The sequence below is a fragment of the Caretta caretta genome, chromosome 8 (genome assembly GCF_965140235.1).
Source record: "Caretta caretta isolate rCarCar2 chromosome 8, rCarCar1.hap1, whole genome shotgun sequence".
Lineage (NCBI taxonomy): Eukaryota > Metazoa > Chordata > Testudines > Cheloniidae > Caretta > Caretta caretta.
The window spans coordinates 89,284,442-89,345,389 of NC_134213.1; the positions used below are offsets into that span (position 1 = coordinate 89,284,442).

The 60,948-nt window shown below is 42.2% G+C and overlaps 1 protein-coding gene across 3 annotated transcripts; it reads left to right on the forward strand.

Annotated features, from left to right (window-relative positions):
* The first annotated feature begins 32,735 nt into the window (after window positions 1–32,735).
* Window positions 32,736–60,735, forward strand: SERBP1 (SERPINE1 mRNA binding protein 1). 3 transcript variants are annotated; one of them, XM_048862672.2, is made up of 10 exons: window positions 32,738–33,235; window positions 38,142–38,295; window positions 39,214–39,360; window positions 39,482–39,577; window positions 40,861–40,935; window positions 48,600–48,777; window positions 52,482–52,529; window positions 54,516–54,689; window positions 56,080–56,118; window positions 57,635–60,735. In XM_048862672.2, exons 1-10 carry the CDS (start codon window positions 32,845–32,847, stop codon window positions 57,689–57,691), a joined length of 1,359 nt encoding a protein of 452 aa, XP_048718629.1. In that variant the 5' UTR covers window positions 32,738–32,844; the 3' UTR covers window positions 57,692–60,735. The 3 variants fall into 3 exon arrangements, with proteins under 3 accessions (XP_048718633.1, XP_048718629.1, XP_048718630.1); XM_048862673.2 differs by having other exon boundaries at window positions 39,506–39,577; XM_048862676.2 differs by lacking the exon at window positions 39,482–39,577 and having other exon boundaries at window positions 32,736–33,235.
* The last annotated feature ends 213 nt before the right edge of the window (window positions 60,736–60,948 follow it).

Here is a 60,948-nt window from a genome sequence, read left to right on the forward strand (position 1 = left end):
TCACACCCCTTGCGTGTGTGACCTACGTTTTAGATAGATGTACACCAGCACAGGCAGTCAACTGGGGTTTGTCTTCACTACAGATTTTTTTTTTTTTTTTTTTTTTTGCCTTTGATCTCTATGGTAAAGCACAAACACTTGTAGCCTGGAGCAAAAATTTGGGGAGTGTCCACAGTAGCCTTTACAAATTAACTAACTTGCTTTTGTTGGCAATCGATTAACTTGAGGTAAAAACTCCCACTGTAGACATTCCCTTGGAGGGGACTGACAGACCATGCCATGTGTGGAAGGTCAGGTCACATGAGTTCACCTGCAGAACTGCAAAAGTTCTGCTGGGTTCCTCTGGCCAATGACAGCAAGAAGAGGACCTGTAACTGCCATACAGGACATGTCCCAGGGGCCATCTTTGCTGTCAGGCATACTTTGCTGGAATAATTTAAATTTAACATTTTTCACTCCAATTGTTACCATTTGCAGTTCGGTATCCACCTTAGATATTGTCCCGTTTCTGTCTTTCCCTTTTCACGTGCTTTTTCTGATCAAACTCCCCATTTTCTACCATTGATCGTTCCCTTCCAATGAGATCACTAGAAAAGAGCACTCCATCCCACTGCCCCATTCCTACACGCTTCTTTACAGCTTCCCTTCAAACTTCCATTAGCAATACCTCTGTCTCAGGCCATGTCTACACTACAAACTTTGGGCTATCAAGCTACATTGGTGTATAGTTGCTGGTTTGTATATTGCTTGGTACATGCATTCTTGGCTGCTTGTGTTACGCTAGGCGTTGTGGTATATTGGAGGGGGGGTGTAGGGAGTAGTGGCCATGGAGTTTTCTGAAGAGTGGAGTTCAGAATTTTTGAACCTGTAGGTCAACTAGCGTCTGCAGCCTTTTGGTTTGCTGCCCGAGAAGACCCATTATGTTCTAGTGCATATCTCATTCCTTGTCCTGTGGGGACTCCTGGGCCTTTTTCCTGTCACTTGTCTTTCTTCATGCTGTTGGACATACTGGCCCTCCAAGCCTTTGTTCACGGTCCAGTGCAGCACTGGCTTGCAGGATATTGCTGAACATGTCCTCCCTCGTCCTCTTCCATCTCCTCCTCCACAGGGTCAGAAGCTGCTGGTAAAAACAGACAGATGTATCATTGGATTTAGTCACCAGGGAAATGGAAATGTAAGATTCAAAACTCCTTTCCCTTATTCCCACAAACACTTTTAATAAGAAATGCTTATTGATACCTCAGTTTTGGAGCGCCTTGGCACAGTATCGCTCTCCTGTCTCAGCCATGGTGAGTATAGCCCACCAGCGACAAGAGGGGGTGGGGGTGGAATTTTCTGTTGTGTGACTCTATAAAATTTCAGTCCTTATTCTAAGAGTACAAATGAAGGGCAATGGCATTGAATATTGGCACTATTTCCACAGGTGGTGGTGATTTTAGCCTATCTCACTCCTGAGTGTCACAAAGGCATAGAGAACACAGCTGCTTCTGGAGCCCCAAGACCACCACCACTAGCCTGTTTCCTGCAGTGGTGCCAGTTGAACTCATCACAGAGTGTCATGGGAAAGTGTCTTACTCTGGAGGAAGAAATAAGGCAGCCAACCCTAGAAACCTTTGGCAGAGGCTTGCAGAGGAAGATCTCCCTAGAGAATAAAAGGGACACCCCTCTGTACGTAAAAAAGTGCTTTACATGGCGCCCCCGTCCGCTTAATCCAACAGAGGAATGAAAAACAGATACCAAGTCTGCTTCTTCTTGAATGAGTCAAACAATTAATTGTTAGCTTTGGGCTGGGCCAGGCATCAGTTAAATGTCAATATTGTAAGGAGAAATGTATACACACACTTCCCCTTCATTGGGCTCATCGCTTGGCAGGCCTGGCTAGACTGTGGTAAAATCTCAATCAGGTGGTTGCTTGCGCCATGGCTGGAGTCCTCCACCAAGTCTCCCCACCTTCTCTTCCTCCTCACTGTTCATGGCAGGCATCTCTGTCTCAGGCTCCTCTAAGGTATCCACAGTGCTCTGTGGGTGCTGGCGGGGGCTCCACCAGGTATGGCATGTGGGTCATTGTAAAAGCAGCAGGTTTGCAGCATAGCACCAGATCTATTGTTGCACTCCCTGGCCTTGTGGTATGCCTGCCGCAGTTCTAGGGTTGCCAACCCTCCCGGTTTTGCCGGGAGTCTCCCAGAATCGGGCTCTATCTTCCAGAGGCTACTGAAACCAAACCGGGAGATTTTAGGCCACTAAAAGTCCAGCGGCAGAGTGTGGCTAAGGCAGTCTCCCTGCCTTCTCTGGCTCTGTGCCGCTGCCGGAAGCGGTCAGTACATCCCTGCAGCCCTTGGGGGTGGGGGAGCAAGGGGTCTCTGCATACTGCCCCTGCCCTGAGTGCCAACTCCGCAGCTCCTATTGGCTGGGAACTGCGGGGGCAATGCCTGCAGGCAGGGGCAGTGCCCAGAGCCCCCTGCTTTTTCCCGCCCCCCAGAGGCTTCAGGGACATGCTGACCACTTCCGGGAGTGGAGTGGGGCCAGAGCAGGCAGAGAGCCTTCCTTAGCCCTGCTGCACCACCAACTGGGAGCCGCCTGAGGTAAGTGCCGCCCAGCCAAAGCCTGCACCCCTCACTCCCTTCCGCACCCCTCACTCCCTTCCACACCCCAAAACCTGCCCCAGCCTTGAGCCTGCACCCTGCACCCAAACTCTCCCCCAGAACCTGCACCCTGAACCCCCTCCTGCACCACAATCCCCTGCCCGAGCCCTGAGCCCCTCCAGCAACCAAACTCCCTCCAAGAGCTTGCACCCCGCACCCCCTTCTGCCCCCCAACCCCCTGCCCCAGGCTCAGCCCACAGCCCCCTCCCCCACGCTGAACCCTTAGCCCCAGCCCAAATCCTGCACCCCAAGCCCCTTCCCCAGCCTGGTGAAAGTGATTGAGGGCAGGGGAGACCGAATGACGGAGGGAGGGAGGTGGAATCAGCAGGGGGGGCCTCAGGGAAGGGGAGGGGCGGGGCAAGGGTGTTTGGGTTTGTGTGATTAGACAGTGGTCAGCCCTATGCGATTCTTTCACTTTCATGTGGCCCTGCTGCTGCTCCCTGTTGTACCCCCGTGCCTTGATCTCCTGGGCAATCTGCTCATAGATGTCCACATTTCTGTGGCTGGTCTGTCTCTGTGCTTGAACAGCCTCTTCTCTCTCCCCAGGCCCAGGAGCTCCAATTCTTCCTGTCTACTCTAGGCAGGAATGTGTGCACTGCTTGTCGCTGTGCACGGAACCAGCACACCCAACAAGGGTGAGCTCCGAGGTTTGCTCACCAAGGTGGACAATCAGGAAAAGGAATTTCAAAAAACACATGGGAGATTTGAAAGGGAGTGGAGAGTGGCTTCCAGTCTCTGTGACCTGTGCCTTGTAATTTGTAAGTTTATAATTGTGACCAGAGCAGTCGTTGTCGTAGGGAGTGAGGCATTGTGGGACAGCTGCTGGAGGACTGTCAACACGGGTCATGCAGCATCTACACTTGTACTTTACCAGCCTCAGTAGGCCTCTACCACATTCAGGGAAGTGATTTTTCCTGAATCATTGTAACAGAGCACTGACGTTGGTCTGAGACAAAACACATGTACAAATAGGTTAATGCAAGGCAACTTACATCAATCTAACTTTGCAGTATAGACCAGGCCTTAACTAGCTTCTTCTTAGAGCTCTAGCTGTTCTGATGGCAGAGACCATGGGCCTTGAACCCTGGTCTACAGAGTTCTTCAGCCCTAGCAGGCTCCAACCAGCTATCCAGTGACCTGTTAAAGGGTGGCAGATTAGAAGCTGAACTCTGACAGAGGACCCCATTCTGGAATCCGATTGGCAGAATGCTGGGTGTCCTGATTGGTTCACAGCTTCTATATAAACCCAGCACAGGACCAGGAGTTGTCTGTGTAACTGGGTTTTGCCTATGTTGGATTGCTTTGCCCAAGAGACTTGCTCCTACTGCTGGTTGCCTTGTAACCTGACCCTGCCTGCCTCCTGATCTCGGTTTGCCCTCTGGCCTGTCTCGGACTCTGACCTCCTGGTATTAGACCCAGTCTGACTCCTGTTCTGACCACTTTGTCAGACTGCCCACGTCCCAGCTGTGATGTCCTCAGCACACTTTCTGATTCCCCAATTCTAATCCTGTCTTCAATCTGTTTTTCACTAAATCATCTAACCATCTATTTCTCAATAATTCCTTTTGTAGCAACCAATAACTCCTTCACAAAAAGAGTGACATCCTGCTGTGAGAACTATGTAACTCAGCAGAGGTGCTACTGTAGGTATGTTTCAGAACACGTACTACGGTACTTAGATACCTTCTCGGGAGAGGCTTCGGAAAACCAGAAAATTCTTCACCTGTGCACATAACAAAGCTGTATGTAGCGATAGGTTTCAGTTGCAAAGTTCTCTAGGTTTTGGATTAGGACTTTATAATAAACTACTGAAAGTGATACAAGAGCGGCAATAATGATGTCTACTAACAACTGGCTTTAGGCCTGATCAGCACTTAAGTTTTGCCATCATAGCTCTCCTGGTTAGGGGTGGATTTGCCTTTATTTTTTTGTCTTTGCTGCTGCTTGATTGCGTACTTCTGGTTCCAAGTGTGGTGTGTGTGGTTGACCAGAAGAATAATGAAGAGTAGAGAGGCCTCTGCTAAAACCCTGCATCTAGACACTCCTGAACTTTGGAAAAAGCCAAAGCTTGCTGGGCCCTCACCTAATTAGGACAGAGTGAAAGACCCCAGGTGAAAATGAAAGTGCTTTAATGCACTAGGTGTGGCTGCTTCTTGGTTATGCTTCTCTCCCCTTACACCCCAGGTGTGGAACTTTGACATTGATTAGGACCTTGTTGCCTGCAGCTCCCACTTCTCTGATTTCCCCAGGTCACTCTGCTGGCTTGTGCTGGCCTCCTCCTGCATGTTGGCACTTGGCGTATTGGTTAGAAAAGCCTCTGGAAGCACGAGATAAAGTCGTGGAGCAGGCTTCAAAGAGCGGGGTGTGTCTGTGCAGAGTGACAGAGCAGCACCACAGCCGTTGGGAGGTGGGGGCTGAAAATTGAGGATGTGTGCTCCCGAACATTTTATAACTGCTTGTTCTTACCCCACGCCCTATGACACAAGCCCCCTCTCTCCGTGAAAAGCTGGCAACCTGACTGACTTGGGTGGTGAATTCTGGGACATAACCTTGCTCCTCACTGAGCTGCCTAGTGTGTCATTTGAGCCTGCACTTTCACAGTGTCCATGTTTTCAACCCCTTCCCCAACTTCTTATGGGATGTAACCTCTCATGCTTTATGAGGCTGCATGAAGTCCAGTGGGAGCTCACTTAATGCTAGCTACTGCTTCTAGGTCAGTAGATGGCCCTGTAAAGTGATCATCCCTCTAGGGCTTTCTGCTGGGTCTCTTGAGTGTAATTTTGCATCATCAAACCCCAAAATGTAAAATCTAATAACCCAAGTCCCATATATAGCATCTATTCTTGTTACATGGGGGATGGGGTGGGAATGAATTGGTTTATGAAAGGTGCTGGTTTGCCCGGAAAATGAGGTCTTTTATTTAGCTACACAACAGATAGAGCCCTGGTAAATGCAGCGCAAGCTTCTCCCGTGCTGCCCTACCTATGTGCCCCAAGCCTGGTCTGGAGTGGGACCTCCTTTAGCTACATCTTTGTTTTCTCCATGATGGGATGATTTGTTGATCTAAGTGTTTTAATTTGAAACGAAAATATGCCACTGAAGGGGCATCTCAGCGCTCAGCCACATGGAGGAGGAGGCAAATCACAAGGTCAATCTGTGTCCAACCACAGATAAAGCCATCCACATTTAGGATGTGGATCCAGACCCTGTTTTATATGAAGCTGTGTTTCTGTAACCCATGCTTCACAGGAGATCAGTGCATGCAGCCCAAAAGATGGTTTTTAAAATTATTGTGACTTTGGACATCTGATTTGAAGGTGGTACCTGTGACAGGGGCGGTACCAGCTGCTGCAGTGCAAGCTTCCCTATGCTGTCATGACAATGTGCCTTGATGCAGTTCTGGAGAGAACCACTCTGGGAGTGAGAGGGGAGTCTCCATGCGGGCTCAGTTCTGCTGAGGCTGCCACCAAGGGTACAAATTGTGGTGGTGCTTTTGTTCCTGGAAGTGTCTGTCCATTAGGAACTGGACTGAGATTGCTAACTCATTAAACAGCTACCAGTTTGGTGGTAATTTGTGGTCTTGGGGTAGATTTGGGCTGTTGAATTAGAAAAGAAGAGCTGTGTATCCATTGCCACTCCCCTGAGCCATCCAGTCCCATCACATCCCAAGCACTACCTCCAGTGAGTGAATTCTGCACTGTAGGCATTCTCCCATCTCCGATAAATGCACAGTATTTTCCTTAAGAAGGAGATACAACAGATTAACTCAGCCTTAGTACATGGGGGACACTTAGAAAGTGATGCCAAAGCCACCATGAGGTGTACACAAAGAAGAAAGGAAACGTGGCTAACTATGCAGGGCTCTGGGCCGAGAAAGCGCTTGCCTCAGCACTCCTGCTCTAGGGTGGAGAAACGTGCACCGTACTCAGCAAACTGAAAAAACCTTGACACCTGCACTGAACTGAGCATGGGTAAGTAGGGGAGCGAATGGGAGGAGCTGAAACAGGTGGAGCTGGCCAAAGTGTGTGGATTGCGTATAAACACCTATGCCAAAGAATACAAATGATGTGAATCTCAGATATTTTAAGTATTTTCTGTTACTCTTACTGCCCATAAGAAGCAGTGGCTACCCGAGTGTGTTTAAGAATGCACTTAGAAGAAACTGGGAACAGGGGAAGCCATGAAGGCCAGTGACTGACACAAATATGTCCAGGGGTTTTAATAAAACCATCAATTCCACAGCCAGTTGCTCAATGTCTCATGAAACATGCCGAGCCAAAGAATTCTTGCCAACTCCTCAACCTGCACTGCCTGCTCTTTCCCTCTTAATTTATCTTCTTGGAGTTTAACAAAGCAGCATGCTCAGCAGCTTTCCTTGAGGTCTCACTCTGCTTTCTCTCAACCTTCTTCCACGCCCTGAAACATCAAACTCTCAAAGTTTGCTCTGTGTGTACAAACAGGAAGGGCTGGTTTTCCCTGCAGAGATGGGCTTGGCATTGCTACTGAGTACAGCAGAAGAAGGGAAAACAAATTTCTACATGTCTCTTACTTGAATAAGAGAGTACTATGAAGCAACCTTCCTGTGTAGGAAAAATACTACAAAAAAGAGCTTTGAACTCTAGAAGTAATAGCAGTGTAAGATCCAGTATTTTAAAGGGTTATTTTCTGAGATGGGTTTAAGCCACAAATTGATTTTTGCACAGGAAGTTTACATGTGTTTGACTGTGGAGGTCTGGATCAGCCCGTTGTAAAGATACTCTTGCAAAATGTAGAGCTGGGCAAGGATTTTTAACAAACCCAGTGCTCAGTGTGTGAAGAGGGAGAGGTTTTGATTTGGGCCCAGGCCTAGTTATTTTTACAAGGAAAATAACAATTGAGGGGTTGGGGTTTTTTATTCTCTTATAGTTGGAAGACTTCGCCATGCTGAGATTCATAGTTGTGTACTATTTGACACATCTGAACCATTGGTACAAATCTGAAGGCTGAGCAGTTGCATGGATTGAGGTTGGGACTTGTAGTGGCAGCTGCAGTGTTCACTGTCACAGGAAGTGTCACCAGTGGCTTTTATCTAAAACAAAGTTAACTCTTTCACTGTTTTTTAAAAGAGGGAGGAATGTAGGCAGGAAAAGTGCAATACTAAGCTGTCAGCACTGAGCTACAGGGAATCACCATTTAAGGCATGGATGGGCAAATTTAAGATAGTAGAGGGCAACTTAAAACCCTTTGGCAGGCCAAGGGGTTTGACATAGGGAGTGGTGCATGTCAGGTCTAGACCTGGGGACTGTGACTGGGAGAGGAGGGGTTTGGGTCCTGCCCCTGGGAGGGGGTGGGTTGTTGGAGCTCAAGGGCTGCCCTTTCCCAACCCCACAGCAGCAGCTGCTGGGCTGGGCTCTACACTCTCTAGCCCGTTGGCTTTCACCACAGCGTCATGTGATGGGTGCATCTGTGAGCAGACAGCCCTCCCCACTCTTGTCCCCCTGCAATGCCCTGCCCTGCCCCCTTCCTAGTCCTGATGCCAGCAGATGGCCTGTCTGAAGCTGGGCTACGGCAGGCCAAATAAAATGATCTGGTGGGCTAGATGGAGCACTGTGCTGCCAGTTGCCCATCCCTGATGTAAGGTCTGTTCCTGCTCGGTTTAAGATGGTCAGGTACCATACAGACCTATACCAGTACAACTACATTGCACAGGGGTGAAAAATCCACCCCCCTGAGCAACACAGTTATACCAAACTTACCTCCCATGTAGACAGTGCTGTGTCGGTGGGAAGGCTACTGCCTCTTGGGGAGGTGGCTCACCTTTGCCGACAGGAGACACTCTCCCATCAGCATAGGAGTGTCTTCATTTAAGTGCCATGCAGCACCACTGCATCAGTGCAGCTGCACCAGTGCAGTGTTTTTAGCATAGACCTGCCCTAAGCCATGAATCTGCTCCCGGGGCCCCGCGTCTGGCCCCATGGATGAGGCTCTGCTCCTGGCCCTGCACATGGGGTCCCGCTCCACTCCTGGCCCCAGGCCCACTCCCAGCTGTGGCCACAGCCTCAGCCCTCTTACTCCTGTCCAGGTTCCTCTCCCCCAAGAGACGCTGCCCTGCTCCCCACCTCCAGCTCAGGGTTGCGGCCGGGGGAGGGGTAAGGGGGCTGGCTGTCAGCACTCCCACTACTACAAATGTTCCAGCACCAGTCTCTGGTTGGCTTGGCAGCACTGACTGACTGCAGGAAACATATTATACCAGCCAGCTGTACTGGCTTCTTAGTCCCTTCCAGATGCAACATAGGATGGTAAGCCCTCTGGTATGAGACCTGGCTCTGAGAGAGACTGCTCTGTCAAGTGCCATCTCCAGAGTTCAGGTCTATGGCTCTTGCTGGTGGCCTTTACAGTTAAATAACACTTTGGGACCTTAGTTCTGGAATCCACTCTCTCTTCAGGTCGATCAGAGCCTAAATTTGTTGACATAGGGTAAGACTCCTCTGTTTACTCAGGCTTCCGCTTTTGTTTGTTTTTGGGGTGGATGGAGGGGAGTAAAAGGTGCTTGTGGGGAAGACCAGACTTTGAGACCCTCTGCTAACAACTCATCTTGTTTTATTTTTCACTCTCCAAACACAGACAAACCCAGCTCCTGTTGAGGAATCTGGGTCATGTAGTCCCATAAATTCTTTCTAACACTAAGGATTATATAATTAGAACTACCGCTATTGTTCATATATTACAGGATGAAAGTTTTAGTTGAAATTTGTTCATGTTGTACATTGTTAATCTTTGGTGGCACACCCAGAGTTTTGGATAGGCGCATTTTATAAAGCCATCAATAAATGAGTATTAAATCTGTTATTTTAGTATGTCTAACTGTGTGCTTGGTGTGCTGCCATCCCTGGCTCTGCTCCAGCATGTTGTTCCACACAGGCACCTGTGCAGAACCCCACTGAAATAATTTATTCACATAAAATTAAGCATATGTGTATGTGGTTGTAAAATGAGGGCTTTTATCTTTAATTAATTAATCTTCTTATGAATGAAGGATGACGGTATATTGGATTGAGTGATGTTAAGTAGGCTCCAAAACACACATGATTGTGAGTAGTCACACCTCTCTGCCCAGACCTGGACTTCAGTCTGGGCCTTAAAGACCTTTCTTGGGAGGGGAAATACTTTTCTTCACCTCTCCTATAGTCAGCTTCTGAACACAAGCAAACTGGAGTGCTAGTGAGAGTAAATAAAAATTCATTTGCAATGATTTTCGTTTGAATTTCCTGCTTTGGGGCTATGAGCCCCTTTAAAAATCCTCAGTGGGATGCTAGCTTGCCTTTAGGAAGCTTGTACAGAGCGCCCCATGAAAGAATGAGATTTAGAGGAGTCAAACAAAAGTGATTATAAAAGGGTTTTTATGTGTTGAGCTCAATTTTTAAAATACAATGTGTGCTTTTACATATTGAGTATCTGTCACCTGTATCAATCATTTCGTTTTCCTCTCTATGAAAGGAGTTGAAAGTTTGATTTGCAGATTACTGAGCAGTCAAGAGAAAGAAAGGCTAGAAAGAAATAAATTAGTCTTAATTTCCAATCAAATGTGTATTGCTGCTTTGAAATTAACATGCACAACAAAACTGAAATGTGTCCTAATGCTGAAAGCCCTACAGCTAAGTCTGCCTTCATTATTTTATAATGATGTGAATGCTTAATGCAGATATATTGTAGTAATTCAAATATTTAACCCTTGCCATAAGAAAATCACCATTTTCTCTGCTTGGGAAAAGTCTAGTGCTATGCTGAAATGGACAAGTTACTGCAGGATAGCTGTGATAGCAAAGCTGTGTGGGGAAATTTGTGTGACTCCTGCCTGTGCTATGCCTGCCTCTATGGGTTTCTTTGTTAGACTAGGATGATAGGTGTAAGTGCTGTATAGATCTAACTAGCATTCACACTCTTCCTGTCGTGTGCACAAACTCCGTATTACACACTGGAAAAAAGCAAGCAGACAAATCAACACCAAGTTTCCTTGGTTTCTTAGAACCCATTTAATTCGTCACCTGCGCAATATCTAGTAGTCGAGAACAAAACAAACATTAAGCATCTCTTTGGCCCCTCTTATGCATGTGGTATTTATGTAAACTTCAACATCCATAATTTTGAATGTAATGTCTGTTGTTCTTCTTGCAATAATTGTCTGATTTCAGAATCGACCCTCATTGAAAGCTAATTGGTGTTCCTTATTCAGAAAGAATAAGGTGCAAGGAATAGGTCACAGTATTACATTTTACTCTGTCCTGGTCTTCATTAAAGCTGCATAGAGGCTACGGTTGTAGAACAGCAGGTTTTGAATGCTTGGTGGTTTCATGAAGCAAATTCCAAGTCCTCTGAAAATGCTCACCAGAATGACAAATTGAGCTAAATTAAACAAAATCCATTCAGTCAATTAGTTAATTATGGTATTAAACAAAGTAGTATATTGAATATTTATTGAGATTTGGTACATAGGATCAGGTTTCTCCTTGTTCTTACGCAGACATGTATTTTCTATCCAAAACCTCTCAATATTCCACAAAGAGTGGGAAAAGATCTGTCCCAAAAGAAAGCTCTTAAAATTGTTTTTATCTTCACAATACTGTTCACTTTGACAGTGAAACATTCTGAAAAACATACATCTGACAACTATCTACAAGATCTAGAAACCTTCAGCTTGATGTGGAAACCTCAGAAATACTGTTAATGGAGCCAGACTCCAGACAGGTGCTCTTTCTCCTACTTAAACTTATTGCATTTCTTATTACCCACTTAACAGTGCTTAGTAAGCTGCCAGTCAACAGCTGTTAGCCAAGCTTGACAACAGTGTAGCATGTCATAAAGCTCTCAGCTCCTCTTTTGGTAAGGAGTACAGCAGTAGTTCCTTTGATAGGTTATCTATAGGTCAGTTGCAGCCAAGTAACATTGTTGCATGTTACAGCTATAAATAGCACCAGTGATAGGTTTCTGTGGATAGTGAACCTGTTGGTTTTGATGCAATGTTAAATGGTAACTGATCTAATGAACCTGTCCTATACAAAGCCCAAAGCTGCATTAATCTATTCAGTATTTAAGAATTTTCAACTCAAATTATTTTTCATTTGTTGTCTAATAGTTCATAAGGTTCTTATCAGTACACAATACTAATAATGTGACTAGCCTGAGGGCAATGTGTGGCAGTTCAGTGCTTTGCAGGTATTAATACAATACACAGACTTGATTACAAGCAAAAGTGCTAGGTTAAAAATGCTTGCCAAATGCTGTTGAACTCTCAAGCAAGGACTAGTCACAGATCAGACTTTTAGGATTGACTACAATTCTATATCATGGAATGTGCATGAAAACAACATGTTTCCAGTAGAAAATCAGTGTGATTTCCCTGACCTAGCTGCTTATTTTGCCATGTGTCTGGCAGTTAGAAAGTAAAGAAGCCTAAAACCCCATCACTTGTGTCTCTCTTTCCTGGCTGTAGCACGAATTCTGTTCTTACTTAGCGTAAAAAGTATCTGGGTTTGTTTCAATAGAGTTTAACTCGGGTTGGCTAACACACGTGTGCATGCTCATCTGGACACTCCACAGACTGTTCTTTCCAGGAAACACAAGTCTGTAAAGTGCCTAGCGCAATGGGCCCCATGCTCATTTGGCCCTTAAGCCCTACCAGAGTAACCTTGGTTGAAAATGAATCTCATGTACAAACATGTTTGCTAATTCAGGTTAATTGGCAATCAGTGTTAGTTCAATTTAAAAAACTCTGCTGTCCCTGAGATGAAAAGGCAGTGCAGCCTTGGGGACTGAGCACAAGGCTGGGAGCCAGAAACAGCTGGCTGTAGGGACCTTCCACTCAATCATTTACAACAACATTTTGTAGAAAAAATCAACTTCTTTGGCTTACCTGACTGAAATCTGCTGTGCTATGTTTCCGTCCAAATCAAATACGTTAAAATGTCACCTTTATTGAATGGTTCGCCACCGGCCCATGTACAAGTGTATTCTGCTAGTTGATGACTTTTGGTTGAATATTCCCCCTCGCTCCCATTAAGAGACTGTCAACTTTTATGATAAAAGAAAAGGAGTACTTGTGGCACCTTAGAGACTAACCAATTTATTTGAGCATGAGCTTTCGTGAGCTACAGCTCACTTCATCGGATGCATACCGCCACGGTATGCATCTGATGAAGTGAGCTGTAGCTCACGAAAGCTCATGCTCAAATAAATTGGTTAGTCTCTAAGGTGTCACAAGTACTCCTTTTCTTTTTGCGAATACAGACTAACACGGCTGTTACTCTGAAACAAAGCAAATTAACATGTTTTAACCAACGAGTTCAAACTGCACCTTCTCCTAGTGTAAATATGGCCTAAATCTGTTTTGAGGCACACATTTGGTGAAACCCAAGCGGTGTGTGTAGCAAAGGTCTTAGACTAGACTTGTTATATTAGAACATCAGTTTAAAAGTAACCCAGAGGTTACCATTTTTATGTGATCACTGATTAATAAATTGTTATTCTGTTGTATAAAAGCAACAGAATATTATGATTTATTAATCAGTGATCACATAAAAATGGTAACCTCTGGGTTACTTTTAAACTGATGTTCTAATATAACAAGTCTAGTCTAAGACCTTTGCTACACACACCGCTTGGGTTGAACCAAATGTGTGCCTCAAAACAGATTTAGGCCATATTTACACTAGGAGAAGGTGCAGTTTGAACTCGTTGGTTAAAACATGTTAATTTGCTTTGTTTCAGAGTAACAGCCGTGTTAGTCTGTATTCGCAAAAAGAAAAGGAGTACTTGTGGCACCTTAGAGACTAACCAATTTATTTGAGCATAAGCTTTTCGTGAGCTTCATCGGATGTATCCATCCGATGAAGTGAGCTGTAGCTCACGAAAGCTCATGCTCAAATAAATTGGTTAGTCTCTAAGGTGCCACAAGTACTCCTTTTCTTTTTGTTTATCATTTTAACTTGTTCGTTGATTGAAGGAAACCTTAGTGTGGAGCTTAAGCAAAATGAGGTTGAAAAGAATCAGACAACTCTTGCAAACCAAAGCAACAAGATTTTATACCTATGTGCTATGAATATTTTAACAAGGAGTGCCCACAAACTTCCCCTGGGTGTATAACAAACCCCATGTACTATGGGTACTTGACTGTGGAATCTCTTCCTATAAACATATGCCTTATCATAACAAACCAATAAAAAACTATCAATACCACTCAGCAAACAAGTACATTAAGTATCTCATGTGGGAAATGTTTATACTTTGTTCCTGGAAAAATATGTTGTGTATTGACGTTTTAGCAGAGCGTTCAACTTGTGTAATTTGAAGGGAGGATGGGACGGGCTGAATGCTTATCCAGGGGTGTTTTCCCTTTATTTTTTTTATTTACCTGCTATTTGGTGAAATCTGATCCATTCCAACAGCAAAATATTTTTTTGAGTACTAGGGATATCTTTGTGGTAACAATGAGTTAGCAGTATCCTGAGAATGGGGTGAGCTTCCTTACAAAGGACAATCACCCCAAAACTTCCCTTCAATTTGGTAGCAGCATTTTAATAAGGGACTCCTGAGAGCCCCCATTGTAGGAAAAAGAAAAGGAGGACATGTGGCACCTTACAGACTAACAAATTTATTTGACGAGCTGTAGCTCACGAAAGCTTATGCTCAAATAAATTTGTTAGACTCTAAGGTGCCACAAGTCCTCCTTTTCTTTTTGTGGATACAGACTAACATGGCTGCTACTCTGAAACCTGTCGTAGGAAAGATTGTTCAGCTAATGCAATGAAACTTGGGCTGCTATGGTGAAAATACAATGATTTCAGCGTTGTCTTAATGCAAAAATTGACTTTTTTTTAAAAAAAAACCTGATTACACATGGTGTTGCACCAATTTAATGTAGACACTCTTAAACTGATTTAATGAAATCAGTTTCTAAGGCAACTACTTTAAACTGATGCAACTTTCTTGAGTAGACAAGAAAAAAGATGTTAATATTAAATTGTCACTTGATGGATTTTAAAATCTATTGTAACAAAAGCTTTGCGACTGATTTGAAAGGCATAGAATAATGCATAGCCTAAGGTAATTATAGTTAGAAGGGTATGTATATATTAAGTGTGGACCTATGAAATACATTCTGATCTATAGCCTATACTTTCATTGAGCCCTGGTCTACACTAGGACTTTAGGTTGAATTTAGCAGCATTAAATCGATGTAAACCTGCACCCGTCCACACGATGAAGCCCTTTATTTCGACTTCAAGGGCTCTTAAAATCGATTTCCTTACTCCACCCCTGACAAGTGGATTAGCGCTTAAATCGGCCTTGCCGGCACGAATTTGGGGTACTGTGGACACAATTCGACGGTATTGGCCTCCGGGAGCTATCCCAGAGTGCTTCATTGTGACCGCTCTGGACAGCACTCTCAATGCAGATGCACTGGCCAGGTAGACAGGAAAAGAACCGCAAACTTTTGAATCTCATTTCCTGTTTGGCCAGCGTGGAAGCTGCAGGTGACCATGCAGAGCTCATCAGCAGAGGTGACCATGATGGAGTCCCAGAATCGCAAAAGAGCTCCAGCATGGACCGAACGGGAGGTACGGGATCTGATCGCTGTATGGGGAGAGGAATCCGTGCTATCAGAACTCCGTTCCAGTTTTCGAAATGCCAAAATCTTTGTCAAAATCTCAATGGGCATGAAGGACAGAGGCCATAACAGGGACCCGAAGCAGTGCCGCGTGAAACTGAAGGAGCTGAGGCAAGCCTACCAGAAAACCAGAGAGGCGAACGGCCGCTCCGGGTCAGAGCCCCAAACATGCCGCTTCTGTGATGAGCTGCATGCCATTTTAGGGGGTTCAGCCACCACTACCCCAGCCGTGTTGTTTGACTCCTTCAATGGAGATGGAGGCAATACGGAAGCAGGTTTTGGGGATGAAGAAGATGATGATAGCTCACAGCAAGCAAGCGGAGAAACCGGTTTTCCCGACAGCCAGGAACTTTCTCTCACCCTGGACCTGGAGCCAGTACCCCCCGAACCCACCCAAGGCTGCCTCCTGGACCCAGCAGGCAGAGAAGGGACCTCCGGTGAATGTACCTTTTAAAATACTATACATGGTTTAAAAGCAAGCATGTGAAAGGATTACTTTGCCCTGGCATTCGCGGCTCTCCTGGATGTACTCCCAAAGCCTTTGCAAAAGGTTTCTGGGGAGGGCAGCCTTATTGCGTCCTTCATGGTAGGACACTTTACCACTCCAGGCCAGTAACACGTGTTCGGGAATCATTGTACAACAAAGCATTGCAGTGTATGTTTGCTGGCGTTCAAACAACATCCTTCTTTATCTCTCTGTGTTATCCTCAGGAGAGAGAGAGATCATTCATGGTCACCTGGTTGAAATAGGGTGCTTTTCTTCAGGGGACACTCAGAGGAGCCCATTCCTGCTGGGCTGTTTGCCTGTGGCTAAACAGAAATGGTCCCCGCTGTTAGCCACAGGAAGGGGGGAGGGTTGAGGGGGTAGTCACGCGGTGGGGGGAGGCAAAATGCGACCTTGTAACAAAAGCACATGTGCTATGTATGTAATGTTAACAGCAAGGTTTACCCTGAAAGAGTGTAGCCACTGTTTTATAAAATGTCTTTTTAAATACCGCTGTCCCTTTTTTTTTCTCCACCAGCTGCATGTGTTTCAATGATCACAGGATCTTCTCCTTCCCAGAGGCTAATGAAGCTTAGAAAGAAAAAAAAATGCACTCGAGATGAAATGTTCTCCGAGCTCATGCTGTCCTCCCACACTGACAGAGCACAGACGAATGCGTGGAGGCAAATAATGTCAGAGTGCAGGAAAGCACAAAATGACCGGGAGGAGAGGTGGCGGGCTGAAGACAGGGCTGAAGCTCAAACGTGGCGGCAGCGTGATGAGAGGAGGCAGGATTCAATGCTGAGGCTGCTGGAGGATCAAACCAGTATGCTCCAGTGTATGGTTGAGCTGCAGCAAAGGCAGCTGGAGCACAGATTGCCACTACAGCCCCTGTGTAACCAACCGCCCTCCTCCCCAAGTTCCATAGCCTCCACACCCAGACGCCCAAGAACGCGGTGGGGGGGCCACTGGCCAAGCAGCCACTCCGCCACAGAGGATTGCCCAAAAAAAAGAAGGCTGGCATTCAATAAATTTTAAAGTTGTAAACTTTTAAAGTGCTGTGTGGCATTTTCCTTATCTCCTCCACCACCCCTCCTGGGCTACCTTGGTAGTCATCCCCCTATTGGCGTGATGAATGAATAGAGAATGCATGAATGTGAAGCAACAATGACTTTATTGCCTCTGCAAGCGGTGATTGAAGGGAGGAGGGGCGGGTGGTTAGCTTACAGGGAAGTAGAGTGAACCAAGGGGCAGGGGGTTTCATCAAGGAGAAACAAACAGAACTTTCACACCGTAGCCTGGCCAGTCATGAAACTGGTTTTCAAAGCTTCTCTGATGCGTACCGCGCCCTCCTGTGCTCTTCTAACCGCCCTGGTATCTGGCTGCGCGTAACCAGCAGCCAGGCGATTTGCCTCAACCTCCCACCCCGCCATAAACGTCTCCCCCTTACTCTCACAGATATTGTGGAGCACACAGCAAGCAGTAATAACAGTGGGAATACTGGTTTCACTGAGGTCTAAGCGAGTCAGTAAACTGCGCCAGCGCGCCTTTAAACGTCCAAATGCACATTCTACCACCATTCTGCACTTGCTCAGCCTGTAGTTGAACAGCTCCTGACTACTGTCCAGGCTGCCTGTGTACGGCTTCAAGAGCCATGGCATTAAGGGGTAGGCTGGGTCCCCAAGGATACATATAGGCATTTCAACATCCCCAACAGTTATTTTCTGGTCTGGGAATAAAGTCCCTTCCTGCAGCTTTTGAAACAGACCAGAGTTCCTGAAGATGCGAGCATCATGCACCTTTCCAGGCCATCCCACGTTGATGTTGGTGAAACGTCCCTTGTGATCCACCAGAGCTTGCAGCACTATCGAAAAGTACCCCTTGCGGTTTATGTACTCGGCGGCTTGGTGCTCCGGTGCCAAGATAGGGATATGGGTTCCGTCTATGGCCCCACCACAGTTAGGGAATCCCATTGCAGCAAAGCCATCCACTATGACCTGCACATTTCCCAGGGTCACTACCCTTGATATCAGCAGATCTTTGATTGCGTGGGCTACTTGCATCACAGCAGCCCCCACAGTAGATTTGCCCACTCCAAATTGATTCCCAACTGACCGGTAGCTGTCTGGCGTTGCAAGCTTCCACAGGGCTATCGCCACTCGCTTCTCAACTGTGAGGGCTGCTCTCATCTTGGTATTCATGCGCCTCAGGGCAGGGGAAAGCAAGTCACAAAGTTCCATGAAAGTGCCCTTACGCATGCGAAAGTTTCGCAGCCACTGGGAATCGTCCCAGACCTGCAACACTACGCGGTCCCACCAGTCTGTGCTTGTTTCCCGAGCCCAGAATCGGCATTCCACAGCATGAACCTGCCCCATTAGCACCATGATGCATGCATTGGCAGGGCCCATGCTTTCAGAGAAATCTGTGTCCATGTCCTGATCACTCACGTGACCGCGCTGACATCACCTCCTCGCCCGGTATCGCTTTGCCAGGTTCTGGTGCTGCATATACTGCTGGATAATGCGTGTGGTGTTTAATGTGCTCCTATTTGCCAAAGTGAGCTGAGCGGCCTCCATGCTTGCCTTGGTATGGCGTCCGCACAGAAAAAAGGCGCGGAACGATTGTCTGCCATTGCTCTGACGGAGGGAGGGGCGACTGACGACACGGCTTACAGGGTTGGCTTCAGGGAGCTAAAATCAACAAAGGGAGTGGCTTTACATCAAGGAGTATTTCAGGCAGGACTTCATGGAGGGTTCCAATAAGAAATGGTGCACCTAAGTTATTGTTCTTATTGGAACAAGGAGGTTAGCCTGGCCTCTGATTGATACATGGCTAGATTTACCTCGCTGCACCTTCTCTGTGAGTGACTGCAGTGTGACCTAGAGGAATGAGTCCCCTAGACGGGGGAGGAGGCAAATGAGTACAAAACAAATCTGGTCTATTTCTTGTTTTGATCCACTCCATCTATCTTTTACATCTTTGGCTGGCAGCAGACTGTGCAGAAGGACTGCATGCCATCCACATCTCTTGCCTGCCCGGCAGAAGATGGTACAATATGACTGCTAGCCACCCTCATCTCTTGCCTGCCCGGCAGAAGATGGTACAGTACGACTGCTAGCAATCTGTATCGCCTGCCTGCTCACCATAAGACAGTTCAATAGGACTGACTGCAGGACTAAAGAGAATGACCTGGTCAAGTCACTCCAAATTTAGTCCCTGCACCCATGTCTGCCCAGGCGCTCCCAGCCGACGTGGCCAGGAGCACCTCAGACACGACGAGGACGGCTACCGGTCGTATTGCACCGTCTGCTGCCAGAAGGCAATGGGTTGCTGCTACTGTGTAGCAATGCCATACCGCGTCTGCCAGCAACCAGGAGACATACGGTGACGGTTACCTGAGCGGGCTCCATGCTTGCCGTGGTATGGCGTCTGCACAGGTAACTCAGGAAAAAAGGCGCGAAACGATTGTCTGCCCTTGCTTTCACGGAGGGAGGGAGAGAAGGGGGGCCTGACGATATGTACCCAGAACCACCCGCGACAATGTTTTAGCCCCATCAGGCATTGGGATCTCAACCCAGAATTCCAATGGGCAGCGGAGACTGCGGGAACTGTGGGACAGCTATCCACAGTGCAACGCTCCGGAAGTCGACTCTAGCCTCGGTACTGTGGAAGCACTCCGCCGAGTTAATGCACTTAATGCACTTAGAGCATTTTCTGTGGGGACACACACACTCGAATATATAAAACCGATTTCTAAAAAACCGACTTCTATAAATTCGACCTTATTCCGTAGTGTAGACATACCCTGAGTTGTTGCACATATTTGCAATACTAATTGTTCTTGTTTCAGACTCTTCACTTGATGCTGCTTCATTCTAATTGATTATTTCCTGATTAGATAAAACAAATAATCTTAAAATTCATTTACTTACTAATACATTGGGAGCATTTTCATTGTGGCTGTTACTCACTTGTAAGACTGTCTCTCTTTAAAACAATCAACATGTTTTATTGATTACTGTAACAATGACTCTCTGATCTGGTTTCTTTGAGTAGGATACATTGAAGATGCCTTTAGTGGCAAAACACTTGAAAAAGCAACACTTAGGTCATAAAGATCAGCTAGTATTTTCTTTCAAATGTGAATTTTAATGCTAATGAAAAATGCCACATTGATAGTGCTAGAGCGTAAGGTATTCTGTAATCCACAAAAAGTGCGACCCGGGCAGCAATAAAGCAAGATTTACCACCAACGCGTCTCTCTCCTGACAGAGGTGTCCTTTATATAATTGAGTATGGTGGTAGAAAGGGGTTGGATGCCAAGTAATTTTCAAAGTAAAATTACCAAAATAAAACAATTATCAAAATTAATAAGGAGAAAACAATTAACTAGATTACATTATTCGTTGATTCTCCTATGACTAGTTCAGGAAAACCAACTCAAAAGATGGAATTATTGATGATTGTTATTGAGATTGCATTCAAGGAGCAGCCACATAAATTTCACCAAGGATTCTTTCTCCTCTACACTAAGGGATGCCCCAAAATAAACAATTGAACTTGACTTTGAAATAAAGAAATGTTTATTTAAATCAAAATGATGATAAACCCCAAACAAGTAAATCAACAATGATTAGGCAAATGTGATACACCAGATAAAAAGGTAAATAAAACAAGTGATTAGCAATAAGTAACAAGCAATATTTAAAACAACACAATTGTAAAATATAAAGTACAATAACACAAAATTGGCTAACTGTATTGAATGGACTAGTAGTATACAACTGAGTATAAAATTCAAAACCTATAGCATCAACCACAGAGGTATTCACTTAGGATACTAACAGCATCAACAGATAGTCTTAATTACAATAAACAAACTAGCAGCAAACATTATTAACATCATCTAACAACTAAGCTTAATACTTTGTTATATACTATTCCTTTAATGAAATAACTAGATTACAGAAATTATAATTCAACTTTACAGCAAAACTCTTAAACTAATGAATGAATTAGGATGAAACTAGATTGAATAGGACAATTTAATTGAAAGTAGTGTTAACTTAAAAGCTAGTAAAACCATTACTACTTCTATTACTTCTGTCTTAAGAAAATAGTAGTCTGAGGCCTGGTCTACACTAGGAAATTAAGTTGGTGTATAACTACGTTGCATAAGGGTGTGAAAAATCCTCTTGGCGGGGGTGGAGTACCTGTGCTGACAGGAGAACTTGTCCCATTGGTGTAGGTAGTGTCTTCGCTGACGTGCTGCAGCTGTGTCGCTGTAACGGTTTATGTGTAGACATACCCTGAGGTTAACCATAATTCTTAAAGCAAGTTCACAGTCATATGACCATTACAGCTCAAAATTAAGCTGTGTTTAGAAACATGTACCTAGCTGGAAATGTTACCATGATGCATACAAAGCTGAAGTACCAGAATCGCCCCATGAGAGATCGGCTATGTCTACACTACAGCTGATGTCGGCAGAACTTAAGTCACTTGGGGTGTGAATAAAGCACCCTGCCTCCTGAGTGACATAAGTTACACTGACATCAGCGCTGGTGTGGACAGCGCAGATATACCTCTACAAGCGGCAGAAGCTAGTTTTGTTATGCCGGATAGGGAGAGCTCTCTCGTTGGCCTAGAGCGTCTTCACCAGTCGTGCTGCATCAATTCAGCTGCATCACTGCAGTGCTGTATGTGTAGACATGCCCATAGATACAACAGCCCAGAGCAGATCAGATGAGCTCTGAGATAGTGGAGTCAATAGTCAATTTACAACTGTAAATGTTTAGAAAGCAGTTTAATTAAGCAAGGTATTAAAATTAAAGTTAATTAAACAGGTTGAGGGAGTGTTCGTAGAGAGTATTGAAGGGAGATCCTGGAGTCTGAGTTAATTGGCAGAAGAAATTATTAAAGGTAATACTATGCACTTGTTTAAACACTGCAATACTTTTCTGTATTTAAATATTATAAAGTACCCTGCTTTTGGTATTTAAAATAGACAAAGTTAAGATAGTCACTAGTTAGGTTGCCTCATCAAGATTGGAAAAAGGCTAGTGTGGAATGTAAGGTTTAAAAATACATTAGATAACTTGTTAGTTAAAAACACACACTGTTCTCTCACTGCTTCTCTCACCGACAAGTAACTTGTGTTATTGTAGCCATGTTGGTCTCAGGATTTTAGAGAGAGAGAGGTGGGTGAGGTAATATTGGACCGACTTCTGTTGCTGAGAGAGAGAAACTTTGAGCTTACACAGAACTCTTTTTAGGTCCGGAGAAATATACGCAGAGTGTCACAGCTAAATACAAGGTGGAACAGACTGTTTAGCGTAAGTAGTTAACAGTTATAGAGAAGAAATGGGGGGAAGGTTATATAGATTGTTGTAATAAGCCATAAATTCAGTGTCTCTATTCAGTCCATAATTTTTAATATCTAGCAAATTATGAATTTAAGCTGCTTGTCTTTTGAAGATGTTATACAGGTTCCTTTAAGGATAAGGACTGATAGGTCAGATACAGAGTGATCGTTCTGTGCAAAATATTCACTCACAGGTGATACGGTGTTTTTGTCTTCTATCATTTTTCTGTGTGAGTTCATTTGAGAGCATAGTTATTGCCTGATTTCACCTACATAGTTGTTGTTGGGGCATTTAGTGCATTGGATGAGGTACCCTATGATAGGCATGGATCTTGAAAGATGTGTTGTGGGCAGTGTTGATCATTGTAGCTGTGCAGATATGTCTACAGGTTTTGCATCAGTTGTTGTGGCAGGGTCTGTTGCTGCTTTGAGTTGGTGTGTTTGGGGAGCTTGCTTCTGATGGTGAGCTTGGAGGCTGTTTGATGGCCAGAAGTGGGGGCTCAGGAAAGATTTATTTCAGGATGTGGTCCCCATCAAGTATGGGCTGTAATTGTTTGATGATACTCAGTATGAGTTTCAGTGTGGGGAGATACATGACAACTAGAAGTGTGTGGTCAGAGGGGGTTTTATTTCAGTATTGTAGCAGGTTTTCTCAGGGTATTTGGGTGGCGCATTTCACAATACAATCTACTTATCTGGTGGGATATCCTTGTTTGGTGAAGGCAGTTTTAAGTGTGTTAAGGTATATATCCTGGACTTTCTCTTCAGAGCATATTCTGTGATATCTGAGTACCTGGCTGTAGCTAAGAGATTTCTTAGTGTGTTTGGTGTGGATACAGGACCTGTGAAGGTAGGTGTGGTGATATGTAGGTTTCTTGTATATTGCTGTCTGTAGGATTCTATTGTTGAAGCTGATTGTGGTGTCCAGGAAGTTGATTCTAGTGTGGGAGTGTTCTAAAGGGACTTCACTGGTGGTGGTTGAAGTTTTGGTGAAAATTTATGAGGCAATTTAGGTTGTCTGTCCAGAGGATGAAATCTCATTGATCTATCTCAGGCATATCACTGGTTTCATGGTGATTTGTCCAGAAATCCTTCTTTAAGTTGGATTTGCTAGATACTAAAAATCATAGGCTGAATAGAGACACTTGATTTACAGCTTATTATAACAATCTATAGCCACTTACCTCCCTACTCCCAGATTTTTTTTTCCCCTTTCCTCTCCTCTCCCCCATGACTGGGCCACTTCACCTTCAATGGTCCCTTGTTGTAATATGGTTACTAGTATGCTAACTACTTATGCTAAATGATCTGTTACACCTTGTATTTAGTTGTGACACTCAACATTTCCAAGACCTGAAGCAGAGCTCTGTGTAAGCTCAAAAACTTGTCTCTCTAACCAACATAAGTTGTTCCAGTAAAAGATAGTACCTCAACTAACTTGTATCTCAGGTAACTTTCACTCACACATGCAAAGCAGCAAAGCAAAATTAACCATTAAACAATGAATTTCTACAAAAATATGATAACTCTCTTAATTGTACATGTTATGTACTTATCAAACCAAAGATTTTAAGGTTAGCTCTCAAGTAGTAAGCCAGATAATTTTGTAAGCCAAGTGAAGTGAGCTCAGCACTAAACACCAGGTGTGAACAATAACTCTCACAGTTACAGGTGACAGCATTGGCACCAAATCAGTTTTAAGTACAACAGTGTTTGATTTAAATCCTGTAACTTAGTCCAGTTATGTTTGTAGGAGAATTTCCCCAATTTTAAGCTACTTTAAGGCTCTGTTTCATTTTACATTTCATGTCTACTGTAATTCTATTCTTTGGCTTATTTGGAATCAGGTTATCTTATAGTATCTGTGGAAACTGATACATTTATGACTTTGGTATTTTCCAATGAAGAGGACTTTTTACCAGCCTAAGAGTCTTGTTTTATGGAATAGGGCTGAAATCTAATGGGTTCAGTGTTCTAGGAAAACAATAATTATGCTCTTCAAGGCCAAATTCTGACTTTCTTTGAAGCCAGAAATAACCCATGGAATTTTAGCAATAAGCATTGATTTCCTAAATCTTTCTGCACATTTAAGCAGGTGGAATTTCTCACTCTTCCTTCTGTTGTTTGGTGTGCAGTCTTCTTTTTCGTGGTGGGACTTAGGATTCTGTCTTCAGGGAAATCTCTTTCCCCAAGATGCTAATAATTGTGATTCTGGATGTTAGTTTTCCAGGATCTAAGATTTGTTCTTAGTGAAGGACTCTTAGTTTTTAAAAAAAAAACTCTGAGTTAAACAAACACTTTTATTACGTGGAATGGACCAGCTCATTGATCTGCTGAAGGTAGGCTTTGCTGGACAAAGATTTGAGCTTGACAATCCTTTCTGTGTATAAATCTCTCCTTTGGTTGCACTGGGGAGCTTGGTCTACCCCAAAAAGCACATATTTGGCAATTTTCCATTGGCCCGTTTTCTTTTGGGGAGGTGGTCGTTGATTAACTGGATAGGTCGAAGTGTCATGGCAAGTTTTCTGCCCATCCAATAGACGGCATTCAAGCCTCACACAAAGTTCCTTTCCAAGGGCTTCCAGCCTTTCCTTGGAATCCTTAATGTCTTCTTTAGCATAGTTAATTAAAATATACACTAACAGAATTCTTCAAAGTGTCTTTTGGATCACATTTTGTTTCTAGTTCTTGAACCACCATTTAACAACAGAATAAAGCTTTCTCATATTGTAACTAGGTAATTATCTTCCAGAAGTTGTATTCTTCTTACTCTTAAAAGTTTCCTCAAATTAAAGTTATTCCAGCCTACTTCTAAATGTGGGAAGAAATTACCCCCCATTTGATTCTAATTTACAACTTCCAGGTTCGTTATAAAATCAGTATCTTAACTCCAAATGGTTAGACTAGATTAGCTGGTTTTAAGCATTACCCCTGATACTTCAAAACACTAGCAAAACAACAAGAGTGCTCCTTCTTACTAATAATGGCTTCTAGTGTAATTTAACAGTTGCTCCACTTAACCTTTTTATACCATGTTTCTAGATTTATTAATATGTGAGCATATACTACAGTTCTATATACCAAAATCATCTTTTTGTTAGTAAAAAGATATTTTCATATATATGTTTGTGGTAGTGTTGTAGCTGTGTTCATCCCAGGGTATTAGAGAGACAAGGTTGGTGAGGTAATATCTTTTATTGGACCGACTTCTGTTGATGAGAGAGATGAGCTTTCAGGGGTGCTGGAACTAGGGATGAGACCCACACCCTCTGGCTTGAAGTAGTTTCCATCATGTACAGGGTTTACAGTTTTGTTCAATGGTTTTCAGCACCCCCCCACTATAAAAATTGTTCCAGCACGACTGCAAGCTTTCACAGAGAAGCTGTTGATAAGGAGAAATGAGTTTCTCTGTGAAAGCTCATCTCTCTCACCAACAGAAGTTGGTCCCCTTAAAGATATTATCTCACCCACCTTTCTATATATATACATATATGAACTTATTCAGTGATACAAAAACTTACTTTATTAGAAAAATCTTTGTTTGATCACTTTAAACCAGGGGTCGGCAACCTTCGGCACGTGGCCAATGTCGGCAACCTTCGGCACGTGGCCAATGTAAACAAAATGTCTTGCAGCCCGCCCGCGGATTACCCTGATGGGCTGCATGCTGAAGGTTGCTGACCCCTGCTTTAAGCCTTAACCAAAAAGTCATAATGTGATTTGGTCTTAGAGTTTTATGGCTCTCTAGGTGGCTAAAACATTAGTTGTTTACTTTTGTTCACCTTATGAACTGGGGAATGTTGTGAGATTACTTATTAAGTAATTTATTTATTTGCACATTGCTAATTGTGATGGAATCATTTAGTTTGCTCCAAGTGAAGAAATAAGCATTTCCAAAACAATTTCGGAGATGTTGATTTTAGAAACACTTGGGTTTATAGTCCCACTTTACTGGGACCTTGACTCATTAACAAGGAGATATTGCTGGAATGGGAACAGAGAAAACAGATTGTAGCATCCTTTGTGAGTAGGTTTCTGTGTCACTTATGAGGAGATTAATTGAAACATTTGTTTTGATATTACCTATATTTTGAGAACTCTTTGGCATGTTACCTTTTGTTTCAGACTTCATTAGTGATTTAGTTTAATACAGGCTTATTCAAGATGTTAATAGAAATCTAGATGAAAGCGGGGAAGGACAGGTTACTCTTTAAGGATCTTGAATGTGTGGAGATATGAAGGCCTGGTCTCCACTGCAAAGTTAGGTCAACATAAGATGACTTGGTGTTGATCTAGTTGTGCATGTGTCTATGCTTAAATTTGTGTCCCACCATGGGTGGCGGGTGGAACCCCCCTTTGGAGAGGCTAGCCCTTGGCTCCGCCCTTTCTGCCTGTGCCCTCCCCATGGCTGAAGCCCCCAAACTCCCTGCGGCTGGAGCCACTAGCCCCCTCCACCCAGAGCACAACCCCCTCCCTGGGCTACAGGAGCCACAGGCCAGCCGCAGCCTGGAGCATGCCACCCCACCCTTGGCTGCAGAAGCCCTGGGCTGGCTGCAGCCCCGAGGCACTGCCCTCCCCTCTGGGCTGTCTGAAGCCATCTGTTAGAAGACACTTTTGATATGCCCCATGCAGGTTCTGGGGCAGCTGAGGAGGCATATATGCCTCCTCAGCTGCCCCAGAACCTGCATGGGGCATAATAAAACAAACCACCTCCAAACTCTGCAACCGGGGGTCTGGCAGCCACGCCAAGGGAGGCAGAACCTCCCCGGCTTATTATACCCACCATCCATCTGTCCCACCATGTAAGTGCCCCATTACGGTGAGGCAGTAAAACCACCTTCCTGAGCAGCGGTGAGCCATGGTCAGTGTATTGAGGTCAACACAGCATGAGTGTAGACTCTGCAGTACTTATGTCAGTCCTCTAGCAGCTGTCCCAGAATGCCCAACACTGACCACTCTAGTCACAATTGTGAACTCCACTGCTCAGGAGTCACAGACACCAGAAGCCGCCTCCTCCCCCCCCGCCCCCTTTTAAAGCCCATTGAATTTTTGTCTTTTCCTGATTGTCCAGTGTGGTGAGCACACCTTGCAGCTCTCTTTTGTTGTGAGGAGCTGACCCTGCCGGCGACACGCTCTGGCTTAGAATAGACGAGATATTGGATCTCTGCTGCCTGTGGGCAGAAGAGGCTGTCCACGCACAGCTATAGTCCAGCCATAGAAATGTGAACATCTACCAGCAGATTGCATGGGGGATGCAGAAGGGCTATGACAAGGACCAGCAGCAGTGACGTGTGAATTGAAGGAACTGCGTCAGGCATATCAGAAGGCCAGGGAGGCCAACACTGCAGTCGATCCAGTGCCGAGCCACAGACCTGAAGCTTTTACAAAAGGCTGCATGCCATGTTTGGCAGAGACCCCACCTCCACCCTGCAGACCAGAATGAATACCACAGCCCCCTGGCATGAACTGTGAGGAGATGGGAGGAGGAAGATGTGGGACATACAACCAAGGGATCAAGTTATGCCATTAGCCAGAACCTGTTTGAGACTCTCCCACAGTCCAATCAATCCAAGCAGCCAGGCATGGGTTAGCCCAATGTAGGGAAAGGAAGCTCAGGTAAGTGTAATTGTATTTCCCATTGCAATGACATACTGATGGTGCCCCCAACTTAACAGAATTCATTAACTTTCTCGTACTAGAACAGGTTGCAATACAACAAAGAGAGGAAGAGTTATCTCCTTTTCATTCCCCTGTAGAGTTGGGCAAGATGGGTCATGCAGAGCAGTTTGTTTGTTTATATACACAGGGGTGTTCCTTGAATCCTCCTGAGAGATCTCAATGAAATTTATGTGGCGGTAGTCTGCAGTCCTCTCCCCACTGTTTCTAGGGTTGGCAGTCTTATTTCTTTCTCTGCGGTAGGATGCTTCCCCACACAGCAATCACTTCAGCAGGCACCATTGCAGCACGCAGCAGGCTAGCAGCATACGGGCCCAAGCGGCTCCAAGAAGCCCGCAGAAGCTGTGCACTCTGTGCCCTAGTTACCCTCAGGAGTGAGATATTAACTAAAATCACCACTACCTGTGGCAAATGGTGCCAGTGTTCAGTGCCATTGTCCTATACTTATAGTTTCATGTAACCAAGCAATTCTCTCCTCTTTTCCCTCACCCCTGGTGGGCCATACTCACCATGGCTGATACTGTGAGTGGTGCCATACACGAGCACTCTGACGCAGATGTGTCAATAAGCATGTCTTGGTTAAAACTTTAAAGGGAGCAAGGGAAGGGGGAGTTCAGAATCTTAAGTTTCACTTTCCATTGTGACTATACTGGTGATACTGTATCTGTGTTTTTATCCGAAGCTGCTGCTGTTGCAGCCTTTGGGGGTCCCTAGAAATGGGGGGGCCATCAGTATTAGAACCATGTCCCACCCCCCACTTGCTCCTCTCTGCCCACTTCCCCCATTGCTTGCCCATAAGGCAGGAAAAAAATGCACTCCCACTTCTGTAAGTGATGGGGCCATGGCCCCCCTATTCAGATGCCCCTTAGCTGAGTTGCTCCAGCATCAGAACATACAGCCTCTCACTGGTTTGGCTCAGCTGTGGGACTCCTCCTGGTGTGTGTGGAGAGCCCAGAACAACTCAGCTAAAGGGTGCCTGAATGGGTGGGAGTGGCATAGAAAAGTAGATCTTTCTGTGGCAATGTGGTCTGGTGCCAAAAGAGGGACATTAAAAATGTATGTGCAGGGGCCAAAATCAGACCCTTTAGGCACTCCAAGTAATTCAGCCCCTATGTCTATTAATCCTAGGAACTTCTGCCAAGTTTGTAAATCGGGTAATGGGTGCTTTTGTCTGACGATGTGAATATTCATCCACCAGTACCTAGGATGAGATCACCCAAACATTTTATAGAGGACCCAAGCAGGTGATAACTAATGTAATCATTAAATCAAAGCTGGATTTGACTTGGTGACCTAGAGGTGTGTAATAGCTGTGAAATATGATGGACTAGGTGGAGCACTGTTCTCTTCTCAAATTTCTGATTCTCTGAAGGACTAGGATTGCACATCTCAAGCACCAAAGTATTCTCCCTGGCTCATAATACAAGAGTAGAGGGACATTTAATTATATGAAAAGGTGGTAAATTAAAAACTAATAAAAGGACTTTTTTTCACAGGTGTGGTTTAAGTGTGAAACTTACTGCTTTAGGAAGTCACTGAAACCACCAATTTAACCAGATTCAGAAAGAGATTGGACATTATTTATTGTAACTCTGGGTATTTTTAATAGCCATATAAATCACTATGAAAGAATTGGAAGGGATATTAAACTCATGCTTCAGGGTTTAAACCAGTCTCTATTGGAGACCAGAATGAGACCTGTGTTAGGGGCAGATTATCTCACATCTGCCTACTGCAAGGCTCTTACACTTTCCTCTGAAGCATCTGGTACTGGCTGCTGACAGAGACAGGATAGTGGACTAGATGGACTTTGGATCTGATCCAGTCTGGCAATACCAATGTTAATGCATCTTGCACATCCTGGGTACACAATTCTTTAGTGACTTTGCTGGAACATGTTTATCCTCTAATTATGTGGGGGATAGAGAGGGTGAGGTTTCAAATGTTCACCCAGGATTTAACATGTATGTGATCTTCACACCTTATCTGCATTACTCCTAGGACTGATTTAACAGTTCTTCATCATCATCATCAATCATCATCATCATGTAAGAATCCTCTTAATCTCCAAATCAAATAGTAGATAACAGTAACTGACATCTTTCTGCCATTCAGTGCATAGCGCACTAACATTGTTTCCTCCTCCTTAACATGTGAAAGTCCTGAAACTGGCTATTAGATGCATCTGAACTCAGAAATAATACAACAGTAGAGGATATGGGAGCAACAGCGACATTTTGTCACATTGCACGGAGCCAGAAAGGGCTCTGTGTTTCAAAAGGTTTGTGCTAGGAGCTTTCATTGCAACAAAATACCAATTACTGAGTACAGTACTTTCAATATTAAAATGAGAAGTGGGGGAATCTAAACAATGTTTCCCACTGGTCAATAGGGCAGTAAAAATAAAAGTAAATGAAGTGATCTCAGATTTCATGGATGGATTGATACCTATATTTTAGATTTTAAAATACCATGTAAAATTATCTGAACATATAAGTCAGTCACAGCTCTGTGATTCTTGCCTTCACTCTGGGTTATCAACATACTCTTAAAAGTTTTTGTACACAGATAATTATATAAAAGTATCTGAAAATTGTAAATATACAGTGGCCAAATTGAGTCATCCCTGAAATAATGAAATATGAATTCAGCCATCCCTGAAATGGCTTCTGTCTCATTTTAAAAGTAGGATTAAATGTCCTCGGAAGGATACCTGAAGGAATATTTCATAAGTGGTTCCACACCCACAGGGGAATCCTGAAATGCAGTGTTTCTCTATTGACTCCTTATCTGTGGGTATGTACTAGGCTTGTGATGAGGTGTTTTGGGCAGGTAGCTGACATGGATATTTTTTTAAAATATCACATTCAGATATGAGGAGTTGAGAGGTGCAACACCTATTTGGATTTTGCTGATTGCTTGATATTTATATTACTGTAGCACCTGTGATTATTGAGCCATGTTAAAAAATCATTTTTTGTTTGTTTTAAAGTATTTAAGATACTCAACAGCTTTCAGGCATGAGTGCTTTTATTCATTAAAATGTGGTGTAACTTGCAAAAATGTTTAAAAATTAGGTTTAATTGTAGATTTACCAACCTTGACAGTATCTCTTTAAGGTAATTCCTGTATTCATGAAGTTTTTCCATTTCAACAGTTAATTTTGATACATTTCTGATTATTGCTAATGTAACCCACTGGTCAGTGTGTGTTATGAGGTACACAGGCACACAGAGGGTAACAGAAGGTGTTAATAAGTTACAGCCCTGATCTACAGCACCTAGTTCAAGTTGCCAAGACTCCTGCTTTCAGCTCTGGAAATCCCCTGGTTCAATCTTTAGGTTGGTGAAGATGGCTGCCATCACACCAGCAGTATGGTGGGTATAGTTAATGACATAGCTCAGATCATATTGTTAATGGATGTGTTACATATATATCTGCTGTGGAGCCCATTTCAGGCTTAGAGAGAGCCATATGAGCAAACCTCTGTTTGCAGAGAGTTTCAGTAGGGGACTGTACAGGTGCAGAGTTCATTGTAGGAGTGGAGCCTTAGTTATTAACACCTAAAAATATTAAAATTGACTTTTATTGTCCATGCTGAGATGGCTGACAAGTTAAAAAAAAAAGCATAAATATGGTAAAAAGTAAAATAGAGACTTAAAAATGGTCAATTTAAAAAAAAAACAGTTAAAAGTCTTGTCAGGCTTGAGAGCAGAAAAGTCTGAACAGCATAGTTTCACTTTGGTTCATAGCCAATTTGTTTCTACTATTGTAAACTATTAAATGTCAGGTTTACAAATAGAGAGACAAGGTGGGTGAAGTAATACTACAGCCAAAGTTTTGTTTTAAAGTAATTGTTTATACTCGCACTAAAACAAACCTATAAAAAAAACTTCTTCTACCAGTTCTAAAAGCATGATTTTACCATGGCCAAATTTGAGTTGCCCCTTAACTTGTATGGGTTTACAATCAGATTTTCCTGTTTTAAAAAATGTCTTTCGCAAAGTGTGAGGGAGAAACAAATGCACTGTGAAACTGGCCCCAAAGTGCTCTCATGTGCACAGAGTAAGCTGTAGCTCATGAAAGCTTATGCGCAAATAAATTTGCTAGTCTCTAAGGTGCCACAAGTCCTCCTTTTCTTTTTGCCAATACAGACTAGCACGGCTGCTACTGTGAAAAGAGTAAAACACTGTACATTTCCCCCCCTTCACTCACTCATAGTAACCTTGTAACAATAGAAAACAAACCTCACTTTTGCCTTTTTTTTTTTTTTTTAAAAAAGCTGTAGGTATCCCTGTAGCAGGACCCATCTGTGTTCAAACACAACAGGGGCTAGGAGACGTTTGGCTCCAGTGTGGACATGAGTTAGCTGCAACCAAGATCCGCGTGATGAAATACACCCGTGTTCACTCACTATTTATGGTGAGACAGTGGGAAGGGGGTGGGGGGCTGCTCCCTGGTCATTTCCTGCACAGGCTGTGAACACCCTTTCAAAAGTGGTGGGGAGCCAGCCATGAACAACGGCGCTGGCTGCAGCAGCACCAGGGAGGCTGGGCTTGTGCGGGGCCTTGTTCCCCTCGCAGCAGCAACTTGCTGCCCCGCCAGCCCAAGCGCCGTGCGAGGCGCTGAGGGAAGGGGCGGCCCGGCCCACGTGGGGAGCCATTGCAGCTGGGCCTGCGCGAGACAGGTGTCCGGCCCGGCCCCCAGTCCAGCTCCGCGTTGGTCTCCTTTCGCCCCACACCAACGCGCGTTCGCCCCCTCCCCTCACGGCGCACGCTTCTTCACGCCCCCCCGCACCGCGCGGGTCCTGCGCTGCATCCTGGGAACTGTAGTCCCGCCCCACCGCCCGCGCGGGCTCCCGTCGCGGTAGGCCGCCTCCAGCTCCCGCGATGCTCCGCGCGCGGCAAACCCCGGCTGTTCCTGGCGCCGGAAGAGAAGCGGGTCTCTTTGGGGCCGGCCATCTTGTGGGGTATCGCGAGCAGGGGGCTGGGGCCTGGGCAGCATCGGAGGAGGATCCCGCCGAGAGGGGCCCATCATGCCCGGACACCTGCAAGAAGGGTTCGGCTGCGTCGTCACCAACCGCTTCGACCAGCTCTTTGACGACGAGTCGGACCCCTTCGAGGTGCTGCGGGCGGCCGAGAGCCGGAGGAAGGAGAGCGGCGGCGGCGGCGGGAGCCAAGGGGGCGGCGGCGGCGGGGCTCGCAGCGGGCAGGCGGCCCAGGCCAACTCCTCTGGCGGGGTCGGCAGCGGGGGCTCGGGCCAGGCTGGGGGAGGCGGCGGCAGCAGCAGCGCGGCCAAGCAGCTGCGCAGGGAGTCCCAGAAAGAGCGCAAGAACCCGCTGCCCCCCTTCGCTGCCGCGCCCGGGGGCGCCGGCGACCGCAGGGAGGAGGGCAGCGGGCAGCCCGCCGCGCCGCTGAGGAAGGAAGGTGAGCGGGGACGACGGGCGGGGAGGCGGCCCATGCGGCCCGCGCACAGTACGCCAGGGCGGCGGGAGTTTGAGACGCCAGACATGCGCTCGCGCTCCCTGCCCTGGTGTGGGGCCCTGGAGGGTCCGGGCTCAAGCCCCCGCCGGGTTCCCTTGGGGAGGGAGGCTCCACAGCCGAGTAGGGTTCAGACTCTTTAAGCCCCCTTGGGTCTGCAGAGAAGCGGCGCATCCCCCTCCTGGCCTGGTGAGGGAGAGCTGCCGCCCCTGGGTGACAGCCCGTCCCCTCCACACGCGGCCTGGCAGCGCAGGCTGAACTTCGTGAAAGCCCCGGGTGGGCCAGTTCCTGCTAGATCCCCTCAGAGACACCACCTGCTCCTTGGGGTGGCGGGGTGGAGTAGTCGCAGGCCGGGGCCGCTGCTTCTCTACCCACGTGGGGGGAAGTGAGGCCTGTCGCACATGTTTGTTGGGAAAGAAGGGGCTGCATCCAAGTGGGGGCGAGGGGGTGGGCGGAAGGAAGGGGTTTTAACAATGTTAGTGGCCGGGGATGGGTGGAGGAAGCTCGGGGTGACCCAACTTTGCAGGGTTAGGAAAGAGGATTCAGTAAGGTCTGCTGGTGCTTGTATGTTACCCAGTACTTGTGGCCCCGGAGCATTGCACCGACAGACTTGTGGAGGCTGGATGACCCTGCTGACGATAAGAGTCTGGGTGGGATGGCAGCCCGCGTGTGAGGACGAAAAACTGTCCGCAGACTCTGTTTTTCCAAAGGGAGTTGCATCACTTTTTAAAGCACGGTAGCCGCATGTTCGTGTTAGTGCAGCTGTGCTAATTATACCTGAGCCATGTGCGTTTTCAGTGTGTTGTCGATCCCTTTTCCTTAACGCAGTAGCGGAAGCTATCTGCCGCCGCCTTCCACCGCCTGGGAAGCTCAAAATGGAGCCGTTTAATTTGTGGTACATCTGATGTCTTTATTTTGTATGTTTGGACCCAGTTATGATAAAATTTTCATTGTTGAAGTGGGGTGCTCACCGATCTGGCAAGAGAGGCATGAGTAAGGAAACATATTTGGGAATCAGAGGAACAGCCGTGTTAGTCTGTATTCGCAAAAAGAAAAGGAGTACTTGTGGCACCTTAGAGACTAACCAATTTATTTGAGCATGAGCTTTCGTGAAGTGAGCTGTGGCTCACGAAAGCTCATGCTCAAATAAATTGGTTAGTCTCTAAGGTGCCACAAGTACTCCTTTTATATTTGGGAATATGAATTAGAGACCGATTAATAATCGACTGTTAAGCTTAAAGTGCATCTCTAAGGACATGTCCCATTTAATAGTTTCATTCTGAAATACTGTTGGTTCACTAAGGATAATTTGGATTGAGATTAGTAATAAAAGTACATTCTTTCACATGCATTATTACTGAAGTTACACTCTTATATAAATGTATGGTAAACATTTTTATGGACTGTAACAAAGTTTAATTTCTCTTATGATCAAGTGAAGGAATACGAAAACATAGTGACATTAAAATTAATGTCTTTGATTTACTTTTTTATGGGTTGATCCTGCAAAAATTATACTTAATTTTAAGCATGTGTATAGTTCATTGGCAGATAATGTGGCACACGAGATCTCAAAGCACTTTAGGGAGGAAATCAGTATAATTTTCCCTGTTTTACAGATGTCGAAACTGAGGCATAGGGAGGGAAGATACTTGTCAAGGGTCCCCTAGCAGGACAGTGGTAGAGGGCTTTTTATGTACATAAACTTCGGCACATGCATGATTGAAAGATTGTGGCCTAAATTTGTAATGCTCATCATATAATTTTTGAGTGCATTGAAAGTGCTTGGTAATATTTGGATAAAGAACTATTTGGCAAACTAATAAGATAATTATTACTTAACCAACACTAAAGGAGCTCTTAAAAATCTTACTCCCCAGAAGAGTAGAAATGATTACAGTACTAAAGATTAACACATTGCATTTCTTTTAAAGAAAAAATACATTGCAATATTGTCTCTGGGTGCTTTTTTTGAACTTTGGTAAGAGCGAAATTATCTTTAACAAAATATGTCACTTTAACCAAGGAAATACTAAGTAAAGCATTTTTTGTGAAGGACAAATAGGAAATAAAAATCAAAAATGTGTGTTTTACATTACTGTGCCTATGGACATCTTGCACATCAAAGTCTGGTAGTTGGATTTTTTTTCTGAGCTCTGGAATAACAGGTTCAGAAAATACCAGCTGACATTTACTAACCTGGTAACTTTTTTGAAAGACCAGGTATCATAAACTTGCTCTGTCTTCCCTCATGAAATAGATTTTAAATGTGGGTAATATTCCTGAGTAAAGCTACAGAACAGAAAGATTTTGACCCTTAAGACAACTATCATATTATAAGGGCCTGACTTACTTCTGTTTCTTCCTGACCAACATGGGTATCTACAAGTTCTAAAAATTGTCTCAAAAGTGAACAGTATCTATATGGAAAGAAATAACTCAGTATTTCGGGGATTTATAATAGAAATCTATTACACAAGGGTAAATCCATTCACTGGAATAATAAAGGTAGAGGGAGTTTTAAACTTGGCATATTGTATTAAGGGAAAATTCACTCATAAGTTTGTAAGCATGCCTGATTTTCTATAGAACACAATTGTTTTATTTCACTTTTAATGACATGCTTAATTTTATATTCCAAGTAAATTTGTATATTGGTACATGTGTAAATACAAGCGCCAGTCATGAATAGTCATGACATTGTCTAAACTGCATCCCCAATATATTAGTCTCCAAATATAAGAGCTGATGAACTGCACCTTCAGGAACTCATAAAAAAGGCTGCTAGAAATGAGAATTTTTGTGGTGAAAGCACTGAACTTGTACTTTTGAGATCTTAATTAAATTCCAGGTTCTGCAACATATGTCCTGTACGGCCTGAGGCTAGTTACTTAATTTCTCTTCCCTTCACCTGTGCATCTGTAAAATTGAGCTAATACTTCTTTTCCTCCAAAGAATTTTATTAGAGTAAATCTCTGTGAGTTTAAAGTCTATCTTTTCATATGGAAAAGGATTATTTATCAAGAGTTTTGGGTCTTGAAAACATGTTTGTAGGGTAAGGAAGTTATTGTTCATTTGTGTGTGTTTGGCTTGGATATCATTACAAATGTGCTAGTTCTTATATCTCCACCCAAATATGGCATTGCTTGTTCTGCAGGCGTTTGTTCAGCTGGCTTATAGAGATTGAAATTTGGCAGTTTTAAATGTTGGGATCAAAGACAACATGGCTTGACTCTCGTAGGCCCTTATTCATAAAACAGTATAGTAGGTTAATGGGGAATATGGCTGTTTTCATAGCTGAATTGTGGTTTTAAAAAAAAGTTTAAAAATTACAGTTTCTGTGGTTTTGTTGCTTTTTTCTAATGCTGATATACATTGTTTTCCTGCTTGTTTTGATTTTATGTTAAAGCAGCTGATATCTCATGAAAATGTGTTTTCTTTTTAAAAACTAGCTTTTGTATATTTTTAGCATTCTGAACTTTGCAATACAGTACAAAAGAAATTTTCGTAAAGGCAGGGTCGCTTCTTCCTTGAGTTCTTTTGTCCCTTCTGATCATAACTTATGAAGTAATAATGGTCTTTTTGACATAATCTAATTTTGAAGATATCAATTAACTTCTTTCCACATGAGGAGCGAACAGCATGAGGATATTAATACAAATAAACAAAGGTCCCTTTTTCATGAAAATAACCTTAGTAGCATAAAACAGGGAAATGAAATATCTAAAATTCTCTAACTAGAATGTGTTTAGGAGAGAATCCTAGAAATCAGGGTGTTTCTGTTGCTTTGAAATGGTTTGTTATGGAAGATAATGGCAGAGTGGAAAACAAGCTTAAAACAAATTTGTTCTGGTGACCTAACTGTTTTCATTCTAAAGAGCAGTAAGCTAACTTTTTCTAAAAGAACAGTACCATACCATTGTCTATTTGAGTTCTCCAGACATCCCACAGTGAAAAACTGGTAATGGCCCTTTAAAAGTGACCTGCAAATGGGAGTGGGGAAAGTGAGCTTCTGCAGGAAGAAAATAAACTTACAGCTGGTGGCACAAAGTGTTCCTAAAGCTTATAAAGGTTTGGGTGAATCTTGCGCTGTCACAGAGCCAGAATAGCTGGTTCTACACCATTTGGTGGGCAGAGGGAAAAGTTTATCCGGTGCATATCACAGTGGGGTCTCTATGACTAGGGCTCCTAGGCACCACAGTAATACAAATAACAAACAATAATGTCTGGGGTAGGAGGATGCTTGGTTAGAGCACATGGGGCCCTGGCAATCGCCAGCCACTTTACCAGTTCCTAGGATGAGTGAGGATGCAGCAGAAATGTGATGTAAAAGCACTTTAATTTATCCACATCTCAGAGCAGAGCTCCAGTGCATCTGATGCAGATGCTAACTTACTTTCTCTAATGTGCACCAAAGCAGTGACACATCTGAAGCACAGTTGCCAACTTTCACGTGGTGAATAAGCACCCTGACTTTCACAATAAGCCAAAAATCAAGCTAATCCCATTTCAAAACAAGCCAATCCCTAAGAACCCCAACACTCCATGTGACTAGATCCCCTGGGCGTGCAGTCTGGGACTGGTGGGTCTGCTGTACACTGCTGCCCCCCTTTGCCCCTACTTGCCAGGAGCCAATTGTTCCCTTTTTTTTTTTTTTTTAAACTGCTACATCGTGGTAGTAAAAGGACAAAACATTACTTGTAAAAGGAAATCCTCCCAAACCCCTGGCCATCAGGAGATTGGAAGTAAAACCTAAATGTCAATTCTGTATTGTGTTTTGCTTTTGTGCTGGTAGAGTCACAATTTCTTGGTTGCTCAATAATTTGCTGATGCAGATTGTCTACTATTTTAGGTATAAGACGAATTGGCAGACGGCCTGATCAGCAGCAGCCTCAGGGTGAAGGCAAGCCTATTGAGAGGAGACAAGAGAGACGACCGCCTCGTGAACGCCGATTTGATAAACCTGCTGAAGAGAAGGGTGAAGGAGGGGAATTTTCTGTGGAGAAGTAAGACTTTTTCATCTTGCAAACAATCTTTGTGGTGATTTGGGTCAGTACTCTTATTTCCATCTACTGGTATACAAAATTAATAAAATCTTTGAGTTGATTGGATTAGAACATTGGTATCTTAATTTTGTTAACTTCATCAGAAAAAATGTGTAATCATGTAAAGTAGAATAACTGTCTTTATCATTATTGCATGACTTTGTTTATATACTTGACCCAAATTATTATGGACCCAACTTTTAGTGTAAACAGATAGTTGAACTGATTTAACTAAAGATGTGTTTTTTTTGAACTTGTGCAGAACTCTGTCCGGACGCTGTTACAGGTCTAAATCAGTTTAGCTTATGTCATTCAGTTTATAGTCAAAAGCTAAACTTATAGATCAAGTTTTAAGCCGGTATAAGTATGTCCATACGGGGGATTCTGTCAGTTTAATTAGAGGTTTTCAAACTCATTTTAGTTAGACCAATGCAATTTGTGTGTAGACAAAGCCTAAGTTATGTGAATTCCAGAATTGTGAGTTTTAAATACAGCACTACTAGGTATTATAATTTTTAAGCAATTGTGCCACAATGAAAATATAAAGAAATAAGCTAAGGGGAGAAAGACCATTATTAAAGAGAAAATGTAGTGCTTGTGATATTTGTTGTATTACTTGCAATAATATGGCTGATTACTAGATGAAATAAGGTAAGCAGTTGACTTTTTAAAGCATTGTTTCAAGATTTTAGAACTCAGGCAGCATTTAAAGTGCTATTTTTTTCAGATAGTAATTAGATGGTAGTATTCCTAAATGGATGTTTATATTTGACGAACAATATACAGCATAGAGTTTAAAAACAAATATATTGAAAGGCTCTGTGAGCTGCGCTTTACATTTTGGAAATGTACTATTTAATGGCCTCTGTTCTGTGATAGACCCATTATTGACCGACTTATACGTGGTCGTGGTGGTCCAGGCGGAAGAGGTGGACGTGGTGGTCGTGGACGTGGAATGGGCAGAGGAGATGGCTTTGACTCCCGTGGCAAGCGTGAATTTGACAGGCATAGTGGAAGTGATAGATCGTAAGTCTTAAATTTAAACTCTTCCTATTGTGTTTTTCACTTGCCTTTAATAGAATACAATTCTTAATTTGCCTTTGAATTTCTGTATCCAGACACTATTATGTTAACTCAGTTTTGTTAGTTCTCTCTCACATTCCCATTTCAGTGGCCTAAAGCATGAGGATAAACGTGGTGGCAGTGGATCACACAACTGGGGAACCGTCAAAGATGAGCTAACGTTAGTAATTTGTAATTTCTTGAAATTTTTAAAATTAGAAAAGTTTAAACAGGTCCCCCTGTTTCCACTGTTTATAAAATATAAAAAATGTATTTGCCTCTCTGGAATTTGTAGTTTTTTTTGTGGGACTTCTTAAGTCTCCAGTGTTAGTGGAAACAGCATTAGTTCGTTTTCTTAAACTCAGTTTTGAAACCTTATTAACACTTGCCAAGCAAAAAGTTACCTAATAGCTTGCTGGTAACATATGAGTTACTTGGACTTTGACTCTAAGTTTAAACTGATGTTTTTCTGTTGCACGTTTTGAAAAACTGTGATTGTCACTTTGCATCATTTTACAGCTACGCTTTCTCAAGGGCTTCATTGTCTTTCTAGTCCTCAGTTTAATGCCTGGGTCAGTTTTACGTTTGAGGAGGAGGCAGGACACTTGAAGTATTGGGGATTGATACTAAGAGCAATACAAATCTTGGGGAAAACTGCCCAGAAAATTGCAGCAAATGGCCGCCTTAAATCTATAAAGAGACTCACGTTTTTCATGAAATAGTGAGAAAAGTTCAACTTCATGACTAAGGCTCTGTTTCACACAGATTCCGTGACCTCTCTTGTGACTTCTGCAGTGGCTGGCCTGCCTGGCCCGGGGGCTGCCTGAGCAGTGCGGGCAGCCTCTGGGCCAGGTGGGCCAGCCGCTGCTGGGGCAGTCTCGGGCCCCCCGTTCCCCAGCAGCAGGAGTTTGGGGGTGTGTGGGGTCTCAGGGCTGGGGATTGGGGTGGGGGTAGTGCTTATCCGGGGGGGCGGGGTCGGCGCTTCCCGGATGGGCGATAGCAACTCCCTTCGCTCAGCTCCTGCAGTCACTGGCCACGGCTCCCAGCCAATGGGAGCTGCAGAATCAGGGCTTGGGGTGGAGTGGAGGCAGCAGGTGGAGCTAAGAGCTGGGGTCCCTGCTTCCCAGAAGCAGGATAGGGGGGAATCAGCACCAGCCCCCCGCCCCCCCCCCCCCCCGAGCACCCAGGCCATGACCCCCGGTGCCCCCAGGGCTGCCATCCCGAGTTGCCCCCCCCCCCACCCCCCAAGTTTTACTGAGGGGTATATAATAAAAGTCATGGACAAGTCACAGACCATGATTTTTTTTTATTGCCCATGACCTCTCCATGACTTACTAAAAATACCCATGACTAAAATGTAGCCTTACTCATGACAATTAAGTGAATCTGAGTTAGAGATTCAGTAACATCTTAGTAGTTTTAAACAGTTAGGTGCTGGTTTGGAGAAAAATCTCTTAATTGCAGTGATTTGGATCAGTCAAACGTGACCGAGGAAACACCAGAAGGAGAGGAACATCCACCTGCTGATTCTGAGAATAAGTGAGTACTCTTCTTTTTACAACTTTCTCCACTTGCTTCACGTACCATTTTTGAACTACACCTCTACCCCGGTATAATGCAGTCCGATACAACACAAATTTGGACGTAATGCGGTAAAGCAGTGCTTTGGGGAGCGGGGCTGCTTTACCTCGGTATATCCGAATTCGTGTTACCGCAAGCGGTTCCTCTGCGCCCACCCCCTCTTACTTGCTGTGGCCCCCCCGCACCAGCTCACCTCCGCTCCTCCTCCCCTGAGTGCGCCACCGCCACTCCGCTTCTTCCCCTCTCCCTCCCCCCAGCTTGCTGCGAATCAACTGTTTGGCACGGCAAGCCTGGGAAGGAGGGGGGAGAAGCGGAGCGGCGGCGGCGCACTCAGGGGAGGAGGCGGAGGCGAGCTGGGGCAGGGAGCGGTTCCTCTCCCTACCCCAATATAACGCAGTTTCACCTATAAGACGGTAAGATTTTTTTGTTCCCGAGGACCGTTATATCGGGGTAGAGGTGTATTTTACGCTTTAGTTTCTTGGGTTCTTTGGCCATGGTGCCATTAGCATGAGCTGTTACCTGTGGGACCACTGGTATTTCTTCCCCAGATATGTAAATAGTCACAGTACTGTTGAAAGACTGGGGAGAAGAGAGGCATGTTCTAAACTATCTTTATTTCTAGATGATTACATGTTGTTGGTTCATCAACTGCTAGGCCGCCTTTAGATTTATTTTGCTAGTAATTAGTTAAATGATAGTTTTAATATGCTTCCAAAATAAGATCTTCAAATCAAAACAGAAAAACTTGAAAGCTACCCAGCCACATCTGAGCAGAGTAACTACGCAGGAGGAGATAGTTGGTAGGCAGCAAGTTTTTACTTCTGGGTTTCCAAAGTAGTTGTATTGATGATGGCCAAACTTTTGAGGAAAATATTGCATGTCTCCCCAGTTCTGTTGTTGTGTGTTTGTATGGTTTGCAGATTAATTTTACTACTTTTAATTTAATTTAACTTGACCCTCCAAGAAAGAGGGAACCAGAGAATTGGAAATCAGTGATTTTAACAGCTGTTGGATTGGTTTAATAAAAGCAAGTGGCTATAGGAAACAAGATAATCAGTAGTGGGACATGGGGTTCATGAAAACGTAATGTGAAACTTTGATAAGATGATAAATGTAGCAGATGAATGAAATGTAGTTTGTCAATTTTAGTATGGCATGTGATACGGTTTCATGTGACAATGTCATAAGAAAATGACAACTGGATTAGAGGGCATCTCAGAGTATACATTTGTCTAAGAAAATTCTAATAAGGGACGTAGTACCAGTCAGTTTTCTCATTAATGACTTTGTGGATAGTCATAAAGAGGAGGGCAAAGTTATTATTTAGTGAGGGGAAATTAGATAAGAACATGAGAATCGTCAGACCAAAGGTCCATCTAGCCCAGTATCCTGTCTTCCGATAGTGGTCAGTGTCAGGTGCCCCAGAGGGAATGAACAGAACAGGTTCTCATCATTCCTTGTCCCCCATGATCCATTCCTTGTCCTTGTCCATTCCTAGATTGAATATTAAAGGCCAGTTTTTGCCCCTCCAAGGCTGTGGAAGACTCTGGTACAGCAGAAGTGCAGTTTGCCCCATGTCCCATGCATCTCTGTAGTGGTGAAGATCCCCACCTTCTAGTATGTAGGTGAGCAGAAGTGGGGTCAGTGGATCCACCAGCAGATTTCCCGTGCACTAGGGTTGGTGGGGAAGCGCTCAGGATGTGGAACATCTTGGTTGGTCCTCCAGAGCCTGAGGCAAGTGTATGTGATGCATTTTCAGGGATTTCTGGCTCAGTCTAACCACTTGCTGTACGCTGGTGTTTGAGATTTGGCCTCTAAAACAACAAACAGTAACACAAAAATCTGCTGTGGAAGGGAGACTTACTCAAGATTAGAGTAGGGATCCACTCAACAGGGAGGGTTTACAGATAACCACATTTTCCACAGTGCAGCAGAATTGAGTATATGATGCACTAGATTCCCACTACCCAAAATGATAAATCAGTTCTTAATATAAAAATGTTCTTTAAAACAGATTATCTCTGAAACACTTGATGTGAAGTTGGGTGGATGAATGAATGAAACTACATGCTTAAATGTTAACGTTTTGTTTTTTACCCAAATGTAGCTCCTGACATCACCCAAAATGCCCAACTAGTAAGAACAGGGGTTTTTTTTTGTTTTTTAAATCAGCTTTGAGAGCAGTAGTATGATAAACATACTGATCAGATTATTTATTTAAAATAATTACATTGACACAATTGAAGTTTTGGAACGGAGTCCATTACTACTTGTTACAGCTGTTTAGACAGTTTGGTTCATGTTGAAAATCATTTTTACAGTGTGAATCACATGGAAGTCTTGCATTAGCCTCTCAGAAGTGCATTCAGTATATACTTTATAGGAAGACAATTGTTAAATTAAAACCACTAATTTCTGTAGCCGTAATGTTAAGCATGTTTTGTTGGACATGTTAGAAGCTTACAGTTTTGTCATTATTAAAGCTTGTGTTAAAAATCAAGTGTTTCAAACCAACACAGACTAATGTTACTAATATTAAATATGTTTAATAGTTGATCAAACAATTTTTGCTTCTCCTGGAAGTTATTGGAGTAATATCCTATTCCAGCATGCATCTGAGTAGCATACTAGTGTGAATCTCAGGTAGGCTGCTTTTAATGAAAATCAGGTTTCCCCTGTAGTATGGAATAGCTTAGGTACCTTTGAAGCAGATCTGGAGTATAGAATGCTAAAGTAGGAGAAAGAAGTCTAGTCATTTTATTTTGGTCAAGTTTAGGTAAAAGATGGGTGGGATAGAAAATAAGAAAGAAAGTTTGCAAGCTCACACACTGCTGTACATCTTCAAAGAGCAGTACGTAAGTTTATTAGTGTTCTTATTGAATTAGGATGTGTTTATATTGAACCAAGGGGTGGTTTACATAGAATTTCACCGTAAATTGGAATAGCAATTTGTAATCTGTTTAAATAGCATGTAGGATACTTTCCGTTAGTAAAATATGTAGAATGCCAACAGAAGGGACATCCTTAGCCAAATAGGGACAAATAGGTAGAAGGTAACTCGGACACGGGGCACTGGTCAGTAAAGTTAACTGTGGATGTGTTAGTCTACATAAGCTTCATGGACCAGATTGGAAGGGAAATTATCCATTGGGAAGCTGCCCCCACCACTTGAGACAGCATAGAAAGTAGCATGGAAACTGGAAATTATGCAAAGAAGATAAGAGGTGGTTGGTCAAACAGGCTTGAGTGGGAGCATAAGAGATGTCTGTCTGGATGAAAATGGAAATGATGTGGATAAGTGGGTACTGATGTTGTGTTCTCATGTAAATGGGGCTTCTGTTTGTACAGATCTATTTATATATCTTGGAGTTTACACTGAACTCGTTTATTTACGTTAGATTTATTTTAAATGTTTACTCAACACTCTGGAAGCATGATCATACATTTCAATGTTTTTTTCCTTAAAAATGTTCTTTAAATGATCAAATTAAAATTATTTACCCCTTGTTAGTGAGACAGGTTTATAGATTAACAGAAAGCTCTCTGAGGTTTTTAAAATTTTATAATGAGGTATTTGGTAAACTTCTTGTTGGAAACGGAGATGAGGGAGGGAAAACTAAACAAATCCAAACTACTTTGCCACTAATTTTTTTTTTTATTATTTCTTTCATTGTAAGTAAAGACTTTTGAATTCAGTTTTCTCCTGATTGATCTCATACTGAAGCCACTACGGCCGTATGATATTAAGGAATTGATTGCCACAACTGATGACTTCAGTGTAGCATGAACTAACAGGAGAGGAATATACTTGAATTGAGAAAATCCTGGCTTGAGCGCTAATAATTTATAAAGTCCTTCTTTAGGCACATCATGACCAACTGGTATTTGTTAGAAAGGGCCAATGCGGTGACTTACTGTAGCTTTTTGCATTGATAGAGAATTTTCCAGTACTGGAGAAAGAGATAAATCTCCTGGATGTGTATTTGATTTACGAGGCATAAAGCTGTCTGATTCAATGGTAGCATGTATTCTATCCAAAAAACCTACACTAAAAGAACATTAAGGTTGCAAAATCAAGTACTCAAAATTAGAAAATGCCAGAATTAAGGGTGCCTGTGGAACCTTAATTTGACGCTCTTCTGTGTATGCATTGTGAAACAGTCCTTAACTATAAGAGCACATGACCCTTGCTTCATGCACAGGACAGACTGTGTCCTGGGGGGTGAATCAGGGTTTTGTAGTTGTCTGTAAGGACCCCCTACCTCGTTTGTAGTGGAAGTTGGAAGATGTACAGTGAATGAGGCATGGAATTGCAGGTAGAGAAAGAATGTGGTTAATATAGTTGAAAGCCACCCTTGAAAGATGGATTCTATCCCTGCCTCTGCCAGAGAGGAGTTATAGGATTCTGGGAAAGTCATGTAAACAAAAATTTTCCTAAGTAGTTCTAGGTTTCTCATTTTCTGGTTACCCTGTGAGACATCCAGGGTCTGAGTTGCAGCGGTTGGGAGCACTCAGAACTGCAACTGTTGTAAATGGGGGCTCTCGTTTGAATGTAAAAGTGCTATAAAAAGCTAAGTAATATGAAAAAACAGGCCCTAAATGTAAATGAGGTACTACAGCAGACCCTCGCTAGAGCGTGCATCGCTAGAGCACGGATTCGCGTATAGCGCGGTTGCAGCGCTGTATCCCAAATTTAAATATTTAAATTGGGATCCATGGTAACGCGGCCTCCGCTGTAACGCAGTACCATGCACGGATCCCGAACCCCGAGTTCTAGCGAGGGTCCAGTGTACATTAAAATAAATAATTAAAATTTGGTGCTCGAAATTAGTTTACATTTCTGACAGTTTTGGCTTTAATCTCTGTCTCAGTGGATATAATGCTACTTCGCTTCACACGCGTGTTATGACAATATACTGCATGAAGGTAAAATGATTCATAAGCGCTATAGAAAGGGTCCAGAAGAAATTAATGATACTGTTTTCAGCACGGGTTTGGATGAAGATAAAAAGAAATATTGAATAGCTTCCTTGTTAGTGAGTGCTGTCCATCTTGTGTTGAATGAGGCTGGGTCATATGGGGGAAAATAATATGTGATCATGTAATTAAAGACAAGATCATAATGCATATGTACCAGAGGGGCTAATGCTGTACAAGCAAACTTAATTTTGGAATTTCCTAACTTTTGAGTGCTTGACTTAGCAATGTTAATGTTCTTTTAACATGATTTCTGGATGCAGTTTCCGAAGGTTTTTTATTTTATTTTATTTTTTTAAAGCTTAAAACTTGAAGTTAAAAAATCACGTGGAACTATATTGACTACCCTGCCCATGGGTCATCAGCAGGTTGGGATCTTTAAATTCACAGTAGTCCTCTACTGCTTGAGCTAATAGAGTAACTGTGGTAACAGAAGAAGGTTGTGTATCTGTGTGTACCTGCCATTAGAAGGATATGGGGAGATACTTTGCTAGTGGGTTTCACAGCTGTTTGCTAGACAGTAACAGAAAGTTCACTCAAGAATCATGAAATCAATTCTAGGTTCTCTAAAGGCACATCTACACTACAAAGTTAAGTCAACCTATGTTAGGTCGACTTACAGCACCGCAGTAATTACTGCGGTTTTTCATGTCCACACTGCTGTCCTTCTGTGGGTGCTGTGTCTCCTCACTAGGAGGGCTTGCACTGACTGAAGGGGGCGGTGTGGGGGGCTGAGAGCCCGGGCTCTCAGCTTGGCACCTCGGTCAAGCCGGAAGCTTGGCTGCTACCCAGGTTCTCAACTCCCCAGGGAGCTCCCAGTTGGAGGTCGGGTACTACCGGGGCTCTCCGCTCCCCACTCCGTGTGGCAGACAGTATACAGATGCTGCGTCACCCAAACTACATCAACCTAAGCTGTATGCCTCTTGTTGAGGTGGATTTACTAGGTTGTTGTAGTAGGCAAGTTACTGTGGCAGGAGGAGCACTGTAGTGTGTACGTTTTACATAGTTAAGTTGATGTAAGCATGTCCTAAGAGAATGTGCTTTAGTGGTTACAGACCCTTTTGCCCTTGATCCCTGCCACTTCTGCTTCTGTCCCCTCCGCCGCTACTCCTTGTTGCCTCTAGTCGTCTTCCCCATGCTTTTTTCCTATCTGCCTAGCATCACTTCCCCTATCATCCTCTTCTGCATTTGAGCTTCTTCATTTTCCATCCATGCTCCATGGGCACCAGGAGCGGGTAGTATTGAGGGTGCAAGACAGGCATTCCTGTTTTTGGATCCAGTGCCCCTAGGGATAGCACATGCAGTCTGATCTCAGGAGCTGTGCTGTGCTAAGGAAATGGAGCATGCTGAGTGCATACAGAGTGTTTGGAGAATTTAGCTGCCAAACTGTAACAAGCCTCTGCTGAACATGTGCAAACTGAGATATTTTTGGAGGCTTATCTTTGTACATCTGTGCAAATTTTCACAGAGATGGCAAAAGGCACATTCCTGAAACCTGGGTGATCCTCCTCGCCAAATTTCAGATCCTTCCTCCAAAGCATGGAATAGTAGAGCTTCTCAGCAGAGTAGCTGAAAACAATTTTTTTAACATGTCCAAACATATTTTTCCATAACCGTGTTCTTTGAAACAGCTGAACCATTTCAGCTGAGTACTTAAGTCTGAGTCTTTGTTTAACATAAAAAAAAACCTTTCCATTATCACACCAAAAATTAAGGTTACTAAATAACAAGAAACTTTCTCATTTAGTTGATGCTTTTATAGTATCTTACATATGCCTGTGTATACCATTCTCCCAAAAAGTCCAATGAAATGTAAATACTGAATGTAAGCGGTATCATTTGCCCTATATAAACATACTAGGTGAAATAGGTACAGAGTTTTAGTGTTCTCAATATGGGTAACTAGAGCACAATCTGTTACTGAACACAGTGATCGAGTATATATTTAAGTTACAAAATAGTTTTTTTGGTTCGGATCAGAGACACTTAGTGAAACTGCAAAACTTAGGAATCAGATCTTAAGTTGTTTACAATTACTGTTTCAAGCCAGGTGAAACTATAACTGTGATCAGCTGGTGGAGGTGTAAACCATTTTGCGCATTTTAAGATGGGAAATTGAATGAAGAAACAAAATTACTAAAATACGTATTTGAAAAATTGCTAAGACTGAGAACAGCATGTGACAGTGTCCCTCACTTAATTTGCTTACCAGTCTTATTTTCATCATCTACTATGGGACATCTGAAAAACTGATTCCATGGCAAAAGATAAAAATCTCATTTGCAGTGAAAAATAACGTTAATGCTTATAGGGATACCTTGGGCCACCACTAACTTGAAACTGTTTACTGTGCTATACTCCCGTTTTGTTGTTCAGAGGCACCTTGCTCTGCTGTTGCTGAGTGTTTATTGGTTGGTTGCGGTGGACATCCTATCTTACTTTTGAAAAGCAATACACCCTTTCTGTAGGGCAGAGTTCTGAAGATTTTCTACTCTGTATCCTAATAATTACTACTAAATCTTTGACCTAATGAATTCCCATGTATTCTGACACTGATGCACTGTTTTTGGATTTGCTATGCATAGTTATTTAAAATATTAATGAATAGAAATTAAGTAATCATAATAAAAATGAATTTCATTCAGAGAGAATGAGGTGGAAGAGGTTAAGGAAGAAGGCCCAAAAGAAATGACCCTGGATGAATGGAAAGCTATTCAGAATAAGGATCGTGCAAAAGTTGAATTCAACATCCGTAAACCAAACGAGGGTGCTGATGGACAATGGAAAAAAGGATTTGTTCTCCATAAGTCAAAGAGCGAGGAGGTAAAGTAAAACTTAATGGTATTCCAGAGTACCTAGATCTCATGCTGTTAAAATATATTTACTGTTTGACTTGCAGATTTTACTTCTTGACATGTGAAGATTATGGCAATAAAACTGCTGTTTAAAAGCAGGAGTAGGGTGCTTTGCTACTAAAATTTTTAAGCAGCATAAATAAAACAATGTTTAGTGCAGTCAGTTTCCGCTACTGGGCTGTCTCTTTTTAGCTTCGTGGGTATTATATTTTTATCCATAAAAGTAATGTGTTAAACTCTGGAGAGGTAATGCAGTTTTGATAGGTTCATAAGGAAGCTCTTTTTGAGCATTTAAAATAAAACCTTACCTTATCAACATGTAAGTGCATTTAAACAAATTATATCTTAAACTTTGAAAGGCATTTGATCAAGTATCAAATAATACATTCAGTAATTTTTTATTGTTACTATCATGCCCAAAGGTCTCAGTCAGGATATGAGCTCATTGTAGTAGGTTCTGTACAAACATGTCTGAAGATATGGGCCCTGTCTGAAACATCTTAAAATCTAATAGAACATCTAATTTCATAATGTTGGTATCTTGATGTTTTGCAGTATAACTGCATGACTACCTGGAGTGCCTGTAAAGAATATTAAATTCAAGAAACCATGGAGTACTTGCTATTTTTCTGTAATGTTTTATGAATCAGAAGCAGGGAAGTCCTGTGTTGTGAAGAATCGCAGTATCCAATTCCCACAATATCTAGCGGATTATTGGACCTCGCACACCGATTTTAGAAGAGTCACAGATGCAAATTCCTTTAAGTTTCAGGAGAGGAAGCAAATTCAAACTGCATCGTTTTCTAATGCAGCCTAGCCAGTGGTTTAAAACAGCTTTGAAAACAGCTGTTAAGGGTTTTTTTTAGTTGGTCTTTGTTTTAAATATTAGCTTCAAAAAAGGATGAATATCCTGGTCTGTGACAAGCCAAGGATCTAGACTTTTGTTCCGTAGTTTGCACTGACTCCACTAAGCCAGTATATTGTCATTACTCTCCTTAGTTTTTCTCATTGAATAAATTGATGCTCTCAACTTTTTGTTAAGTATACATACCCAGTTAATTTTTCATAGAATTTAAACTACATGTGTGGATAGATGAGCACTCTAGCCCCAGTTCGTTGTCTATAAAATGAGGGTACTAATATTAGCCTCTTGTTGAAGAATACATTCTGAGACTAGGCAGTACTTGGATAATACTGTGATTGTGGCTATATAAGTGCTTAGATCTGTGCGCTGTTATACACTCAATACTTTCCATTTTAGTTAAACTAAAGAATATTTAAAATTTGTCAATAAAAACACTTGAATGTGTTTGGCATCAGTAGAAAATATAGGTTTTTATAATTTAGTTTAAATTTTACCTCGCAGTATAGAAATAAACAAATTCACTCTTTTGAAAAGCCTTTTACAATGACATCATTGGGAGTCCATATTTTATGGGGAAAATAAGTTGTAAGCTGGGGGGCAGTGACTATCTTTTTATTCTGTGTTTATACACTGCCCAGCACAGTGGGGTTCTGATCCATCAGTAGGGCTCCTAGATGCTACAGTAACACATAAAAAATAATTGCCTGGGTTAATTTGTTTCTGTAATAAGACCCAGCCTTGCTAGAAAGGCTAAGTTGTGAATGACCTGAGATTATACTAAGAAAAGCTGACTTCCAAGGCATATATATCATCTAATCCCTTTAGAGCTAGTGGCAGAGAGAGAATTTTCCAGTGATAGATTGATTTTTATTTACCTATATGTTTGTGCGTTAAGGCAATCTAATATGGTTTTGGAAGTTTAGCAGCTCTTGAAGTCATGCAGACAGGCTGGAATCTTTTTCTCTAAACCAGATTGGTTTGGTGTCTGGCCAGGGAGACTTGAATTTTATTGTCTCCTCTAAAAAATAAAATAAGGGTAAAATACTGCAGCAATACTGTAGTCATCTTAGCAGCACATGCAAAGGTACCTACGTACTATATCTTTTATCTTAATTAGTAACTGTTTTGTTTTCTGGAGTTGCAGTTTTCAATATTTAAAAATGTTTATAAAGACTCTCAGTATTTCAGCCCAACAAACATCTCTCCCCACCCATATTGATCTGTCATTGAGTCAAAGAAGGGAGATAAATTTTTGTTAGCAAAATATAGAAGGGGAGCTTTTGATAACACAAAAGTCCAGAATAGCAGTTGCATGAGCTCTCTACCAACAGATTGAGGAGTACAATAATCCAAAAATGGTCAAACAAAATCCAGAAATCGATTATTTCTTGCTATTTCCATTCTTCCTTCTCTCATACCACCTGATCAACCATGAAAACTGATGATGTGATATGGAATAGTTCACATTTAGGCCACTTGTGCAAACCTTGCTCTGGTCGATAGCAATCAAAACTTACCATGCAACAGTGGTTTGACTTGTATATAGGTTTGAGGTTTCAGTCCAGGTCCTTCTGGACTGTTGTGGACAATACAGATGATCACAATGTGTCTCAATTGATAGTCTTAACAGAGTAATCAGGGATTGAATGAGTTTGGTGATGGATCAGTTTTCAACCCTTCAGCTACATTTTGAGGTAATTGGGGGGCAAGTGCCACCCCGAGCCTTTTTAAGGATGGAGGACTAAAGTGTCCAGTGTTCACCATCTGCCTTAAAGTTGTGAAAGAATTGTCCCCCATATTGCTATTTCAAGGAGTTACAGCCAAGTATTTATCTAGCTGTTTTATCCTTTTCACATTTTCCATGAAACAGTAAAAAACCAGTGGATGTCTAGTAAAATTCACTCAAAAGTGTTTCTCATTGTTAGATTTAAGATGAGATCTGTTGAATTTTGGGAATCTTGATCCAAATCCAATAAAACCCTTTGCACATACACATTAAATTGCATTGTGTGACATAAAACAAGTCTCAGATGTTTCCCTTCAAATTTGCTTTACTGAGTCAAATACACAAATTCTGTTGACGTACTTGAAAAATCAAAATGTAAATGGCATTGTGAAAAGCATTTAAAGTTTCAGGTGTAAATAGTTTTACTGGTGAAAGACTTGCTTGCTGGAAAATCAGTCTATATCAGACATGTTTGCTATGCTTCCAAGCTTTCTTGCCTCTCCTAATTTTCATCGTGAGAGATGTAGTGTGATGGGAGGTACCTGAAAAAGCTTTAAATTGTTTGTTGGAAAATACCTGATATCTTTGAAAATTTAGAAAATAGTAAGTCGTCTTTGAAAACTTTTTCTTTGTTTTTTTTATGACCCTTTGTGGAAAAACACAAGATTTCTTACATTGAAGGCTTATATTGGCCTTACAGTTGGAACAGTGACACACAAATCCAAACTGTATGTAGATATTCTTTTACCGGATGAACAATACTTTAATCTACCAACCTAGGTTCTTATACTGTACCACTCACTGTGGTGGCTGAGAACCTGAGATGTGAATTTGCATCTTGGTTTCCTCACAGGGTTTGCAGTTGTGGTATTTTAAATTTGATCGCTGTTGAATCAAGATAAGTCACTCCATCAGTCTTCTTTGTGGGTACTTGTGTAGCCTTTTGTTGTTTCATATACTGAGTGACGTATGTATTCAGTGGTTTCACTTAACCTTAGTGCCTGGTATTTCTGTATATAATGGAGTCTCATTTCTTCCTTTCGTTTTTATATCTTGGGTGTGGACACACAACTTGCATCAGACAAAGGGGATGACAGAAATGCCGGGGAGTCCGCTGGAGTCAAATGAGGTACCTGATCCTTTATATCTGTAATTGAGGAGGTCACATCAAAACATAAATATCACTAATCAGCTAATCATTAGATGAAAACATTTATATGTAAGGAAATTAATAACAGTAGAGTATATAAATATATGGTATACAACTCTTCTGTCCATGCCCGGTGCCTTGCTGTGTATCATGTATGACCGTTTCAGAACTAGCATGTTTGCTTCCTAAGTGTCTACTTGTCTGCTTCTTTCATAAGTTCCTCTTACTTTTTTCATCCAATACCTTATACACAGAAGCCACTTCTCTGAGACAGCCCATAAAGTTCTTTTTCACAACCCACCTCAGGACCCACTTCTGCTGTGATGCCTACAGGAAACCATCAGCTGATAATGGCGAGATAGTGCCAGAGAGAATTGCTGATGTTTTTTTCATACTTAGAATAGCTTTCATAATGAGGTGGAAACATCAAGCCATGCATACACAAGCCTGTGTAATCATATGTTCTTATTACTATTACCCTCATCCCTCTCCTGTTTTTTTACTCTTTTGTTAGTTTGTCTTAAATTAGATTGCAAGTTCTTTTGAGCAGGGACAGTATCTTCAGATATGTTTGTATAGAGCCTAGCACAATGAGGCCTCCTTGATCCTCAGTGGGGCTTTTATGTGCTACCACAGTTTACTAAAATAGATTCACTTTTTGATGTGTTATATGCAGCCTGTGGTTGTTCAAGCCATAATGTGTATTTATTGCAATAGTTGAATCCCACCCAAAAAAAGCATAGTAGAAAATGATTGTTGCACTGAAGTTGACAAATATTTATTTTGTCAGCGAAAAAGGGGAGATTATGTTCTCTTTGAAATTAAATTAAATTATTTAATGTTAAGTATTGCTAACTGACAATTGCTGTTTATGGCTCTTTATTCTGATAAAATCTGTTTTTGAGTAAGCTAACTGTTTTATTAAAACTCATTCTTCTGGTGGGCCATTAAGTTTTCAGTTACAGTAAGCACATTTCAGGAAACCAGCTCAAAAAAGAAGCGTGTAAATGGCTTTTTAATGTTGATACAATTTTCTTGACTTCTCACTGGTTTTTTTTGTTTTTCTTTTTCCGGTTTTTTTAATGATTAATTGTATTATGTATGTGTTTGTTAATAACACCCCCAACCTTACTGACTTGCCAATATATATTTTGGTACTGGAATTTAGGATTTCTCAGCACAATAAATGGTGAATACCTGAGGGATCAACTAGCTCCAGAAGACTTTTTTTTTTTTTTTTTTTTTAAGTATACGCTAATATGGCAAAAGGTTGGGGCTCTTGTGTAATTTTCACTATAGCTCCTGATACCAATTTGTTCTTTATTTAAGCATGGTATATTAGCTGCCATCATGGTTGCAGTATATTGTGCATACATCTCATCCATTGGCCATTGTGGCAGATGGACTGTATGGTGAATAAAGTACTATAAAACTTTTTTCTTGGCTTTAGATAGTACAGCGGGATATACAAATGGAGAAAGTTAAAAAGCAATCATGTTAAATATGCAAAGGTTATTGACGCTGAATGAATAACAATTGAAATATAGAACTAGCAGGAGTCCTGGAAGAGGACTTTTTATTGTTTTTAGTGAGAAAGATACGGATGTTAAGTAAATTCTTTCAGTTCTGTTTTCAGAAAGCTAAATCAGCTCTTGTTCCTTTAATGGAATACAAGAAAGATCTAGGAATAGCCCAGTGTGTTTCATTTAAAGTTCTTTTGGTAAATGTTTCCTTTGCTGTATGCTAGCTAGTATGTTAGTGGAGTTCCTGTATTATTCAAACAAAGTTGATATATTTCTCACAAGGAGAAGAACCTGCTGGTTTCTTGATCCTTAGACTCTGAACCTAGCATACTTTTGTACTACTTGCTTAAAGCTAAGCTTATAGATAGGTGATTGTAAGATTAGGGCTTTAAATTGGACAAAAAAAGTTAAGTGGTGGTGGATGCTCTCGTTTTAATTTTAGGCTCATGCTGAAGACTCTGTAATGGATCATCACTTCCGTAAACCAGCAAATGATATTACGTCCCAGCTGGAGATCAATTTTGGAGACCTTGGTCGCCCCGGACGTGGTGGCAGAGGTGGTAGAGGTGGCCGGGGACGTGGTGGAAGGCCCGGGCGTGGAAGCAGAACTGACAAAGTAAGTAATCTGTGCTTAGATCCACAAATTATTTTCTTTTTAACAGTCTCTTTTCCGGCAATTTGGGTTAATAAATAAATAAAGCTTTTCCAGAAATCTTTGCCATTTTTAGAGAAGCCATTATTTTTACCATGAGAGTAGTTAACAACTGTAACAGTTTACCAAGGGGTGTGGTGGTTTTCCATCACTGACAATTTTTAAATCAAGATTGGATGTTTTTCTAAAAGATATTTTCTAGGAATTATTTTTGGGAAGTTCTGTGGCCCGTGTTGTACGGGAGGCCAGACTAGAAGATCAGTGGTCCATTCTGGCTTTGGAATCCGTGATTTACGTGTATTCTTTTTATAGAGATCATTGTTTTAGTAGTCCATCCTTTTTCCTCCTGCTGGAGTGGAGAGAGAGCCTGTCACAGCTAGGAAACATATAATTAGCACTTCTATGGTACTTACACGCTAATTGTGCAGTTTATCCCTTTAAGTTTCAGGTAAACTAGCTTTCTACTAGAACTTAAGGATGCAACTTGGTAATGTTTTCATTATTGGCAAAATTGACTCTAAAATGTTAGTCTCTCTCTACAGGGATTCTTTCAGGTTTCATCACAGGTTACACAGTGCCTAGGAATGCTTTGTCATCTCTAATTGTCTATATTATCCCTGACACACAACTCCCAGTTTATGGTTGCATTTTCTCCATTGACTCAGACATGTTCCAGAAGATGTAAATTTTCCTCTAGAAAAGTATGTAAAGTTAGCAGACTGTAGAAATCGGGTCTTCATGTTTTCACCTAAAATACTACTTAGTTTCCTCTACCTTTTCTTGTCCTTGTTAGACTTCTGTCATTACTGTTTTAGTAGTTTCTGTTATCCTGGTTTCTGCAATAATTCTCTCACTAGAAAGCAAAAGCACCTAGGGCTTGTCTGCACTGGAAGAACAGTGTAACCCTAAAGCAAATCATCCCTACTATACGTACAGTACGAGCAAGTTTAGTTGGTCATTTAACCAGTTTAAGTGCATCTGTGCTGGAGGTTTTCACCTTTAAATTTATTTAGTTGCAGCCCTGGTGCAGTTTTTCAAATGGTAGGCCTGCTTGTAGTCACGCCTTATTCAAAATACCTTGCTCACTTGCACCACTCACAGAAATGTGGTTTTCTTTTCTCTTCTGCATTAACTCATCTTGGATGTTTAGAGTTAGTAGTTGGGAAATGGTTCTACAAATGCAGTTGAATTGGGTTTTCTTTCCTTAGAAGCATGCCCAAAATCCAGGTATTTCTTGTTCTAACTTGGTACTCCAGTATGACATCTAGTCTCTTTGACTGTTTTTGTGATGGTATTCTTAAAGGCTTTCGGGTCTTGCAGCTATTTTGTGTTGACTTTGTGTGTTTCCTTCCAGTTGGTGAAGGAGTTTGATGTGATCCACACACCCAATCAGGTTGGTGATTTACAATGATAGTGTTTTGTTCATTTTATCTTTGAATTAGGCTAGCCTATTGTGGAGATAATTGGTTTCTGCGGATTGGCTTTTATGGCTTATCTTTTAGTTTTGATGGAATGGAAAAAGGGGAGGGCTAGCGACCTGTCATAGCAGATCCTTGCCCTACTGATGTCCAGCAATGTATATGTGTGTATGGAATAGGGGACTACGTTCTTGCCTCAGTCTTATATTTGCTTTTTGGCATTTCTGTCCCCTCTGTTTGTTTGAAATTCCTTCTTGCTTGCAATTGCAGTTTGGATTTTTGGGTTGCGTAATAATAAATAAATGGTAACCTATACTGTAGTGCTATAACTAAACCTCTTTGCTCCTCGTGAATGAGTATGCCCTTTTCTCTTCTCCCCACCTCCCCCACCCTTTCCATCCCCTACAATATCAAGGGGTTAGAAGCCTCTTAATTCCTAATTTAGTCATTACATCCTTATTCAGGTTCAGCCTAGCAACCTTCTTCATAAAAGATGGTTGAAGATGTGCTTAAGGGACCATTTTTTTTATTATTAAAAGTTCAGCTTTAGATTGCCAGTTGTTGCTTGGTGTATTTCAACCTTAGTATATGTTAGCACAGGTTTCCACTTGAACTCAGATTCGCATTTAACAGAATTCTGTTCCTGAAAAACTAATCTTCCTTAAAATTCTGTGAATTCCCAAGAAACCTATTTTTCTCCAGTTCTATTGTATATCTCTGTATTGGCATGAATAGTTACATATTTTAAAGTAAAAAAAATTTATATTTTTATCTATGAATAAAAACTATACAGTCAACAAAACAGTTGTGACCCGTCCCTTCATGCCATGACAAGACTTAGAATTTGTGTCAATATATAGCCACATCACAGGTTGTTACTTTGTTCGTGTCTAAGGTTGTACTTCTAATAGAATGGGATCAGCCATCTGTAAGGTACTTCACACACAGAGAGAGTTGTTTTATACCTTTTGAAAAACACATGGCACTATGAGAGAGATGTTCTATAACTATAGTGAGTAGGTTGACCAGATGTCCTGATTTTATAGGGACAGTCCCGATATTTGGGGCTTTTTCCTTATATAGGCTCCTGTTACCCCGCACCCTTTGTCCTGTTTTTTCACACTTGCTGTCTGGTCATGCTAATAATGAGGCGTGAACATGGTTAATAGATGCCCAGAATGGGTAACTGAATAGTGGAGTAGCAGCAGTAAAATGTTAGTGTGAGAGATCTGACAATACTTAGCCTAAGTCTCAGTGTGATTTACTGTGGGGAAAAAAATCATAGGAAATTTCAGTAATTTTATTTTGACTGTTTTATATACTACTTTAAAATGCCAAACAATGGGTTTTCAGCCACTTTTCTTAATTTTAAGTTTCCAACTTGCTAGACACAAGTGTATCATTATGCATAACATTAAAAAAGATGAAAAGTGTAAAGATTAAAAACTTTGTGGTTCTCCAGTTAATTTCTATAATATGTTTTTCTTTCAGTCAAGTGCTTCTGCTCCTGATGTAGATGACCCAGAGGCTTTCCCAGCTCTGTCCTAAACTGGATGTCCATAAGCCAACTTTACCCCCTCGCTGGGCCCTCCTCTACGAGGCTTGCATGCTTAAGGATCCTAAACAACTAAGAAATTTAAAAAATGAGACTGTCATTCATACCATTCACACCTAAAGACTGAATTTTATCTGTTTTGAAAATGAACTTCTCTCGCTACACAGAAGCAACAATATGGTAGTCAGTTTTGTATTTAGAAATGTAATGGTAGCAGGGATGTTTTCATAATTTTTTCAGAGATTATGCATTCTTCATGGATACTTTTTTGTATTGCTGCTTGAAAATATGCGTTTCCAAACTTGAAATATAGGTGTGAACAGTGTGTACCAGTTAAAGCTTTCACTTCATTTGTGTTTTTTAATTCGGGATTTTAGACGTTTTCCCCAAACTACAAACTGTTTTTTAAATATTGCACATTATTTCTGTTTCCTTTAGTACCTACGTAGCAGATTTTTATCAACCCATGGTCAGTTGGGATATGTAGAATTTAATTTGGCAAATTGTTAGTTCCATGTGGAATACTATTCTGGAATAGTTTAATTTAGTTTTTAATACTTAATTTCAGACTTGGAAAAACAGTCATTTTTCATCTATCTTTGGTAGTTCGTTGTGTTTGCAGAATCTTTATACAAAGTTGATATCAAATACTTGAAAAATAGTCAAAGCACATTGGTTTATAGTCAAATACCTGCATATCGATCCAGCAGTGATGTGCAGATGATTGGTCTAAAAAGTTTTTTAAAATTAATTACACCCTTCACTCACCCTTTTTTCCTTTATTCCTTTCTCCTTTCAACAGAACTAGATACTTTATTGATAAAAGTTGTTTATCCTACTGAATATTATTCTTTGAGAAAGTATCCTCTAGACTGGGGTAATTCTTTCTGTTCTACAGGACTGGGAGGTGAGAAAGAGAGCATCGTCTATTTCTAATACAGTCTATTTAAATTCCATTTGGAATATGGAATTTTGGCAGTGCAGTCTGTTTATATAAATACATCACTATCTGACGTATTTACGCACTGTTCCATTAGCTGCAGTTCTTATTCTGAAGAGGAAAACGACACCATCTAGGTCTGGGAGGAGAATATTTGACTCATTTAAGTCTGAGAACAAATCCCTTCAAAAGGAGACATCTGTGGTCTACATGGGATACAAACCAAAAAAACCTTACCTTTTTGCTCTAAATTTTGTTCTGAATTTTTGTTCCATTTCTTCACCCTTTGGTCTCTGATTACTCGCTGACAAATAAATGTTTTTCAGAGGGTGATTGTAAGAAGACCCGCTACGCCTTGTAGAAATTCCTTCTAGGTTAATTTAATCCCTGTGAACAGGAACATTACCACTTTCCAAATATGAAAGGACTTGAGAGAATGACTAATAAAAAAAAAAAGATTTCTTAGGTTTTTTCTTTTGTCTGCAGCATTTGTTAGGAGACTAGAAACAGGTTGCTCATTTTATTTAATGTTTTATTCTTAGAGCAGTTTATAAAATATTTGTAGTTTCTTAACCAGGTAGATAGAAAACAAATGGTAATGCCCTATTTTTTTAAAAGCTGTATAGGACAGGCAAAAAGTATTGGAAGCCTTTGGATATGAAACTTTTGCTGTTTAGCTGGCTTGCTTTATCTAAACTATTTTCTACCCAAAAAACCCCAATACACATTTGTGCTGATTTAAACAAATGTTAATACCATTGGATTAGACTCTTGTAGTGCACTCACTTATCAGTTTAAAATAGAAGGCTGTGTGATGGAGTAAATTTTTCCAAACAGTGGATGGTAACATTTTTTGTTCCTGGGTCAGATCTTCTGACACTAAACACGTTTTACACAGGTGCTTAGCATTGGTGTATTCCAGTTCCTGGCACCAAGAGGTAAACCTTCATTAATTACTTTTGCTCCCTTTGCAATTGCACATTCCACACCATGGAATGTGTTGAAGGTTGTAATGGCATCTGTCAATTAGGAATACAACTGATAATACAACTGTGCAAATAGCTTGATTTCCAGAATCACCTTAATTGGAAAGCTTTTGCTGTAAAAGAACCCCTTCCACCCAAACTATATATTTGCGCTCTCTACCACAAATCTTAACTCTTTATCCAGACTACTCCTGTGCCAGTCGAGCATTTTGAGCCTTGCTACCATGACTTTGTCACAGAAGTTGTCTGCCTCTTTGCATATCAGAGTATAGAGCAATACCTTGAATAACATGTCAGATATAATACACCTTTTAAAGACAGCTTGTACATAAAGTTGGTCCATCTGCTGTTCTTCTGATAGATGTAAATTTGCCTCTTTTAGTCCATTTATGTCAAGAACTAAAACTGTGACGTTATCTCTCTCTAATATTAGTGGGTGTTAACTGACGTAAAGGTTTATTTTCATGCTCTTTTTAAAAATGTCCTGAAAACAGATATAAGAATCCATTTAGGTTCAGGCGTCTCTTCTAGTTTGTCCCAAGTGTTCTAAATCTTACGGAGGTAGTGCCTTGGCATATCCATTGCCAGCAGTGGACTTTGGGTAAATGTCTCCCTCCATTGAGTAGTTCCAATATTTGCTATTGATGAGCTTCTCTTCAGTAACTTGTCTTGTCCTCTTGCTTGCTCATCATGCTGCCGTGCTGTGACTAGAGCTTGTTCATATTTAAAAAAGCTGGGTCAGAACAGAAAAGTTCACTCAATGTTTGTGGAGGGAAATGGACAGAATCACAGTACAAATTGGCTTATGATTGTACTAATTCAAAGGCTTGAGCATGAAAGTTCATCTTATAACCTGAATACCATTGATCCTGGTAGAAAATATTAAGATTGATAGATAAATACAAGTGTTGGCCTCATGGAAAAGGGCATAAACTATTTGAAGGAAAATTAAACAAGGATAAAAAGCCTTTTTTGTGGATATGGTGTTTGCACCTGTTACTTTCAAAGAGAAAAGATTTACTGTCATTTGACCCAATACCTTTTGCCCAGTGACATTGATTTGTATACCCATGTCCCTTAATAAATGCAGTACATCTGCTTAGGACTGACACTTCCAAGCGTTTTCTAACCTATTTTATGATTGATTATAGGGATAGCGTCAGTATCCCTCCCACGCCTGCATTTATTTACACTTGAAAAATTGCTAGTTGTAAAGTTAAAGGCTACCACTTTTGTGTGATGTGATCACAATCCAAGTCTGCATAATGCTCTACAACAGCACTAATGGATGCACAGATTCCTGCTGATCTCTTATGATCCTGGT

Excerpts from the sequence above, each read along its gene's own strand:
- SERBP1 (XM_048862672.2), top strand. The coding sequence starts at position 32,845 with ATGCCCGGACACCTGCAAGAAGGGTTCGGCTGCGTCGTCACCAACCGC. Across the intron at positions 38,296-39,213 it reads GGGGAATTTTCTGTGGAGAA|ACCCATTATTGACCGACTTA; the intron begins GTAAGACTTTTT and ends GTTCTGTGATAG. Across the intron at positions 40,936-48,599 it reads CCTGCTGATTCTGAGAATAA|AGAGAATGAGGTGGAAGAGG; the intron begins GTGAGTACTCTT and ends AATTTCATTCAG.